At 35.5% G+C, this 61,635-nt stretch overlaps 3 protein-coding genes across 4 annotated transcripts; all 3 read left to right on the plus strand.

Moving 5' to 3' along the window:
* Positions 1-9,621: 9,621 nt before the first annotated feature.
* Positions 9,622-30,259, plus strand: LOC114523288 (protein bark beetle-like). The gene is made up of 7 exons (XM_028544166.1): positions 9,622-10,224; positions 16,175-16,849; positions 17,525-18,237; positions 18,481-18,712; positions 22,780-25,353; positions 27,069-29,552; positions 30,084-30,259. The coding sequence occupies exons 2-7, from the start codon at positions 16,204-16,206 to the stop codon at positions 30,257-30,259; spliced, it is 6,825 nt and encodes a 2,274-aa protein (XP_028399967.1). The 5' UTR covers positions 9,622-10,224; positions 16,175-16,203.
* A 390-nt stretch (positions 30,260-30,649) lies between these two features.
* Positions 30,650-38,632, plus strand: LOC114523289 (teneurin-2-like). Its single transcript, XM_028544167.1, has 11 exons — positions 30,650-30,912; positions 31,664-31,758; positions 32,079-32,204; positions 33,297-33,399; positions 33,793-33,971; positions 34,473-34,676; positions 34,975-35,082; positions 36,283-36,565; positions 36,845-37,042; positions 37,257-37,506; positions 38,572-38,632. The coding sequence occupies exons 1-11, from the start codon at positions 30,819-30,821 to the stop codon at positions 38,630-38,632; spliced, it is 1,701 nt and encodes a 566-aa protein (XP_028399968.1). The 5' UTR covers positions 30,650-30,818.
* LOC114523364 lies at positions 38,595-52,594 on the plus strand. Of its 2 annotated transcripts, XM_028544260.1 has the most exons (23): positions 38,595-38,709; positions 39,495-39,674; positions 40,002-40,156; positions 40,309-40,441; positions 41,241-41,339; positions 42,203-42,353; positions 42,552-42,786; positions 43,005-43,146; positions 43,917-44,054; positions 44,833-44,960; positions 45,331-45,479; positions 45,993-46,133; positions 46,302-46,497; positions 46,660-46,808; positions 47,123-47,323; positions 47,442-47,599; positions 47,711-47,828; positions 48,026-48,295; positions 48,490-48,642; positions 48,767-49,028; positions 49,369-49,538; positions 50,115-51,970; positions 52,295-52,594. In XM_028544260.1, the coding sequence occupies exons 2-23, from the start codon at positions 39,540-39,542 to the stop codon at positions 52,403-52,405; spliced, it is 5,250 nt and encodes a 1,749-aa protein (XP_028400061.1). In that variant the 5' UTR covers positions 38,595-38,709; positions 39,495-39,539; the 3' UTR covers positions 52,406-52,594. The 2 variants fall into 2 exon arrangements, with proteins under 2 accessions (XP_028400061.1, XP_028400062.1); XM_028544261.1 differs by lacking the exon at positions 38,595-38,709 and having other exon boundaries at positions 39,651-39,688.
* The last annotated feature ends 9,041 nt before the right edge of the window (positions 52,595-61,635 follow it).

Here is a 61,635-nt window from a genome sequence, read left to right on the forward strand (position 1 = left end):
TTGAAGGAACAGCTAAAACAATCTACCATGCATACTGCTATCGCTTTTGTGCTTAGTCATTTGTGCTTAGTCATTTGAATATTTTTGGGTCGTTATTTTTCCTTATGCTATCAAAGTTATTTTCAAATCCCAGGAGCAGACAATCTTGTGTACAAACGTCAATTCATTTTCTAAAGGTCTCCTTTTTCTAATGTATGCATGCACGCCATCAATACTTCACGCACTATGGTTCAGCATTATTTTTGCAAATGGAATTGAAAAGGCATTCAAATTCTAACAATAGCTTGATTTCTAAAGGTCTCCTTTTTTTTGATCACCCTGTATTTAATAGACCTTTCTTATAATGACGTCAAACGGGGAAAGTCTGATGTTACACGAAGTTTGATTGGGTCCACAAAACTATCAAGCCAATCAAACCGTGTGACATCAGACTTTCCGAGTTTGATGTCATTATAAGAAAGGTCTATTGATGTGCCAAAGAGCATTAGAATACACTGAAGTAAAACTCAAAGTAGCTGCTTACCTAGTTACCCTCGCTTTACAATTTGACAAACGTAGTTCTGTCCTTCGAGTCTTATTGATTATTCATCTAGGCAAAACTACTTTCCGGAAGTAGTGTCGAACATACCGTTCGTCATCTTTCGTATATCCGACGATTGCCGAAGTTGGCATGCCACACCTGTGCAACAGTTATAACGATAATATAGTGATGCGCCGCGCATACGCAATGCGCAGGCTATCCACAAAAACTAGAACAAATAAAAGAATGCTTTTCTAATCCACTGATGGATTTCTGCGATAAAAGAATGCTTTTCTAATCCACTGATGGATTACGACAAAACACATTGGGATGTGTGAAAACAAGCCAAAAGTATGTCATATACTGTTAAAATATTTAATCAAACAGACATCATCTATCTTTGTTATTTTGGACTTGGCTTGGGTATTATTGATCCCTGGCCTGTCTTTGTTGAAGACCTGCAGATGGACTCCTGCTGGTTTAAATGCGAAAGTAAAATTTTCCTCATAAACAATTAAAGATCGGTTAATTTTCGAAACTTTGCCTCGACCTTTTTAATCTATAAGCAACAAAGTTCACTGCTCCGGTTAACAATTATCTAGCTCAACCTGTTTGAAACTTTTTCTACCCTTTTCACATGTCATGTGGTTTGAAATTTAATAACCTGATTGTAAACATAAAAAATGTTTTCTTTGAAATACATAGGTTAATTTACATTTTGTTGAAAAGGTCTGTGCTTAGCAACTTGAAGAATCATTGGGAGTCTTTCTGCGTGTATTATCTTTGGTGCTATCGTAGTTATATGTGAGTATGTATTGCACGGCTTAACTAAAACTGGTTTTACTTTTGGGCTTTAAATAAGCGTGGAGAATTTTGTAGCTTCGGAATTTTTTCTCAGCTTCAAAGCGATGAAATTAATCAAAGTATTGCTCGGTGGACTACACTCATTGAGTGTAGTCCACCGAGCAGCTGAAAGCAGCTAAAGCAGCTAGAGCAACACAACGTAAAACTAAAAGACCAAGTAAAATCTAAATCCCCTTTGTTGATGGCAACTTGAGAAGAGCAGGAATTATCTCTGATGTCTTTGTGAAGACCTCACCGGAGAATACTTAAAGAAAACAGCTAAAGATAAATTAAAATGGACAGGAAACTTCGAAGCTTTACAGTCATTATTTATTAATCTTAAATTACCAGACCTGAACGGTCAATGGACAACTCCTAGAGGTGGCTGTAAGGAACTTAAACACCCTGAAATTATATTGCGATGGTATTCGGATTCGCAAAGCTTAATACTTGAAGGAGAAGAAACAAACAGGATTAAAGATAAGCTACTCCCACTTGCTCAGCAAGACCCGAAGCCATTCAATCAAGACGAATTGTGCAATGAGTCAGAACTATCAAGCAATAGCTATATGAGCGATATCGATGAGGCTGGAGAGATCAATAACTCGCATTCAGTGGCGTAGCCAGAACAATAATTGGGGGGGCCAATATTCATATATTCGTGATACGCAGGTTTAATTTCTTTTCAAATCAATTGTCTTTACAGTCTGTTAACATGAATATATGAATATGGGCCCCCCCAATTATCGATGCTGGCTACGCCACTGCTCGCATTTCCTTGAAGAAACGGTAAAAATTCTCGAGAGTAAGATAGCAAAAATATATGAATTTATAACCAACAAAGAGCAAACTAATAGACAAATCACAGACTTGAATGTTCAAATTTTTTCTCTACACCAGCAACAGCCTGAAAGACGACAAGACAATGCAAGCTCTCTGGAGTTTATTCATCACGAGAACTCAGTTAATATAGTACAAGCTTTCTTCCATTCATCAGGAACAGACCCAGAAAGCCAGACCGCTTGGATTAGTTCAGTTAAATATGTTCGGAGGTACGGACAACGTTTAAAACATATAATAGAGATTTGATCAAGAGGACAAGGAGAGCCAGTTGTTTTCATTTTACGAATTATGTTTGTTGTTTGTTGATAATTTGGGGGTTGAAGGTCAAATTCAATGAGGGGATTAGGTAATTTTGGAATCCAATTTGGAATGTTAAATATTTTGTTTGGGTTTATCTTTGTCAAAACTGTCTTAAAATATCTTAAACAATCGTCCATATTAAAGGTAGGAAGAGTAGATTGGTTGCATTCGATAAATTTCTTCACATATCCCCAGAAATTGCGTCCAATATATTTGTCGTGGTTAAGCGATTCGTCTATATTATTAGTTGTGTCGGATTTTAGCATATTACGCACGAGACGAGATACATATCTGATTTCAGCTAGATCAGAGTTTGATGATTTTAGATATTTCAATGTTTTCTTTAATTCCTTTATGCTGTGACTTTTATATTTCTTAACGAGCAAATCATTAGGTAGAGATTCCGTAAAACCAAAGTTTCCAGCAAAGTAGCTGTAGATGGTGTTATTTAATAGCTTAATTGATGTATTCAAATCGGTACTTCTGATTGGTGAAATAATAATAATAATAATAATAATAATAATGAAAACTTTTATTAAATTTTTTAAAAAATACAATTGCAAATCTCGCTTAAAAGGTAACTTACAATTGGCTACTTGAGGTTACATATTTTACAAAGGGCTAAACTAGATTTCACATTACACAATATTTTACAATTCAGATTTTCATCAAATCAGGACTAGACCATTCTTTGTTTCTAACACAGAAAATATAATAAGTTGATCGTATGGCTACATTTATTATCTTTCGAATTAAGTATTTAATATGTTGTTTATTTACATTTATATCTTCGAGCATGTCTATGAAAGAGGACGATTCTTTGTCAAAAACACCAAGAGCACTGATTGATAGATTAAAAATAATAATATTAATAATAATAATAATAATAATAATAATAATAATAATAATAATAATAATAATAATAATAATAATAATAATAATATAATAATAATAATAATAATAATAATAATAATTAATAATAATAATAATAATAATAATAATAATAATAATAATAATAATAATAATATAAATAATAATAATAATAATAATAATAATAATAATAATAATAATAATAATAATAATAATAATAATAATAATAATAATGAAAACTTTATTGATTTTTTTCTCTTATACGTACAATTGAAAATCTCTCTTTTAAAGGTAATTTACAATTGGCTACTTGATATATGGAGATAAGATAATGGTTACAATACACAATTACATTACAGAATACTATATATATAGTTCTTTTGTATGTTAAATACAAAATTAGAATTTCATCAAATCTGGTTTGGACCATTCTTTGTTTCTACAGCAGAAAATATAGTATGTCGATCTAATAGCAATATTAATAATTTTTCGAATAATATATTTTACATGACTTTGATTTGGGTACATTAATTCTAGCATTTTTATGAAAGCAGCAGATTGTTTGTCGAAGACTCCAAGAGCACTGATGGAGAGATTAATGAACTTTACTGACTGAAATTTTTTCTTTTGTTCCACAATTAATTCTTCATATTTGGAGTATTTGCGCTTTATATTATTTCTAAGGTTAGTTTCAAAACCAACGGTAAGTTCCAATACATACAGACAGTTGTCTTTAGTCAAGATTAGTAAGTCAGGACGGTAGCTATCACCAGTTATAATGGAAGGATTCAGAAATGAAGGCAGATCGGCGAAAATATCTTGGATTTGTTGTGATTGGAGGTTATTGGCTATAAAATTGAGAATTGAGTCATGTCTCCAGGTAAATCGGTCTAAGTAAGAGTTGCAGCCAGCAATAACATGTAACAACGTTTCACGATGAAGGCAAAACGAACATTCAGAAGATGAGGAGATTCCCCATTTCTTCAGGTTATTTCGGGTCGGTAGTGAATTGTTTATATAACGAATTGTGAAGTTAAAAATGTTTCTCGGTAGTTTGGATTGACAGGTCGGCCAAATCGTGTTCACTTGTGATAAAGAGAATTTCGAGATACTGGAGAAGAATGATCCTTGACAGATTAATTGAGTTCGTAGTTTGTGTTCATGATTTTCATGAAATGAATTGATTACTTCCTTTGTTGAGCTGTACTGGTCATATTGTATGTTAGTGTGGTTATTCGTCATTTTCCAGAGGTGCTTTATTGATTCATTACATGATGCTTTTAATGCTGCTCGAATCGTTGTTTGACACTGTATAAATTTTGTTGATGGTGGAATGATGTTGAGACCAAATTTGTTGGTTGTTAAATGCACATTACTCAATGTTCCAGAAATAGGTATTTCAAGCCATTTACGGATATATTGGTTGACGATTGAGTCTAGGTTTTCTGAAATCCAGGTTTGCGGAAGATTTGCTACAGTTAGATGCCAGGAGAGTTTTGATAGAACATATCTGGTGTATATAAGGACTTTGTTTTTCGGATGTAATGGTTTGAGGTCAATTTCTTTCATTATACTAGTTAAGAGGCTGATTAGTTCAGATTTATGTTCATTATTTGTCATTTCAAAATCGAAATATCTACCCAAATAGCAGAACGACTTGCCAAGTTCCGTCGCTGGAATAAGACAACTGTTCATGATTAGTTTGGGAAGATACTGGACAGATTTAGTGAGAGCCTTTTTCATGCCAAATGAACTGCATTTATCTACTCTAATAATCATGTAGACCAACGACACTATATTGCAAATCGGTCAAGTAGATGCTGATTCTCTGATTGTTGACTTGTGATTACCGCGGCATCATCAGCAAATTGGAACCAGTGGACAGGGTTGAGAAGTTTATGCGAAAAACCAAACTGTTGATATTTCTCAGTTCTAATATGTTGAATAAAAGTGTTGAAGCAAAGGTTAAACAGCAACGGACTAAGACAATCTCCTTGCAAAACACCTCGGCCAACGTGTATGAAAGGGGTACTAAATTCGGATGTGATAATTGATGTTCTGAAGTTTGTGTAGAGGCTTTTAATAAGGAGTTGTACATGATCTGGTATGTGATGATAACAAAGTACAGATTGAATCAAATTATGATGCACTTCGCCAAAAGCATTTTTGAGGTCAAGGAGGGTTATTACGAGAGATCTCTGTCTGGTTCTCGCCTGATTTATAATATAAGCCATTTGCGCTGTATGTTCGAATGTTCCTGATATATTGGGAGTGAATCCTTTTTGTATTTTATGTTCAATGAAATTATTGGAAATTAAGTAAGTAAACATTGCGTTGCGAAGACTTGATGTGAATACTTTTAATGGCACTGATTGAAGGGTTATTGGACGAAAATTTTCTGGCGAGATTGTATCACTTTTCTTGTGGATTAATATTGTGCAAGCCTTCTTCCATTCGTCGGGAACAGATCCTGAAAGCCACACTGCTTCGATTATGTTTGTTAGGTAAGTTCTTAAATATGAACAACGTTTAAAGCAAATAATGGAGAGTTGATCGAGAGGACACGGTGAGCCAGATGTTTTCATCCTACGAATAATGTTGGTCACTTGTTGATATGTCGGTGGTTCAAGGTCGAATTCGGCAATCGGATTAGGTAACAATGGAATCCAGCTTGGTATTTGAAATAGCTTGTTTGGTTTCACTTTAGCTAAGATGTTTTTAAAATACTGGTAACAATCATTCATTCCAAAAGTTGGAAGCATTGATTCATTTCGGTTGATGACGTTCTTTATATATCCCCAAAAATTACGTTCTAGATATTTATCGTGGTTAAACGATTCGTCGGTATTATTAGCAGAATATTTATTTGGATTAGTGCTAAGCTTTTGCCGCACGAGACGTGAAACATATTTAATTTCAGGAAGATCAGAATTTGTCGATTTAAGCAATTTCAAAGCTTTCTTTAGATCCTTCACATTGTGATTTTTATACTTTACTATGAGTGTTTTATCCGGTAAGGTTTCTATAAAACCAAAATTTTCGGCGAAGTGGTTGTAGATAGTACTGTTTAGATGTGATATCAAGGTGTTTAAATTGTGGCTTGTGATTGGAGGATTAAACTGTAAGGCAAATTTGAAATACTCATTGGCCGTTAACCATTCGGAATCAGTTTTAGGTAAATTTATACCCCTTTTTAACTCTGGATAATCATCATTTAAGGCATCATTACACATTGAAGAGTTGCCGGTGTTGTTTAACTCTCCCACATCGTCATTGTTGCTTTCTTCATATTCTTTAGCATCCTCAAGTAATTTGTCATTTAGCCCCAATATGACCCTGCAGCTACGTTGATGCATTTTCAAACCTCGAGCTCCTTTGCATACTTTTCCACAACAGCATTTAACTCCTAATCTTTTAGCAACAGATGTAGATGGGGAACTAATAACTGGTTCCACATTGATATTATATGAAGTTGGTATATCAGAATTAGCATTTAAATTTGCATCATTAATCTTTTCTTTACACCGCCATTGATGCCGACCAAGCGATACAAAATCCTTTCCACAAAACGAACATATCACACAAGACAAAAATAGGTAAACAATACTAGAACGAATCATTCTTTCAAATATATTGAATTGGAAATCTATCAAGCATAAATCAAGTAATAAATTTCGATTAAACTGGAGACATGTACGGAGCGTGCTACTCCGCTCAATGTCGTAATAATAATATAATAATAATAATAATAATAATAATAATAATAATAATAATAATAATAATAATAATAATAATAATAATAATAATAATAATAATAATAATAATAATAATAATAATAATAATAAAATAATAATAATAATAATAATAATAATAATAATAATAATAATAATAATAATAATAATAATAATAATAATAATAATAATAATAATAATAATGAAAACTTTATTAATAAATTTTTAGGGTATATACAATTGTAAATCTCACTTATATAAGGTAATTTACAATCGGCTACTTGAATCAATCAATAACTACAATTTTACAATTAACTACAATACATCATAATAATAATAATAATAATAATAATATAAATAATAATAATAATAATAATAATAATAATAATAATAATAATAATAATAATAATGAAAACTTTATTTGACTTTTGTTTTTACATAATACAATTGCAAATCTCACTTTATCAAGGTAATTTACAATCGGCTACTTGAACCACAACTAATATCCTAATATTTAACAAAAACAAGAATTTATATCAATATTGACTATATATGTATATATATTACTTTATATAGATAGATTTAGAAGTTCAGATATTTTAAAAATTTAGTAAGTTTGGATTTTCCCATTCTTTATTTCTGCGGCAGAAAATGTAATAAGAGGCACGAATAGCTATGCTGGACATTTTTCTTACACAGTGCATTTGGTGATTTTCACTAATACCGATGTCTTTCAACATACCTAAAAATGAGGAACATTCTTCCCCAAATACACCTAGCGAGCTCATAGAAAGATTTACAAATTTCACTTTTTTAAACTTTTCATTTAGCTGATAAATTAATTGTTCATATTTAGATTTCTTTCTCTTAGCGTTATTCCTTAGGTTGGACTCATACCCGACGGTGAGCTCGACCACATATAGGAAACCATTTGAGCAAGATAATAACAAATCTGGACGATATGTATCACCAGTAATAATGGTAGGACTCTTGAAATTTGGTATATCAGCGTAAAGGGTACAATCATTTACTGATTGCAATGTATCAGCAAGAAAGTTTAAGATCGAATTATGCCTCCATGTAAACCGCTCAAGATAAAATTGACATCCAGCCACCACATGTAATAACGACTCCGGGTTAAGGCAAAAAGTGCATTCTGAACTCGAAGATATTCCCCATCTGTTTAAGTTTTTGCGTGTGGGAAGAGAGTTATTGATATATCGTATGGTAAAGTTGTAAATATTCTTTGGAAGCTTGGATTGAGCGATAGACCACACCTTGTTTAGCTGTAATAATGATAACTTTGTTACACTGGAGAAAAAGGATCCTTGAATATGAAGCTGGTCTCGGAGTTTAACTTCATGTCCTAAGCGGAAATCTTTAATCACTTCTTTCGAACTGTTATAGGCGTCATATTGAATATTAGTGTGCGTATTAGTAGATTTCCATAACTCGTTAATTTCTTCATTAGGAGAGAGTTTTAAGGCTTTCCGAATAACAGTTTGGCATTGAATGAATTTTACAGATGGAGGATAGATACCTTGGCCGAATTTATTAGAAGTTATGAAAACAGAACTAAGTGTTCCCGAGATTGGAATCTCTAGCCATTTACGGATGTATTGATTGACTACGGAATCAATATTTTCGATGACCCATGTTTTTGAGAGTGTAGCGACGGTGAAATGCCATGACAGTTTTGATAGGACATAACGACTATATACACGAAGTTTATTCTTTGGATGGAGTGGTTTTGAGTCAATTTCAGACATTAACTCACTGATAAGGGTAATAAGTTCATACTTGTGGTTCTCATTCGACATGTTGAAGTCAAAGTAACGTCCTAAATAATTAAATGCTTCACCGCTCTTAATTGTTGGTATCATGTTATATGAGAAGAGTTTGGGCAAGTATTGCACTGATTTTGTGATTGCTTTCTTAATGCCAAAGGTACTACACTTGTCAACACGGATAACATATCAGCCCATTGGCACCAAATAGCGAAACGATTCAACAGATGTTGGTTTTCAGTTTCTTGGCCAGTAATTACGGCTGCGTCATCAGCAAACTGGAACCAGTGGATAGGATTTAACAATTTAAAGGAGAAGCCAAATTGACGGTACTTTTCAACTTTGATATGTTGAATGAAGGTGTTAAAGCACATGTTGAAAAGGAGAGGGCTCAGGCAGTCACCTTGCAGGACGCCACGGCCAACGGGGATGAATGGAGTGCAGTATTCCGAGGTGATTATTGAGGTTTGGAAGTCGGTATATAACTATTTATAATTAATTTAATGTGATCGGGAATATGATGATAGTCAAGGACTGATTGAATTAAGTTATGATGGACTTCGCCGAACGCATTTTTTAGATCAAGTAAGGTGATGACAACAGAGCGTTGTCTGATCCGAGCTTTATTGATGATATCAGCCATTTGCGCTGTATGTTCTAGAGTTCCAGAAAGGTTGGGGGTAAAACTTTTTGAATCTTGTGTTCGATGAAGTTATTTGATGCTAGGAAGGAGTACACTACATTTCTTAGACAGGACGTGAAGACTTTTAATGGTATAGACTGAAGCGTAATTGGTCGGAAGTTTGAAGGATCAGCGGTGTTGCCTTTCTTATGAATTAAAATTGTACATGCTCGCTTCCATTCAGTTGGGACATTACCAGAGTGCCAAATTTCATGAATAATTTCGGTAAGGTAACTTCTGAGAAACGAACATCGCTTGAAACAAATAATGGAAAGTTGGTCAAGGGGACAAGGGGAGCCAGACGATTTCATTTTCCGTATAACATTAGTAACTTGTTGGTATGTCGGGGGATTAAGGTTAAATTGAACTTCGGGGTCACATAACTTTGGAATCCAGCTGGGAATAGTGAACAGTTGATTAGGATTAATTTTAGCCAGAGATTTAGAAAAATAAGTGAGGCAATCATTCACGTTGAAGGAAGGTAATATTGAATCCTTCTTATTTATGATATTTTTAATATAGCCCCAAAAGTTCCGGGTGATATACTTGTCGTGATTGAGCGTCTGATTGCAAGAGGCTAGCCCATCGTCGTTGTTGTTGATATTGCGAAGTTTGTTACGCAATATTCGAGAGACGTGTCTAATTTCAGTAAGGTTACCTTCGTTACGTTTTAAATTCTGCAACGCTTTCTTTAATTCCTTAACTGTACATTCTTTATATTTAGCAACGATATTTTTATCTGGAATAGACTCATTATGACCAAAATTATCTGCGAAGTAGTTGTAAATAACATCGTTTAATAACTTTATTTTTGAATTTGCATCTGGAGAGCTGATTGGATGATTTATCTGCAGCGCACATTTGAAAAAATCATTAGCCGTTAGCCATTCAGAGTCATTTTTAGGTAAAATAATGCCTTTTTTGAGTTCAGGGAGTCGATCATCATAAGTCATATGGTTATCAGCTTGGCAATTTTCAGATTCAGGAGTATTTGTAGTATCATCTGTCGTTATTTGTTCTTCCAGATCAGTAGCCAGTTCGTCGTTAAGGCTGTGTATCACTTGACAACTACGCTGATGCATTTTAAGACCACGCACGCCTTTGCATATTTTGCCACAACAACATTTGACAACAGTAACGCTAGGAACAGGAATACTAGGTGACTTTGTTATTGGCATTTCCCGGGATCGAGCATCTACATGGTCTTTCTCATCATGATTAATACGTTCCTTACACCGCCATTTATGTCGACCAAGCGAGACGAACTCACGATCACAAAACGAACACACCACGCAAATCGTCAACAAAGTAATTACACTTGTACGAATCATTTTATAAACCTTATACGCGATTTCAATTAATAAAAGAGTGTGATTCAAATACGAATAATAATAATAATAATAATAATAATAATAATAATAATAATAATAATAATAATAATAATAATAATAATAATAATAATGAAAACTTTATTGACATTTTTTCTTATGATACAAATTACAAAGGTAAACCTCTCTTTGACAGGTAGTTTACCAGTGTCTACTTGAATTGGTTACATGTTGTATTTACAGATTAAATGTATTAGTATGATATAAGTTGTGGGTTATTCCATTCTTTGTTACGTTTACAGAATATATAATAGGAAGACCTTATACAAATGTTCATAATTTTTCTAACAAGATATTTTCTGCATTGACTATCAACTTCTAGATCTTTCAGCATATCCATGAAACCTAATGCTGGTTTAGAAAACACACCTAATGTACTAATAGACATATTAACGAATATTACTTTTTCATATATTTTACGCTGCTCATTAATTAATGCTTGATATTTTTGTTCCTTACGTGTCACATTAGCGTGGAGATTAGATTCAAAGCCAACAGTAAGTTCCAGTATATAAATACATTTGTTTTCAATTGATATTAGAAGATCAGGCCTATATGTATCTCCAGTGATGACTGACGGGCTAATATAATCTGATAGGTCAACATAAAGGGTAGATTTCTTAACAGATCGAAGTGCTGTTGCAATACAATGCAGAACCGAGTCATGTCGCCATGTAAAACGACCTTCATTTAGGTAAGCGTTGCATCCAGCCACGACGTGAAGAAGTGATTCAGGTTTCAGACAAAACGAGCAATCAGATGTTGACGAAATTCCCCACTTTTGAAGATTTTTGTTAGTTGGAAGAGTGTTATTTATGTATCTTATGGTGAAATTGAATATATTCTTTGGAAGTTTGCTTTGAACGGAGGACCACATCGAGTTCAGCGTGAGGGTAGAATATTTAGCAATGTTGGAGAAAAATGATCCTTGTGAAGTAAGGTGAAGCTGAAGCTTTTCTTCGTGTTTTTCTCTTACGGAACTTAATACTTCTTTGGTGTTTTTGTACGTGTCATATTGTATATTTTTGTGATTACTAGTGTTTTTCCAAAGATTAGTGATTTCTGTATTAGGCGACGATTTTAGAGCATTTCGGGAGATTGTTTGGCATTGAAGGAATTTAGTTGAGGGTAGGATGACATTAAGTCCAAATTTGTTGCGAGGAAGGAGAACGTTGCTAAGTGTTGCAGAAATAGGAAGCTCGAGCCATTTTCTGATATACTTTGAAGTGATGCTATCAAGTTTTTCGTTTACCCATGTTTTTCCTATGTCAGCAACGGTGAAGTTCCAGGAAATTTTGGAAAGAACATATCGGTTGTACAAAAGTATTTTATTCTTTGGATGTAGTGGTAGCTCGTCAATTTCTTTAAGTATGTTTGTTAGTGTCTCGTAAACTTCAGATTTGTGATCGTCGTCAGACATGCTGAAGTCAAAATAGCGGCCCAAATAGCGAAATGATTTTCCAATTTCTACACGTGGTACAAGATGGTTATTTATAATTAATTTTGGGAGATATTGTATGGATTTAGTTAAATGTTTATTTATACCGAATGAAACACATTTATCTACGCGTATTATCATATCTGACCATTGACACCAGATCGTAAAGCGATTGAGGAGCATTTGATTCTCTTTTTCTTGGCCTGTGATAACAGCCGCGTCGTCGGCAAACTGGAACCAATGGATTGGGTATAATGGAATGCCGTTTACGCAATGTTTCCAAAATCCAAGCTGGCGATATTTATCTGATTTAATGTGTTGAATGAATGTATTAAAAGTCATGTTGAATAATAAGGGACTAAGGCAATCTCCTTGAAGCACACCCCGGCCCACTGTAATGAACGGCGTGTTGAATTGATCAGTTATAATTGAAGTTTGGAAGTTAGTGTAAAGGCTGCAAATGAGATTCTTGATATGATCGGGAATGTGATGATATTTCAGGACTTCGTTTATAAGTGCATGATGAACTTCACCAAATGCATTTTTTAAATCCAACAATGTTATTATTAGTGATCGTTGTTTCGTACGTGCTGTATTAATGATATGTGCCATCTGTGCCGTATGTTCTATAGTTCCAGAAAGTTTAGGAGTGAACCCTTTTTGTATGTTTTGTTCAATGTAGTTGTTCTCAACAAGGTATTGAAATGTCTTATTTCGAAGACATGACGTAAACACTTTAAGAGGTATGGATTCAAGAGTAATTGGTCGAAAATTAGCTGGTTCACTTGTTTCTCCTTTTTTATGTATTAAGATTGTGCATGCCTTTTTCCATTCGGAGGGAACCGCACCATGAGACCAGGAAACCCGGATTATATCGGTTAAGTAGGAACGTAGGTAAGGACAGCGTTTAAAACAGATTATAGATATTTGGTCAAGTGGACATGGGGAGCCAGACGGTTTCATTTTACGAATGATGTTTGTAATCTCCTGATAGGTCGGGGGGTCAAGCTTGAATGGTGTTTGAGGTGAAGCAAATTTTGGAATCCAGCTTGGAATATTAAACCTTTTACTTTGGTTTATCGCGGAAAACATTTTAGTAAAATACGATGTGCATTGCAATAGATCAAATGAGGGGAGTGAGCTGGTATTTTTTTCAAAAATCTTCTTAACATAGCCCCAAAAGCTTTTGTTAATTAGCCTGTCGTGGTCGTGTTCCTTAGTCCCACTTGTATTTGTATTATTGTGATCAATTATATCACAGTTTTTGAGTAAATTGCGTAGTTTGTTAGCGACGAATTTAATCTCTAAAACATCTCCTTTTTCTAATTTAAGTTTCTTCAAGGTTTTCTTCAAATCTTTGGCTGCAAACGTTTTGTATTTACTTTCAAATTTGGCGTTGCTATTGTTATCAATATATCCAAAATTCTCACCAAAATAGTTGTATATTTCTGTTGCCATGGTTTTGATATTATTACCTATATCGTGCGGTGTGATTGGGTGGTTTGAAAAAGTTAACCTGAAAAAGTCGTTAGCAATTGCCCATTGTGATGGCGATTTAGGTAGTTTTATTCCTTTTTTAATATCTGGATAGTTTTCTTGAACATTACCTGATGAAACCATAATGTTGACCGGGTCAATATCATCCTCGTTCTGTTGTTCTGATAGGACTTCTACCATTTGTTGTTGTAGCTCTTCTTCGAGATCATCAATGACCCTACAGCTTCGCTGGTGCATTTTAAGGCCGCGAGCTCCTTTACAGACTTTTCCACAACAGCATTTGATAGCTTTGCGCGTCTTTATCGGCATGCATTCTTGTGAAGGGATTTCCATAACAGGATCAGCTTTTCCAGTGGTTTCTTCGCTGTAATCAATTTTGCTTTTACAACGCCATGAGTGGCGGCCCAATGATACAAATTCTTTTCCACAAAATCCGCATATTATGAGAGTAAAAAAAAATGCAAGTAAGCTTATACGAATCATTATAGACTTAAATTCAATACGACGATAATGTACCAATTCAAGTAAAGTATTTTTCATTTAAACGAATGACATGTACAGAGAGCGAATATGCGCTGCTGCTCAATGTCAGTATAATAATAATAATGAATAATAATAATAATAATAATAATAATGATTATAATAATAATATAATAATAATAATAATAATAATAATAATAATAATAATAATAATAATAATAATAAAATAATAATATAATAATAATAATAATATAATAATAATAATAATAATAATAATAATAATAATAAAATAATAATAATAATAATAATATAATAATAAAATAATAAATAATAATAATAATAATAATAATAATAATAATAATAATAATAATAATAAAAAAAAAAATAAAAAAAAAAAAAAAAAAAAAAATAATAATAATAATAATAATAATAATAATAATAATAATAATAATAATAATAATAATAATAATATAATAATAATAATAATAATATAATAATAATAATAATAATAATAATAATAATAATAAATAATAATAATATAATAATAATATAATAATAATAATAATAATAATAATAATAATAATAATAATAATAATAATAATAATAATAATAATAATAATAATATAATAATAATAATAATAATAATAATATAATAATAATAATAATAATAATATAATAATAATATAATAATATAATAATATATAATAATAATAATAATAATATAATAATAATAATAATAATAATAATAATAATAATAATAATAATAATAATAATAATAATAATAATAATAATAATAATAATAATAATAATAATAATAGTAATAATAATAATAATAATAATAATAATAATAATAATAATAATCGAGAAGTGCAAGGAAATAATAATGGCTACAATGATAATAAACAAAGTATATAAATATTTGCCTCGGCCCTCGGCCGCGTTTATCAGTAGGAAAGTTAACTGATTACGGTTATATAAGTAATAGACCTGCTAGTTCAGCTTGCATGCATGTAGTCTGCGAACCCTGACGTCATTGTCCACGCTCTAGCATGCATGCATGTAACCTTTTTTTACCCTATTTGTCTTCGATAACATTTTAATGTCATGAGGTTTAAACATGGATATGAACGTTGGCATTTTATATTCTAGAAGATATTTGCTATGAAATCAACAGATTAATTTTAACATAGCCGAAGAGGTCAATTACAATGTAGCAACAATTTGACGACGAAGCGGGGGGCTTTCCTGAAGTTACGATCAATTATTTCTAGTGCTATCGTAATTATATAGACCTGAGAATATGTCTAAAGCCGCGTCATGCATGTACATAAATAATTATGCACTTTAGAATGCTCTAGTAATAGATGGTCATACGAGAGTGCTCTAGTAAGACGTCATTGTTACATCTTCATGTTCTATTACCGGAGCTACGACTGATTTAACGATCGATGTAATCTTCTTGTTATAATTTGTTCTAGCTCCAGCATAGTTAGCGAGTCTTTTATACAAAAGCTCTGTGAGATGTTTATTGAGTGAATATGTTTTTGTAAGGGTGAACTCAAGCGTTGAATGAAGTTTATCAGTGCACACACGATTTTTTCGTTCAGCTTATCTCTCAGCCAAGGCTTATACCCATGTACAGTGCTGCGTTTCGCATACGGCGGTTTGCTGGTGTTAGTACAATTCCAATGGTATACTAGACTTAAACGCATATAATGGTTCAAATCATTTGCATTGTTCATGCATTTCCTTAATCTATTTACATGCATATTTTAACGGTATATTATTTTTATAGTTCCTCCAAAGCGTCTCTCGTATTCTGCGATGGAGGTGCGCCGAGAATGGTGCATCAGTTTTCCAAACAGGTTTTTTTGCTTTGCGTTACTGGCACTTCCCTATGTTTGTGTTGTCCCTATTTCGGGATTTATTGAAGATATTTACGAAGATTACACAATTACGTTCGAAAATGAAACTTTGGAAATCAATCACACGGTCAATGTTCATGAGAATGCAACTCTGACCATCCAACCTGGTGCAAGTATAAAGTTTTCTGGAAACGGAAGTTTGAATGTCTATGGTAATCTCGTTGCAAATGGAACTGAAGCATTACCAATTGACATCAGTTCGCAAACTGGGAAGTATTTCAACCGCTCATTGATGACATTAGCAGGCTTAGCCTATTTACCATGGAATATTTTCCATACAAGCTTGAGGCTTGTTGACGGCAACGGGTATAACACTGGGCGGTTGGAAATTCTTCACCAAGGTATCTGGGGAACTATCTGCGATGACGGTTGGTCCCAAATAAACAGCGATGTTGTCTGTCGTGAACTCGGTTTTCCAACGGGAACTTTTACGCGAGAATTTGGAGCAGGAACTGGTCGAATATGGATGGATGATGTGCGGTGTACTCAAGCTGATCGTTCATTGAGACAATGTAGCCACCGTGGATTTGGTAGCCATAATTGTAGTAAGTTACAAAAAACATTCTTGTTATATTCAGCATAGCTAAAAACAACACTATCGTATAGCTACCTTAACGTACACCACGTTTATTATTTAAAAAACCCCGCACATTTCTGCCTATAAAAAGCGTTATAAATCTATGCGAATTACAAATTTAATGATTCAGATTCGGGTTGAATCTTCAAATTAGGTCTCTCTTCATACCCTTCGCATCATCAAAACCACCCAATTACGCACATAAATTACAAAACCGAAACTATTTTATGCGTGTTCCAGGAATCGGTCGTAACTTCCAAGTATATCATACGTATAGCTACATTATATATAGAGCTCTGAAATCTGAATATTTTTTTCCCAATAGCATATCCGCCATCACTTTCAAATGGTCAATGCACACTGTCACTAATCTCTGATAATTCCTGACCTGCATATGTTCACGCACTTGATTGTTTCACAGTTTGGATATAGCTATCTAAATGTTTTGCATTGAAATATAGTATAATCATGTCGACCAATAGAAACCGCAGACCGCAAGAGAAAATACACGATCGCGGTTTCCGTTCGCTTCCGAGCGGAATGTTATGAACAGCTGAGAACGACCTGAGGTTTGACCCAGGTTAACCGCGGTTTTTGTTAAGTTATTTCTGGACAGTACTGTATATCGTTCTATTTAAACTAGGACACGACGACGACGTTGGATTAATATGTACCGGGCCAAACTTTAAGTTGGAAACAAGTAATCTATCGAGAAGCATATTCCATTTTGCCGGCAAAGAAAGATCGTGTTTAATCAATGTTAGAATACATGTTCTAAAAGAAGATCGGTTTCTGGAAGAAAATTCTTCACTACGCAAGTTTACCAGTTTCAAAGCAATTGTTTGTGATGGCGAGTGTCCTTATCTCAAAAATGCTGACATATCAGGTTTCGCTTTGGCTATCGAAATCCGTACCTACGGTATAGATATTTTGTTAGGCGATATAAAGATCACAGACTGTCTCTATGGTGTTGTGGCAACGAACAATAAAATAAACAGCTCTGTGAAAAATGACCTCAAATATAACAAAGACATGGAAATACTTCGCTTTAGAAACTTTACGGTTATCAATTCTACCGCAGGCGTGTTGCTTATTGATTATTCTTCCTTTAATATTGAGTTAGAGGAATTTACGATCACAGGCTGCCATACCGGGGTGGAAATTTTGCAAACAATCTTCACGAGATTTAAGTTGTCAAAATTGAGGCTCCAAAATGGCGTCAATGCCATCAGGTTACGAAGACACCCAGGGCGCTTTGAGCTGGTCGATCTTTGTGATAGCAGCAACAGCGTTTACAACGAATCATTTCCTGTCGAAATCACTTATTACAGTGGTCACAGCAACCCTTGTTCCATGGTGAGTTAATACATTTTGTACTTATTAAGGCAACTAAATTGCAACTAGGGTAAACGCGTACGGGCCAGTTGAAGGTGCCTGAAACTTGTTATTGAGATTATCAAGAAAGTAAGCCTTGTCTGACATTTGTTTTGTTAATTCATTATACCATATATCTCGGTCAAAAGTAGTTGGACGAAAAAAACACGGGAATCAACTTTAGGGAAAAAAATTAATGGAGAAAAATCTTTTATCACGTTTTAGGTGTTCGCAACCTCTCCAGACCAGGTTCTGTCAGCTTTTGTTTCAGATCTTTCAAATGTCAAGTTGCGGATTCGCGATAGCAATTCATCTGAACTACTGTTTGAGCTATCCAGAGATGATCTGTCGCAACAATACATCGTTGAATTGAAAAGTAGTGCTGTTATTGTTGAGATCGAATTTGAAATATATTGGTATTCGAGTAATCTCAAGATGTTTCTATTGAGTCGACCAGGTAAGATACGAATCTTGCTTATATTGATAGTCTATACTCTAGGCCTAGGCACTACGACCGCATTTATTTCATTCATTGTCATGAGACACAGACGAATTATTTGTTTGGAATAAAAGGCTTTAATTGCTAAAAGGCAATTACCAATATATCTAGATGTAAAAATAATATGAAGATTTGAAAAACATCATCCAGGTAATATAATAAATACTACAATTGAACTCGAACTTGAATGGTTGTATACGAGAAAGTTAAAGATGTTTCTTGTAAGTCGACCAGGTAAGATATGAATCGTGCTCATGCATATTCATGAGTTATATCACTAATATAGGAGCTTGTATTCCGGCCGAATTGCATAGAGAAAAAAAATCTATAAGACGAAAAACACTATCTTTTTAATTTAATATAAAGACAACAACTTTTACTGCGTGTTTACACCTGCAATTAACAGCGTTCATTACCAGGCCGGTTGAATAAAAAGGTAGTTAACTTTTAATATAGTCTAACTATAGTGGCAGAATTGGCCAATCAGAATAATGTATTTTCTAGTTAACTACCATTTAACTACTTAACTGAATGTAGTTAAGATTTTTATACAACCGGCCCCAGAAATCTGCGACATAATGATTAACATTAATTTAAATTATAATGATTAACATTAATTTATACTAATTTAATTGCATAATGCCCTCAACGTTTACCACGAAATACATATAGTAAAAGGGGCAAAACGTAAGATCGCCATTGCCCTGGACTTTGCCTAAAGTTTGCCGACCTTTGGATCAAATCAACAGCCGTTTCGCAACATTTTTTAGTGTTCGAATCATACTTACCGTGTTTCTAAGTTCAGCAAACTGATTCTGTTCAAATGTGCAGGAAAATTTTTATCAGGAATACAAAAGACAATATCTGAACAACAATTTTTATTAGCTATAACTATATTAAACGGCATTTCATCAACTATAACCGAATCGAAATGTTCGCATATGAATAATCAAATGTGAGCGATTTTATAAGTTCGTTTATTGAGAGAACACGGCCAAAATTTTAAAAATATACTTTTGAAAAATTCTGTTAAAAAAGTAGTGTATTTTTCAAATTGTAGGTTACTTTTCCATTACCAGAAATTTGCGACATGATAATTTGCATTTATACTAATTTGCATTTAACTTTCAGCATAATGGCCTTCAACTTTTACTATTAAATACATATAGTAAATATACAAAACCTTAAAATGTCGTTGCCCTAGACCTTGCCCACTGTTTGCCGACCTCTGGGTCAATAGAACAGCCGTTTCCCAACGTTTTAATGATCGAATTACTTACCTTAGGTATTTCTACGTTCGGCCAACTGATTGTGAACAAATGTGTATATAGCCTTCGTATTGTTCAAGTTCATGATAAGACTGATAATATTTTTTAAAGTGATTGCAGTGAAAATCCGAGCCGTACAGAAAAGTTTATACACAAATACGAAAGACAATATCTTTAACAACTTTTTTTGGTATATTACACGTCAATTCATCAACTACCTGAATCGAAATATTCGAATCAATGTGAGCGATTTTATAAGTTCGTTGACAGAACACGGACAAAACTTTGAGCAATATATTTTTAAATTTGGCAGATTACAGAAATGCCCAAGCAAAAAAATTCGGCCACCAAAACGTTTCTAAACAGCTGCTCGACCGATCTAGAGGTCGGCAAACAGTAGGCAAGGTCTAGGTCAACGGCATTTTTAAGTTTTGTATATTGACTATATCTATTTTATAGTAAATGTTGAAGGCCATTATGCTGAAAGTTAAATGCAAATTAGTATACATGCAAATTATCATGTCGCAAATTTCTGGTAATGCGGAAGAATTTGCTGTGAATCAGACACTTGTCTTATAATAATTACATAATTTATTGCATATCCGCTTGAAAACTGTCATCTTGAAAACATTTGCGTGCGCTATATTATATGCGTTATATTTCTAGTGAAAAGATATAGGTGTGCCACATTTCATCGGATGTTACTTTTTTACCACTCCCGCAGAATCCCGCGGTATATGCATGTCTGCCCGGGTACATTGTGATCGAGTTTCTACGCTAGGGGCGTTTGCAGCCTTTAAAACAATTCATGCCGTATTTGTTTCTTTAACAGAACAAAATCCCGCTATTTTACTGAGAAAATTCTCCGTTTCTCCATATAATTCTAAAAGGTTATTTTGCACTTACCAGACTTAAGGCGTTGACGAATGCGCCCAAACTAACAATATATTTTGTATTGTATAGCCAATAATTTTTGGCAATACGGTATAATTATAAAGAAAAGGCAAATCTTCGCTGTCAAACAGCGATTTTTAAAAGTTCTACTGTTCGATCTTTTAATTTTTCTTTTAACAAACAAATACTGCGCGAATTGCTTTAAAATATTTCAGTAAATCTATATCCATCAAAAATCACGGGCACAATCCACAGGGTGTATAAAAAAAACTGCAAATACCATAATTTGTATCCATGAGATTATACATTAGAATTTCAATGACTGTGCAACTAATTTCGCTTCTGGGATTTGAAAATACGTTTCCCAGGGTTATCAAAACAAGCACACAAAGTGAAATAAACTTATGAGTTCGATTACGAATGGCTCAGTTAAGAACAAAACTATACGAACAAACTCAACCTCCGTCTAAAGTCGTGTTAATTGGAAAATTAAGCACATAACACAAGGGTACGCAAAACACAATGGTTAAGGCCGGCGCACACTAGAGCTATGTGCTTAGCAAAAAGTCATTCGTGGCCATTGGCGTAAGCCAGTTGCTCTCGTGTGCGGGTGACTTTTCAGGCGACTTCAGTAGCCAGCCTGTCGATTTGTCCCGCTATGCTAATATTTTAGTGTTCACTGACTGTGAAAACAATAGATTTTTAAAGACATGAATGATTATAATAACTCAAAATTTACATAGCGGGACAAAATCGTCAGGTTGGCTACGCCACTGGGCGACTTTGGTCATTCGTGCCACTTACGGAAAATATCTAGCATGTTTGACAATTTCTACCTCGCGTGCCGAAATTTTTCCGTGTCCGGCAAACTGAAAGCTATCTGCTTATGGATTGTCTTAACAACGCATGCGTTATATACGAAAGTATACATCCAAGATTGCGGACAGTTGCAAAAACAAAATTTTGGATGGAAGTGAAGATTAGACTAGACTTCCGCTTTAAACACCGTTATCCAAGTGCTATTAATTATATTACCTGTTTGCGAAAGCTCACTAGTTATTTCTGCAATAGCGCATTCCCGTTTTTCTCTTTCTGTCTTCTTCTGTTTCTAAAATCTGTAGAATTCACATCGTATAAACACCTGTATTCTGGCCAAAGGTCAACCAGTTTGTCTTCCAATATGCCCTCAGCCACCAATTCGTTTTGCTTTGTTTGCACCGCTATCTTGGATGTTTACCTTTGTATATTACGCATGCGCTGTTAAGACAACCCATAACTCGGATAGCTTTCAGTTTGCCGCACACGGAAAAATTTTGGCACGCGAGGCAGAAATTATCAAACATGCTAGATATTTGCCGTAACTTCTGTAAGTGGCACGAATGACCAAAGTCGCCTGAAAAGTCGCCCGCACACGAGAGCAACTGGCTTACGCCAAAGGCCACGAATGACTTTTTGCCAAGCACATAGCTCTAGTGTACGCCGGCCTTTAGGGAGCGTTAGTAAACATGGTAACCCTGGGAAACGTATTTTAAAATCCCAGAAGTGTAATTAGTTGCACAGTCATTGAAATTCTATAGTGCATTAAATTATGGTATTTGCAGTTTTTTTTAATACACCCTGTATACCATGCGCACCCGCGTTTTCCTGTTAACCGAATATTTCTTTGCTTTTTGCATGCACATGCAGAGTTCTGAGCTCAGATGGCATGAGAAAAGTTATCTCGTGGAATTTGTAATCAAACGGAAAACAGCCGAATTTTTTTCTCTGACTGAGATTAGAAAATATTGGCGATCCATGCAATATAGTTAAGATTGTCTGATCGAATGAACACGCATTTAACTTGTTCACTTATTCCCCTTGTAGAGCGATCACAAAAGAACGACATAAACGAGATTTCGGATGTAAGTATACGACAATTCACGGGGATTGGAATCAGGCTTGACGTTAATCACTACACAACAATCATCAAAAATTCTGATATTACAAATACAAGTACCACGTGCATATCCGCGGCGCTTGGACAGGGATCAATATTAAAACTAATAAACAGCACATTTAAATACAACGTCAACGATTACTCTTCCATGCTAGAAATATCCATCAATGGTTATTCTCTTGTCCAACTAAATGGAAATGTGTTTCGTAGTAACCACTTCAAGAACATTTTGAGACTCCAAACTGTTAATTCAGGAATAACAAGAAAAAATCCAGATCATATATTGAAATTAACAAATAATACATTTCAGTACAATACGAATCCTATCAGTGCAACATCGGCTATGCTGGAGTTAATCTACCATCGCTATTTTCTTATCCAAGTAAATGAAAATAAGTTTCAGAATAACCACTTTAAAAACATTTTGATATTCCAAATTTACGCTTCAATATTGCCTAGTTACAGCAGTGGATCTTCTTTAAAACTAGTAAACAATACCTTTCAGTACAACAGGAACTCTATCAGTGCAACGGCTTTGTTGGTATTTTCCTTCAATAGCCATAATGCTTATTCGTCTACCCAGATAAATGGAAACATTTTTCAAAGTAACCACTATGAGAACATTTTGAAATTTCAAGCCCTTTATTCCACATGGACAAACTCAAGAAACAAATTGTTATTACTTGACAACAGCTTATTAAATAATACAGCAAAAAATTTAGTTGATTTTACTGAAAATGCTCAGGTGGTTGTCATTCGTGGGAATACATTGTGGCACAATGCGGTGGTAAGAAGTGTCTTTAATCTAGTCAATAACCATCCCACGAGCAGTTTGAATTTCACCAGAAACAGTCTGATTGCCAATATTATTATTCATCGACGCACTCCAAGTTCATTTTATGATATCAATGATGTTGCAGCTGTAATCTTCTTAAGCAGACAAATATTTGTGAATGAAAATTTTTTTGAAAACCCATTTCTTCCTTTGGAATTGATGCTTACGCCAAACTTGAATTCACATCATATAAATGGGAGAATGAATTGGTGGGGATTAACAGACGTGAACGATGTAATTGCGAGAATTTTTGATTTCCGTCATCGAAATTATTTACCTCAATTAAATTTTTCACCTTTTCTTGCAAGTGCTAATCTTTCTGACGTCTTTAAAGGGGAGACAAATATCATGTTTAGAAAGGGAAATGTACTGGGAGGTCTCGTAACTGAAGACATTATCCTCGAGAAAGACAATTCTCCTTTTATTGTGACGAGAGACATTATAATTTTACAAAATGCTTCGATAACTATTCAAGAAGGTGTTCAAGTCAATGTGAGTCCACGTATTGGATTTCATGTTTACGGCAAGTTGGAGTTGCTTGGAAAATTGAGTGCTCCAATCAAATTTGATATTGCAACGAGTTTGAAAGGAATTTCCAACTTTGGACAATATCCGATTCGTCTTGTGAATGGTTCAAAACCATGGGAGGGTATTGTTGAAATACTTTATAACAATACCTGGGGAACAATATGTGATGATTATAACACGAATACTAACAATATTGTCTTATGCAAACAGCTGGGATTTGAGGGTTATAGTGGCGGCTATCGTTATACGCCCAGTTCTGGTAGCGCGAAGCCAGTTTGGTGGAGACATGTAAGATGCGACTCAGATACTTATAATGATATTGCCAGTTGTTCTTTCCAAGGCTGGGGTGTATCGTGTTATCGTAGTCTATGGACTGTACGCTGTAATCCTGGCTCCTGGCGCGGAATACGATTCCGAGAAACGGCTAAAGCAAGTGAAATATCCCATGTAAAATTTGAACGTGGTGGAAGTAATACCCAATCTCATATAAGTCGCTATGTCTTGCATTTTGACGTATTGAGACAAGTCATTAGAGATGTAGAGATTCGCGAGTCTTTCGGTGGAATTAAAATTGCTTTTCAAGTACCTGGTTCTAACATGGCAAATATACTGATTGAAAATAGGCGCAGAAATGGCAATGGAATTGAGATATTTTCGTCACTAACTTGTTATAATTGTAGCGTTTTCAACAAAGACAAGGGCGTTTTAAGCGAAACAATTGGCATACTATCATTTACTGATGATCGTGAAATTAATTACATTGATTCCATACTGCGAAACATTATGATGAGAAAGGAAATTTCAATTTGCGGGCAAAATAGAGAAATAACCATTGGTAGAAAAGACATGCAGATTATCACCACGTCGAGAACGACTTCCTATTCCTCCACGAATGTTGAATGCATTTTTAAGATAACACTTTTATCGGAAGCTATTTTAACTACAGAAATAAAGAGATCAGACATTGAAATATTGACAATTACCGCGTCAAAAGTAAATTCATCAAAAAACATAAGCCGTTTTAACGCTAGCCACAGCGATACGTACAACTTTGGACCTGGTTACTTAACTGTACGTTACTGGCGAAGGGCTTATTCCTATGGAACAAATATTAGAATTGTTATCGTCAGTGCAAAAGGTAACTACAAGGACTATTAGCTGTAGTTAAACGCCATAGACAGTACCCACCAGTTCAAATAGTATTTCATGAAGAAAGCATTACTTCATTGCAATATAGGGATATTGATAGAATTTTGCAACGATTGGAAATAAGCATAATAAGGGCTGCTTTCCACTTACGCGTTATTTTTCGCGCGAAAAATTTGTGATTCCATATTTTTATTATTTAACACATGCATGGTTCAACAAAGTTCATTTAATTTATTTACCTAGCTTTTTCAAATGGCGTATACAAGGATTTAAACTTACTTGCATGTACGTGCGAATGAAAAACGAAATATTTGCATATTTTCTTTTGAATTCAGAACAGTCAAGTCGCACTAATTTATTTATGCTGTTAAAATTCAAAAGAAAATATGCAAATATTTCGTTAGCAAACGATTTCGCTGTCAGTGGAAATCCGAGTGGAAATCTGATTTCGCTGTCAGTGGAAAGCCGGTTTTCCACTAGCGATATTTTTCGCGCGAATCGACATTTTACTTTTGTTCCAGAGCTCTCAACTGCAACCATCTGGAACAAATTGCTCAAATACAGAGGAATAAAGTCGCTTCGCGCGAAAAATATCGCTAGTGGAAAACCGGCTTAACTCTACTGTATATCAACGACAATGCAGCCCCAAGCACTCAGGCGTTTACTGATTCGTTTGTATCGGCTAAGGGGCTGATTACATGAGCCCTCTTACCCGAGATTTAACGAAGCGTGAGATGACTTTGAGGTATTGAAATAAGTCTTTATGATACCAAACAAGCACATGCTATTGTTGTGGTGATTATACGACTGCCAGGATCATGTTATTTGCTTATTTCAATATCTCAAATTCATCTCACGTTTCGTTGAATCTCGGGTGACCGGGCTCATGTAAACAGCCCTAAGGGCTGTTTACATGAGCCCGGTTACCCGAGATTCAACGAAGCGTGAGATGATTTTGAAGTATTGAGATGAGCAGATAACATGATTCTGGTAGTCGTATAATCACCACAACAATAGCATGTGCTTGTTTGGTGTCATAAAGACTTATTTCAATACCTCAAAGTCCTCTCACGCTTCGTTGAATCTCGGGTAACCGGGCTCATGTAAACTGCCCCTAAATCTTGTATTGCACTTACACTTAGCATCTTCATGTATATATTTGGTGAAAACGCAACGATAACCGCTTCTTCATGCACCCTAATCAATTTTGAGCCCCATACCAGGTTTAAATAAACTATACTTGGCTAAGATTCAACATTATTCTCAATTGAAAAGGAGACTATAGGAAACGTAATGTTTCGCTGCTTTAATATTTAGATTACCTTAGAGATTAGTTGAGTATAAGACATCCATATCAAATTTTCATATCCCTCACGTACGTCTCACTAGTAGGACATAGAATGGGACAAACTGCAATTAACTTGGCATCAAATGTGGTATAACAAATGCCTAAAATGGACAAAACACTTCTCGACGTTTCGACCTCAGGGCCTTCGTCAGGAGAATTAGTATGACTATAATATGATCATACTAACTCTTCTGACGAAGACCCTCAGGTCGCGCGAAACGTCGAGAAGTGTTTTGTCTATTTTAGGCAGTTTTTATACCTCATTTGATGCTAAGTTGTTTGAAGATGTTGCCACGCTGCTCCCTGGTTATATTGAAACAAACCACAATTAGTTTGACCCTGCATATTTTGTTTAGAAAACGAGGCGTCCTTATTGAAAACTGAACTTGGAACTGCAATTTTAGTTGGTGGCTTGCTGGTCAATAATTATTATGGCATACGACAATATCGCCGCAGTCGTACAAAAGATCTTAAACTGCAAAATGTTACCTTGAGGGATAATTATCATGGCATTTATAGCGAATATCGCTCCACAAATCTTTCTCTAGACAATTGTACTATAACAGATGGGTATTATGCTATATACCTAAGAAATTATCGTGATCATGTGGGTGATTTATTTCCAATATCTATCTCAAATCACCAAAAACTGGAGAGCTGCGTTATCCGAAGAATGAGACGCTCTGTGATCTATGTCCGTTATACTGATTATTATTACCCACGCCGGCAAATAACGTTCATAACTTTTCACCGTTGTATCATACTCGAAAACGAAAGAATATCTGAGGTAGATTATTCGTCGCTACTCAATTTATATGTCAGTGAATGCAGCATTTCACATACTCGTAATATTGGGTTCAATATATATCTATCAGAGTCCATCAAAAGAGTTTTTTCACTTTCCCTCGACAAGAACTTAATATTTAAGAATTGGGGAATGCTGTTGAGTTACGGGGCTTATTCCGTGGACAGTTTGCAAACCCCAATCACAATTAGAAATAACATTTTTGTAAACAACTCTCTTCGACCAGGAGATGGGTTAATAGGCTTCTATGGCAAAAGAATAAGAAGTATAATCACCACTATCAACAACAATACCTTTATCAAAAACAAGTGCTCCTTTATGATAAAAGTTGATTTTGAATCGAATCGGATGCCGCAAACGTTTGTGATAAAAAACAACATTTTGGAACAAAATGAAGCCGTTCCCTCAAATAAACAGAGATATATTGAGGCTGGTGTCACATCTTACACGGTTGGGCTTTTTGGATGCATGTTTAGCAATTATGATATTCATGGGAATATTTTCAATAACGAGAAAATGAAGAAAGAGTTGTTTGTCGGACGTACATGCGGTACGAATTACTTTTCAAATGCAATTGATGCTACACTTAATTATTGGGGCACGTCATCCAGCGAAAACTTAACGGAAAGAATTTTTCACGCTGACAATTGGAATGACAGACCAAGAATAAAGTACCTTCCAGCTGCTGCTACACGGAATTTCACGACAATTATAAAGCAAAAGATACATGCATACTTGAACCGATCCAATATTGGTGGTTATTTGCCTTCTTCTCTGCGTCTGACAACAGTAAACAGTCCATATGTCGTTATGAATGATTTAACAATATCCGAAAACGCCACACTGGATATTGAGCCAGGCGTTCAATTGTACTTTAAACCGCACATTGGTTTGCTAATTCTTGGAAATATCATCGCCCGTGGAACAACGAATGAAAAAATAAAGTTCTGCTCTTTGAAAAATAAGTGCCAAGTTAGGTCACATAGTAGGGTCCGACTTTTTGGAGGAGATGAAGAATATAAAGGAAAACTGGAAGTTCTTGTTGATGGAATTTGGCAGAGTGTATGTTACTATTACTTTACTTCAAAAGATGGGACAGTGGCCTGCAGGCAATTGGGTTATGGTAAATACATTAATCATTATGGAAGATCCCACAATACTGATCCTCATTACAAAGTTTCCTTGAACTGTCGTGGTAATGAAACTTCTCTATTCAACTGCAAGAACCAAAGTGTTAGTCACTGTGGCTACAGCTGGTATGCCTATAAATACGTATTTCTCGAATGTGAAAGGAATTATAAATGGGGCGGTGTACGCATTGTCCATGGAAACATCGTCAATTCGAGTAGTGGTTATAAAGGACAAAATGAACAGTCGTCATTAGAAAATATTTTCATTAACGATGCGAGTACATTGCATGGGCAAGCTGTGTCTTCTATCCAGGTTATAGGACGTTCCCCATTAATGACAAATGTTCATATCAGTGAAAGTAACGGGATTGAAATTATTGCGCAAAGGCGTACAATGGCGCTAGAAAATGTTATTTTCGAGAGCAGTTTGGAATTTCCAGCAATATCGATTCTGGGAAACAAAGGATCAGTTTCAATCTCCCGGTGTTCATTTGAAAGAGGAAAGCAACATGGGATAGCTATTGCCCCAATTAAAAACATCACCTTCATGTATCCGTATCTCGGCCACAATTTGTGCAATTCCGTTCAAAAAGTCTACGTCGACGATGAATCATATATTTATCTAAGTGAAAAGGATACAATTACAGGCATATTTTGTGGTTTAGAAATATCATCTCCGAACAATACAACAATTCATTTCCGACTGCTATCCTGGGTGAGAAGTTCGTACACTGTAAATGTTTATAATGGTGATCGTTCCTCGACAATCGCAAGCATGCACGATTGGAACGTTAATCAATATGAACACAAAGTTATTGTGATTCCATCAAATTCAGTGTTGATAGAGGCAGACATATCAACATTGAGAGGATTTTTAGCTGAAATTAAAGTCATTGGTCAAACAGGTGAGAAACTTTTGTATTTTTTGAATTTTGATCCATCAACTTTCTTGACTCCCGTCTTAATCCCATTGACCACTCGGATGGTAATGATTGCTTCATCATTGTTTTAAAATGTTTTAGATCAGACCATGCGGGCGAGTTTTGTTATACATAATTTAAGGAGAGTTCTTTATTTTTGATATGACACTGTCAATTCCTTACATTAATTTACTTGTTCACAACTATTACTAGAAGAAAATTTGCAATTTGCTTATCCCGTTTCTTAGTAAATAAAGGCAAAAAGAATATATTTAGTTTCGACCATATAAATGTTTTCACCATTTTTCCCATTTCACTTTTTAGGCGGGCATGACTCCCCCCACTTTATAGGGGAATTATAGCAACTTTTTGTTTGGTTCATGCCGTGCTTTTGGCAGTGATAGCCATTGGCATAGGGAGTTGTACATAGGTATCGAGTAAACGATTGGGCCTGCATGGAATCCAAAAGTGATATTTTATATCCTTTCAAATGATCCAATTTAATATATTTTTAAGGGACATCCAAGCAGAAACCGGAGATCAACGTTAATATTGAAGAATGTAATTTTCAAGAAATTTCTGGTTCAGCGGTTCATTACACTTCAGATCCTGAACTCGCCAGCACAGTAACGATTAAACGTAGCCACGTGACTTTACAAGGAAACAAAAAAACCAAATACGGCATCAATTGAAATGTTGGTTAAAAACAACGACACAGTAGAGATCTCAAACACGGTATTTTCCAGTGTCAGTCGAGGGGGATCCACATCTACCTTTACGATAAACCAGGAGTGATAAATATAGTTAATAACGTCATTTCCGGTAATGCCAATGGCAGCGAGTCCGTTTATGTAGTTGTTGTTGGAAGTGGTACGTCTAGTGAACTTCTAATGGCTGGAAACTACTTTAATCGAAACGATATTTCTTACCCACATGGACTGGTTGTAATCAAAAACATGAATGCAATCGTTAAAGACAACGTGTTCTACGAAAACAATGCAGAAACTCCATTTCATTTTATTAATTCAAAAGACCGAAACATCTCGCCTATCGCTACCAAAAAATATATTTTTTTTGAATAAGGGATATTTACATACACTGCTGATTCAACCAAACGGTCGTGAATTTATTAACGAAAACTTTTTAATCAACCCGGCTAATCTGTTCGAAATCAGTACTCTGCCAAGCAGTTTTACTAATTTCGTAAATGCCACAAATAATTGGTGGGGAAACGTGAATCCCAACGTGATCATGAGGAAAATTAAGGATAAAAGAAGTGCTGTCGGATTGCCACGTGTAATATATCAACCTTTCTTAACGACACCAACACTCATATTTTCAACAGGCAAGTAACCGATTGTAAAGTTAGTATGTATAGGCTGGTGCAGTTCATATATATGCTGATGCCGAAAGCGAAATGCGAACGGCTCTACGTTACAAGACGAGATTTAGATACCTGGTTAGATTTTTTTACTATAAATTTGTTTTGTATGCCCATGTTAGGTTTTGTGTGTTAGAACGTACCAGTAGCGTCGCCAGCTTGATAAGTGGGGGGGACTTATTCATATATTCGTGTTTTATATTATTCATTTCTTTTCAAATTGATTGTTTTATCGGTCTGTCAATATGAATATATGAATATGTCCACCCCACTATCGATGCTGGCGACGCCACTGGAACGTACAATTGTACGTTTGTGTGGATTGTTGTGTAATTTGGTAATTTCTCACTTTTGCGTTACTTATTTAGCTAGACCGATTGCCAGGTTTTGACAGTTTACTACGGACTTGTGATATCGATTTAAAAAATGGTGTCTTCTTGCAATTCAATGGCTAAATAAGGAAACATTTTTGAAGGTGCACGGCGTATATTTTTAGTGTTAAGCTTTCGGTGATTGACCATTGTTCCTTACCGAAAGCCTTGCAATTGAAAAAAATATTCGCGGCGTACCTTCAAATTAATAAAACGAGTCTCAGTTATGACGAAAATTGAGGTTGTTTCAAATTATTATTTACCGTCTTTTATGAATCAAAATATAAGTAAGTTCTCCAGAGTAAACGTTGTTGATTGATTAATTAAGCTTGTCTCTCTTTTAGGATTATGCCCGTTTGGTTGGATAAATATTGGCAGGAAATGCTACAATAATCTTAGAAGTCCTCATAGTTTTACGAAGTCCAAAGAAATGTGCAAGGTTAGAAAACATTTTTATCATTGATTGGCTTACAATAGAAATCCGTCGGGCAGAACTGAATATATGAATATTCATTATTTAATCATCGGTCTAGTTACGCCCCTGGCTGCGGGCGACGTTTATGCAAACTTGAAACTCCATGCACTGCACTAGACAGTTGAGATATTTATATAATTTACTTATGTATAATTATTCAGTTTTATCGTAAGGGCATTTCAGTAATTCAGCTAGAATTAATCTCATGCAAGGAAGCTGCATGTCTCAAGGAAATTATACTATAATTCATAGATTTCTTTATTCCATTACTTTACAACCTATAGAAAATTGGTGGGAAAATGCTTGCTTTTCACGAAAATGAAATTGACTCACCGGAAGTGTTGCAAAAATTGCATGCAAAATGGGCATATGGAACACGATCAAGTATTTGGATCGACGTCTTTAAAGAGGTAGCTATATTGATATGGTGCACGAAAGCAGTTAGTAACATTAGTTTATAAAATATAAACCAATTTCAAAACTGATGGTCACAATTCAAAACATCAGTATATAGATATATCACGGCAGCAGAATAGCTTATCACCTGCGTTGCGGCAATAATATATATATTATGGCAAAATTTCAGCATATATATTTTAGAACAACGAAAATTTTCAAATTTGAAAATTTTGTTCGCGTATTTAATTTATTTCCTTTGTTATTAAGAATTTTCTGTTGTTTTTACACGATATTCCCCACCAAATTTTATGTATGTGCATGTATTATTGACCGAGTTTGATGTCTGGATTCTGTGAAATATCAGACGGAGGATTTTAGTACAAGTGAGTTCAATAATCGGTTTTCTAAAGGAAAATATGTAAAAAAGAAAAATATGTAAAAAATATTTGAAAATTCTCCAGTTTCTTGCCGGTTGGTAATTTTTTTGCTTTTTTTATATTTCTTTTGTAGCTTAAGTCTTGAAATTTCCACAACAAATATAACTTTTGAATAACTTTAATTTTGACACACAGCCCAATGTCTGGCGTCAAGTATTTCAGCTCATAACAATTCAGCTCTTAAAACTATTTTGGCTTCAAGCTAATATGCGGATGTTTGTCAGGAGTTAGCGTTCCAGTTTACTTACAGTTTATGGGCTGAAATGCATGAGACATTCGGAGTGCTGGTCCAGTGACGGAATATATGGATCACGGTCCAATTGACCATAACAAAAAAGATGGCGGATGTACATTTTACCAGGATGCATTGCGGTCGGAAATCGTTAAAAAAAATGAACTGACGTATTTTAAAGGACAGGCATAAAACAAGAAGTTATTTTCTTCGCTGTGTAGAAATTTCACGTCATAAGGAGTTTTTCTTGCCATCTTTTTTCAGTCAATCATTCTTAATGCCCGCAATGCATTCTGGTAAAATGTACATGCCGCCATCTTTTTCGTTACGGTCAATTGATATGGATTTTTCCGACCGCTCGTCAACCAATCAGATTATCAGAGGATTTTGAAAAGCCATAAAATAATTAAATATATCCATCTGTTCTTTTCAAGGATGCGATTCCATTCCAGAATAATAGATGTTGGATGTTCGATGGAAATATAAAAAAAGCTTCATGTGACATAACGAAGCCAACAATATGCGAAAAGAGTAAACGTATGTTCCATATGCATCGTTTATAAAATATATATAATGTATATCAAAATAACAAAATTGAAAATTAAGATACTTTAAGATATCTAATTAAGATACATCCATGCATGCAACAAACATATTAATACTAGAAATATATATAAATTAGCCCTAACAAAGGCCCAAATGCATGTCAGAAATTGGTTGCCGGGAATAAAACGGAGCTCCTTTAACTTCGCCTTAATACAAGAACTGACAACTTCGTTCTCTCTCGGGTTACTTCAATGATATAAATTTTAGGGCATGAATTAAGGAACCGAAGGTATTAAGAGTAAATTGAAAGAGATTTAAAAGAGATTTTATAGAAGATATTTTATCCTAATGCGATTGAAGTATAAACGTTTCTTTCTTATATAGGTATTCGTTGTATCAATGACTGCTCCCTCAACGGAATTTGTCTGGGACAGACGTGTAAGTGTGATACTGGATGGGAAGGAGCTGATTGTTCGTCATATCACTGTAAAGATGTTGGTAATTGTGGGACCTTTGGAACTTGCGTTGGACCAAATCATTGTAAATGTCGTTTAGGATGGAAGGTTAGTCCAATCGATGGTTGTATGTCAAGGCATTTGAATCGTTGGATATAATTAGGCGGCAACAATTTAAACTATCGAAATTTAAATTAATTAAAAGTTGAAAATTAAAAAACAAATATATAATTGAAGCAGTGGTATAATAAAATATTATATTTTAATGTAATATACAGGGTGTTTAAAAAAAGTACCAACTATTAAAATCAAGCTTTTGTTCGAATGACTTATTATTATGCTAAACTCACGGGTGCTTATTAAATTAAAATGTATAACGAGATGCTCAATTTGAATGCTTTAACCTAATCACTATGCTATTTACCAGTGCATTATATAATCATGCATTAAAATTCCAACCGAAGCTTCATTTCAATAAGGAGTACATTTTTTTATACACCCTGTGAGTACGCAATAAATCTATTTCTTTTCTTTCCTCACATTTCCGATACATTTAAAAGAAGTATTCATGTGTCTCTTATGATACAATATTTTTGTATATTGTTTTAGGGTCGTGGTTGCACTGTTAGTTATTGTCTGCCGTTCAGAACTTGTCAAAGTTGTCTCTCACGCAGAGGATGTGGTTGGTGCGACAACACAGGGAGATGTTTACCTGGTACAGGTTATAAAGCAGACATTGGCCACTGCAAATCGTGGTTTTATCACAACTGTATTAGTGTTGGACGAAATCCGTCATGTTCTAGTGCTATAAAAGTGAGTAGTTAATAAAAGCGCAGGCGAGCGAAATACGTATATATATATATATATATATATAATATATATATATATATATATATATATATATAATATATAAATTAGTTGCCTGATGATTGCTTGTTGCATGAAACTTGAAGTAGCAACTTATTCATTTTAAAAAATTGTAATTGTAATTATATATTATATTGCCGTACTTGAAATGCTATTCTTTAAAAAATATATTCGATTGGAAACATTAATCACGGATGCGTCTGTGTATTTATACGTATCAATTATTTTGTATAATTCATTACAGGTTATCGACTGCAGCACAAATTTGTGCAATCCTGACCAGTCGCGGTCAAACAAAGGAAGTTGTCAGCAATGCAAGGATTTGGAACGCTGCTATAATTACAACAATACAGTATGATTTTGATCACTTTATTAGCTATATCATAATTCATGGCCAGAAAATTCAGACATAATTAACACACTACTTCCGCCTAAATTTGCATATGGTGTCAAAATAAAGCTTCGTGAGTTTATAGTAAACTGTAATGTGCACAGTACTAAATGCTAAAATACACCTTTAGGTAGGTCGATTATAATTTGCCTTATTTGCTCGTTGCAGAGCAAATACAGTATTTCAAAATGTTTTATCAGTATTCGTCCAGCATTTTCAAAATTTATCACGTTGAATACCATATAAAACGAAACTGTAATAGCGTAGAAATAAAATAAAAATGCAGAGCCGACATAAACCTTTACCAGCAAAGTATTACCTCAGGATCTTTAATATGACACGAATTACAAGAAACAACCAGGGCAAATTGCAAAGATGCAATGATTTTCTTAAATTTTGCGAAATTGAAGAATGCGCAATATAATTTATAGTTCTGCAAACGAATAATATTTGAACAGATATGCAAATTTCCTATGTAAGGCAATCTGCATATTCCATGTCCGCAATTTCTGGCCATGTGTTTTAGTCGGAATGTCTGGTTACTATGCTAAGATCATGTTCTCCAATATTGCCTACCATTTGGCATTTATGGATGGTAAGGCTATAAAGTTAGGGCCGCCCAGAGGGGAGCGGGGAATGGGGCAATTTGCCCAGGGCTGCAGTGTTGCAGGCACCACCTGGGCTGCATGGGACATGTCGCAGAGCTCGGAAGTTTTCGTCCAATTGGACTAATGCTTTTCTATGCTTTCTAAAGAACGAAGCTTTGCTATTGGTTGAAACAGAAATGTATTGTAAAGTTCAGCAAATGAAAATCATTCTTGCGAGGAGCTAGAATGAGCCTGGGCTACGGGAATATAATTTAAAACTATTTTCGGAAATATATAGTCTTTTTTTAAAATAATTTTGGGTTTTTTTAAGGGTTAGGAAATGTAACCCTATATTCGATAGTGTAAAAAATCTCACCCCCAAACCCAACTAAATCTACTTGATCCCCCAAAATTTACACCACTTCAATCGTATTACAGTGGTATAAAATTACATGAACTTTAGTATGGTATTTTATATAAAACGCCAATCTAGAAACACGAAGATTAAAATTTAAAATACTACACCATGAAAGATTAATTAAACAATTATAATAAGTTTCGAATCTGCGTTCAGGACAATTCCACATCACCAAGATGTTATGGGTGGGACGAAAGGAAATGTGCGAAAGGATTTGTAAAGAAGGACTACGAAGACACTTCGCGGATTGACAAAGTCGTAACGATGTCAAATGTAAAACTAATCAATTCCGATGACTTGAAATTATATGGTTGTCCAGTTGAAGAGAACTTGGTTATTGTGACAAAACAAAGCAGCATAAAATTCAAAAAAGGAGACATCATATCAAGCACGCAAGCAGAGGGAGTGTTTCACAAAATAGAAGATATCGCATACACAGGTCAGGGGTTTTCGTGTTATAATAGTACCTAGCAGGGGAATATATAAAATAATTAAAAAATTGTAGACGCACTGTACCATGCATAGTTTAACCGAGTATGGTTTAATTTTATTGCATGTCGTTTCACCGTTTTATCTTTTGTATGCCCTGGCGATATATAAGAATAGTATGATGTTAAAACCTATCATTCCATGCAAGTACCGCTTGAAGACGAGAAATCTTTGGGTACGTCGTGCGTGTTATTTTTCAAAAATCACAGCCCTGTAATTTCTTCTATAGATCAACATGTTCTCATGAGCGTAATTCCAGCAAGACTGGAGGAGGCAATTTCCTACAGTGATTTCAATCAAGAGGTTCCACTTCAGACCGTGTTAGTTCAAGACCTGTTTGAAGACCGTCCTGATGACAGCTTATTGCAAGATGTTCTCTCAGGAGACTCCCCAATTAACGGAACAAAAATACATACTATTTTTACTGGTGGGTTTCACAATTGTTACTAGCATGATTATCGCTTGAATGCAATTGCAATAAAAAGCTGCTTCAGCTAACAGATTTTGCGGTACCTAGCAGGTACATCTATAATATTGGTAACTTTATTGGCGCATTTCTTAGTAATTATGATTTTATAGTTTCAAATTTAATTTTTTTTCTAAATCCAAGATGAAATTGAAATGCTTACCTTATCTGCTAGGATCAGGCAACAACGTATACAAATGTTTAGCAAGAACCTACACGACTGAGGATGATGAAGAGGTCACAACTTTCTTCTTGGTCATTCCCATGACATCCATCGATGGAAATTTGAGTGTTGGTCATGTTCTTGTTGGCAATAGCAGCGACGGTTTTCTAGAGACCGTTACTGACATTATTCAAGAGGACGATGCCATGTTTGTTTATACTGAACTGACGACGTGTAGCCACAGTTTTTCAAATTTGAAGAAGTATGTATAGCTACTTGATATCTTAATAGCCGCGCGTAAGCGGTAAGCCAACCTGCATGCATGTATATAAATCCTCGTTTAGTAGCAAGCTGAACGTTTCCGTTGACTTATGGCCGTTACCGTAGTGCCACAAAACCTTTCCGACAGTGATTATTGTAATTGGTTTTAATATCAAATTGATACGTTTCCCGTTGCCAGGGCCGTAACTAGAACGATAATTGGGGGGGGGTGTTTATTCATATATTCAGTTCTGCCCGACGGATTTCCATTGTGAGCTATTGCACTTACAAAAAAAATCCGTCGGGCAGAACTGAATGTATGAATAAACACCCCCCAATTATCGTTCTAGTTACGGCCCTGCCCGTTGCTAAAAAAAACGGACAGAGACGACGTTGTTCTGCACGCCATAAACATGATTTTCAAAGTATGTCGACACAGTTTTGTAGGTTGCGTGACACCGTAAATAGTTTAAATGATCCTGACGCTATAAACCTGCCCTATAGTTCTTACTTATTGACGTTTGTAGCCAATTAAGTTCAACCCATATAATAGAATTCAAATATGACATTTTAGTTTTAGTGAAGGTGTTTTACAATCCAAAAAACATTGACATTGTTGTCTTTTGGATTGTCTATGGTTTTTAGTAGTATTTAAAACGCAAGAAGGAGTGTGAATTCGAGCGCTAGCGTGAGTAAAACGCGAGTTCGAGTGTTTTAAATTACTTCAAATACACCGCATTGTTGTCGAGGAATAAGTTTACTCCATGTATACAAATGCTAGTCAGGATGAAACATTATAATTTTAAAGAATACTATAATGAACGTGACAAATTATATAATGTGCCATCCTAATTATAGCATTCATAATACTTTACCGTGTATAAAGCCACCACACATGACTTCTTATGGTTCATTTCAAAGGCTGAAATGCTTATGAATTATTAATGAGTTTTTGAAATTCATTTTCTATTTCTTTTTTTTCCATATAATTATATATTATCAAAAATTTAACATTTTGTATACGTAAGTTATTAAATTCTCACATGATTTCACGATATGTTTCTAGATTTAAAACCTTAGGAAGTCAACTAGCTCTTGTTTGGGTGGAGACGATCTTCTTGGCTTAAAGATAACAGGAAATGATGCGAACGTCACGGTCAGAGATATAATCGTTGGGAGAACAAGTGGTGCATTTTTTGGGAAAGTAAGTAAATTCAATTGTATAATCAATCAATCTTTGGCAGTAGAACGTTACATTTCATTAGCAGTGCAGTTTTTGTACCTGGCATTCTTCCTCGATAAATATCTTTATATACCTCCCGTTGTTTTCTCCCCAAAATAGACTCGTGGCTAACTAAGTGTTCATGTATCAAAAAAATACATATCTGCAAATGACTTCTCTCACTTCTTTTGAATCTTTTAAATTTTGAATTAATGCAATATGAAGTAGCACTCAGCTTTGGTTGAATGATAACGCCTCCCGTACGCTTATACGATATTCATATGTCTAGTAAGGTCATTTTATGCCAAATTTCGTATTTGTACGGACGTTTCGTGCCTGCGTATTCAAACAAATCAATTGTATAATTTCCATGATGCGCATGCAGTGTGAGTTTCCATGATGCGCAGTAATGTGACAGTAGAGCCTTCATATCCTATTAACAATAATTCGATGTAAATACATATATGTTTGATTTTGACTTGCGGAAAAATGGTTCGCTAGCGTCTTAGCAAAATATCTACACATAGAAATATTTATACATAGAAATGAGATCATCAAACAAATCATCAATTTGTAGAAAACATCGCTTGAATTAGTTTTATGAAGAACTTTTGGCCGTTAACCAGGACCTTTATCACTGCAATGAATTTTTAAATGCAATGATTTTTCAACAAACAAACATTTTTTGCATTTATTGTAACTTTCTATCAATTTTTTCACACACTTTTGTATTAAGTCACTAGCTGTACCTTTTGGCTTCGTTTTAGGTCCTTAGTTTTTACGTGGAGAATGAAACCTATTTTGTGGAGTTGATGCCACTAGTTTCAGTAAAAGATGGAAATATCAAGGAACAATTCAATATCAGTGCTACCAGTCCTCGTCGGCGAAAAAGGGCGGAATATGACTTCACAGGGAAAGGGAATTTTAAGAAAGAAAAACATGAACGAGTATATACAATCAAGTTAATAACGACTCGGGCAGATATTTGCAAAATTTTCATGGATGCAGTTACCTCAAATAGATTGCCGCAGCATACTATGTCTTTTATCTATATTATACCGTAAAAAAATCGAGTACAATTTATATGTATCGTTGACTTAGGCATGCACGAATTGTGTACTGGTGTATATTTTATTTTCTAAGTCAACGTACATTTTTAGCATGCGAAAATTTCCCACACCCGTTCAATGTACAGCAAATATATATATATATATATATATATATATATATATATATATATATATATATATATATTTTTTTTTTTTTTTATACAGTTCGGTGAACATCTTAAACTGAGTGCAAGCGTCGAGTTTAATGCTGCAGTGAAAATCAGTCTTCGCACTTTTTTTTTTCTGATTAAGTCAGTCGGGGTCACCTTTTCTGGTGATATGAAATTAAGCCTGAACGCTAATTTCGATCCATCAGTCAGGTAAACAGAAGCACCGAGTTTTGAATGGTAAAAAATCGTTTCTTTCGAGATATAACATGCACTTAAGGAAAAGGAAATGTTACCTTTATATAAACCGAGTTAAACAGTATATTAATATATATTAACTTTCATTTTCATAAATCATTTTCAAGGTTTTCAAAAACGTGGAGCAGAAAACTGATCGACAGCAAGGAAGTTGGCCGCTTCTGTATACCTTTAGGCCTAGTGCGTGTACCCGGAGTGTTTAGATTGGATATTGGAATTTCTGCAACTGCTTCCGCTTCGGTAAGTATCATGGGATCGACCTTAAGATATCTGTTGAAAAATTGCCAGTTTTGAAGGATATTCGAACTCATCTATTCATCATGGAATATGCAGATTGCCGTAATAATTTGCATATTATAAGGAAAATTTTAGGAAATAATTTTATCTTTATAATGGTTGTTTCTTGTGCGATATTAAAGCTCCTAAGGTAAAATTTTGCTGGGAAATATTTATGTCGGCTCTGCATTTTCAGTTTATTTCTATGGTATTACGTCATTCGTATTATACGGACTTTGCGGTATTCAACGTGATAAATGACCAAAACTTTGGCTTGAAAATGCAGGAGGAATATAGTGAAATACTGTGTCAAAACGTTAAGATAAACTTGCTCTGTAACGAGTAATTCAGGCAAATTATAATCGACCTACCAAAAGCTTTATTTTTAGCGTTTAGCACTGGGCACATGCAGTACAGTTTGCTATAAACCCACGACGTTTTACTTTGACAGCATAAAAAATTATACAAAGTGTCCCAAAAAAATGTCCCCACTATTGAAATCAAGCCTTTGTTAGAATCTGATTGCCTTAATATTATGATAAACCCAATAGAAAGCAATACGCTTTATTTCAATGCCTCAACCTGATAACTATGCTATTTACACATACACTGCTGCGTTGATCATGCATTCAAATTTCAACAAGAGCTTTATTTCAATAGGGGGGACATTTTTTTGGGACACCCTGTACACATTTAGGCAGAAGTAGAATGTTAAATATGTCTGAATTTTCTGGCCATGAATGATAATTTTCTCTTCTTTAAGGCTTCCGCTTCGTTATCCGCAAGTTTGCAATCTGAATATTCAATATCAGCAGGCGGTGAATGGAGTGGAGGGAATGATGTTCGGCCTAAATCTGATAAGGTACAAATATATATTGGTGATATTTCACACCGAAACCACTATTTAAAACACAGTATATAGTCGGATTTCATAAAATTCGTATGTAAAATTTCGTTATCTTAAATTAAACTCCATGAAACATGAAGTAGCTAGTTTTATACCGACTGTCTACAGGGCAATTTTGTGCCGTAATTGTTAATTGTTAATTTTTAATGTTGATTGTTAAAATTAATGTTTCCTCAGCAGGAATCTACAGGACGTTTTGACTGTCTTTGCGCGGTTGGAAATCAACAAGTTCAACTTGTTTTGTTGAACTTTTAGAAAAATATCTTATCGATCAGCATTATTTAATACTGTTGCCAGAGACGTGCCGGGCGAGAAGCGTATTCGAAATACAAATATTCAAGCCCAACATAGTGCTTTCAGTAAGGCCATAAAAAACAATTTAAACCATTTGAGAGTAAAGAAAATATATTGACAGTAACGTTTTGTCTTAACTTCTATCCCTATCAACTTATTTTAGTCCTTACTTCGTACTGTCATCGTGTCGTGACGTCTCTGTCCCTTGTCCTCTCATGTACTGTTTCATCCTCACTTTGTCCTTGTTATCACCCTTTGTAAATTGATACCTTGTAAATATATTACTAGTCTATATATTCAAATTATCATGTAATTTATCATTTAGTCTGAAGATGTCTTAAATTAAGACGAAACGTTACTATCAATATATTTTTATTACTCTCAAATGGTTTAAATTGTCTTTTATGGCTTTACTGAAAGCACTATGTTGAGCTTTAATGTTTATATTTCGATCAGCATTAACTTTTTAAGTTTCGTTACTGCTACAGATGTTCAGCATCATATAAAATCTCATCTACATGCAGGGAGGGTCAACGCAACCGTCGTTTGAAGCACGCATAAAAAAAGCATCAGCGTCCGTCTCAGCATCTCTTACACCAACTTTTGAAGTCCACTGGCCATCGGTGACCTCAAAACCGTTCCAGGCGGCAGGATGGCTTCTTCGCACAATTTTAGGTATATTGTAATACTCTGTAAAATCTTGTAAACCAAAGAGTGGTTAAAATGTAGTCAAGATGGCGATGCTATTATATTGCTATCAAAATAAGGAAATTAAGCATAAGCCCTGATGTAATTTTGCTCGCAACTCTAATGGTCATAAATGAACTTTCACATTAATTTATTGTTAGCTTTCAAATCACTTACTCATTTTAGGTAGTAAAAAAGGCTCGACTCTTCCATCGCTCCTCGTCTTCAAATTAACAGCACCAATCACTGCATCGGTGGATGCAAAATTCTGTACCGAAAAATGTCCTTACGCGGGCCGAAACGTTGAAGCTAACTTCCGTGGAGGATTGCCCACAGTCTCCGGGTCTCTAACCATCAACATTGGACCATTTAATAAAAATTGGAAAATTTTTGAAATTTCTGTGTACGAATCCGTTAAAAGGTGGAGAAAAAATCTTTTCGAATGCTGACTGAATTGGGCGTAACAATGACTGAATAGATTGCCATGGTGACATTAGTGCATAGAATGCATAATTTACAATTTTACATACATTATACATACATTTTCTCTATCATCCATTTAAACATGTTTCGAAATGCTTCTGCGTACTTCTTGGAATTGAATAGGCGTCATGATTTAATTGTTTGAATATATTATAGTGATTGTTTCTCTACCGGTTGGGCTAAAGTGCCATGTTGCATTAAAAATGGCAAACCTGGCAGGATTGATCCAAAAACTAAAGACTGCGAAGAGGAATGTGACTCCATTCCAGGCGATTCATCATCACCCAAAGGTGTAAAGGTATGTTTATAAAAATGATGGCCAAGCTTAATTCATTTCGAAAAGCTAGCTGATTTAACAAAACAAGCACAAATTCAATGTGAAACTTAGTTGCGAAATAAAGTCAGCATATTTAACAAGTATACCACGAGCTCGAGTCGTATATGAGCTGATAGCCAACGAGGTGCGTAGAACCAAGTCGGCTATCAGCCATATATGACGAGAGCGAGTGGCCTATAATTGTTTTATAATAGAGCCAAATATTGATTGTGTTTCTGGAGACAGCACTCTCCAGAATTCTGTCAATTTCTTTTTTATTAACCTCAGCAAATCTGTAAGCCGTTTTGCTTTTCTAAGGTTTTGCTACCCACCGTATACGAGCTGATATACGGTGGGTGGCTCGAGCAATCAGATTGCGGAATAGCTCATATACAGCGAGTAGCTATATTATAAATTATATATCGGGTGTCCCAAAAAACGAGTAGTCTCCGAGATTTGTCAAAAATCAGCAAAAGATGGCCTGTTAAGTTTGTTTTAACAATACTGGTCCGTAACATGGTTTCTTAATTGTAACTTATATTAGTTTTTTAAAAAAATCGCTTTCAGGTACTTGTTCTTACTCGTCTGCAAATTCATGTCGTCTAGAGCTATTTAAAGCAGCAGATTTGGGAAGTTCCTTATGACCAACAACCTCAAAACTTGGGATAACTTCGGGAGGCGATTGTTAGGTCATGTCGAGATTTGGACGGCCACATTTGGGCGAATTAGAAATTACTCTTTTCTCTTCTTAGATGCCAGATGGTTCTTGCAACTGTGAAATGTGTCCTGATAATTCCGTGAAACGAAAAAGAAGTGGCAACAAACCAGGATGTCCATGTTTGTGCAAAGATAACACCGAAAAAGAAATGAATTTCGATGGCTCCTGCCCGGTAATTGAGCTAGAACAGCACAATGCTATAATTGCGTTTTTTCAACGTTTATAAATGTCATATAATTTAAAAAACTAGTGAAGAGATCTGTAAGATCATTAGTACAAAACGTTGAAGTATATGGCCGTATTAGTTTGTTGGTGTCATTTCACTGCAGTTGTATGCATATGCATGATATATTATTATATTGCCGTAAAAACCTATGCATATCCGGACCGTCGTCTGTATATTCTGTATCTGGAGTTTGGACCAATATCTCGGATGTTCCATGCAGTTCAGCCGTATAATAAGCAGATTATTGATCTGGCTTATTTGGTCTGTAATGTGAAATATCAGACCTAGGTTTTTTGCATGAACCTCGCTCCTTCCATACCAAAAAGCTCAGTCCATACGAAAAGCCTCGGTCTGATCTTTCACAGTACAGACCTCACGCTCGGTCAATAATCATGCAGTTATTATTATCGGTCATGCGGTAACATGGGATACCTAGGATACATTGAGTGTTTGCTGTACGTATAATTATGTTGTTATGCAATTGAATTTCCGTGTGGAATCCGTGCTATATCGCGCTATATAATATAATACATATAAACTAGCTCTTGGATCGAGATTGAATAGCAAAAATCGAACGCATGCTATTGTAGAGTATTTTGAGGCCCATTAACGAACCTTACCGTCAATCGGTTTACCAGCGATAAAAGTGTACAGTCAGTAATATTAATATTATGTCATTTTAATTTAATTGGGAAAGAAAATACGTTGATTTGTGCTTGATTAGTGTTCGTGTCCGTGCGAAGACGGCACCAAAGACACGATTGCCAGGGATGGTTCCTGTCCATGTAAATGCTCGTGTAAAGGATTTCAGGAGTCTACTCGTGGGCCGTTTGGTTGCAAATGTGAGGAAAAGTAAGTAACTGGAATGGAAGCAATGGGGGCAAAACATCGTTTTGCTTTCTAGATTTTTATCGAATAAAGTGGTTTACGCATCGCTCTTTTTGCTCCGATATCGAAAATATGATTTGATCGATGGCATGCACGTTCATGTTTTTGCCTGTAAAATTGGTACGACAATTCTCGATATTTAGTACCCTGCTTTCACTACATTCAAATTATTGGCACGACACGGCTTAAGGTACCCAATTTTATTGTAGTGTCCAGGATAACAATACAAAAGCCGAGCATGGATGAAATTGGTACCGCTACCTATTTTAGCCCTGCCGTAATGTGTAAACGGTTCTATCAATTCTGTATTTACTGTTACCATAATTTTCTCAAGGTGCCCAGTATGCGAGGACGGAGAGGAGCCAGTGTGGATAGATGAAAAATGTAAATGCAGAAAAAAATTCAACTGCGGTGTTCCACCAGTGTGCGTCACTGGTCGAAGAGGACCAAATTGTCAGCAACCTGACTGTTGGCCATGCCAAGGTAAATACTGTAGCTTTTACAGAGTGTCCCAAAAAAACATGTGTTAAAACAAAGCTCCATCAGTTGAACAATGATTCCTTTGTAAGTCCACTTTCTTTCGTATGAAATTACGCTCGCAACGGACCGGATGAATTTGGGACCGTGCTCGAACAGGGTTGTCAGATTACTGAATAAATTAGCCAAATTTTATTACCACAATCGCGGTTTTCTTTGTTTTAAACAAAGAAATCAAAGGGCCGATCACAACAATGTTTGGCTTCTTTTTTCAGTAATCTGGCCACCCTGTGCTCGAATTCGTCTGTTTCAGGTGTTCATGCGGTTAGTCCTATATATGTTTACACAAGGAAATTGGATGAAGCAGAGCATGGTGCCAATTAAAATTGTTATGGTGATTTCAATGTTCTTCGGTCTTTATGAACGGAGGATAATTTTTTTTCTCTATTTAGTCATGTTTAGGTAATTGACTAATGATAGATTGACTAATATGATACTTTACTTTGTCTTATTTTTAAGGATGTTCGGGAAATGGCGTTTGTGGGACTGACTCATCTTGTCAGTCAAGTTGTTCGTGTCGAAGGCGTTGGCAAGGTCGATGCTGCGAAAGACTTAGGCCCGTTCGATTCTGGGGAGATCCCCATTTACAAACTCTTGATGGTTTGTATTTACCTTCAGCATTTCATAATTACTAGAGTCAATATCAACAATTGGGGCAGAGCAAGGAGATCTGAGATTCAGGATGTAACTGTGTATCATGTGTATATATAAATATACAAGATACTAATGTATGTTCTACATGAAAACACCGTTTTTACAAATTTACAGGAGTCGAGTTCGACTATTTTGATATTGGAGAATTCTGGAATTGCAAAAGTATCAAAAATGACTTCGGAATGCAAATACGATTCTTTGGTTATAAAGGAGCTTCTCTGACTGGAGCAGTTGCTCTTAAAGTGGCTGAGAACGTCGTTACCATAACAACACTACCAGTTTCCACACCCCGCGACTCACCAATGCTAAGGCAAGCAATACTTTTAAATGTTGATGAGTCTAAAAAATCGTTTTTAATATATAGCTACTAGCTAGGTTTACGCTTGACTTTACCAATGCAGGATGTTTAATCGCATTATCATTAACATAATTAATATTTGTACACGTGTATATCTTTTACATTTTTATACAGAATCAATGGTGCCTTGCAGAATTTCTCTGGAAATGATGCACAACTATTATTTGCAAACGATTCCATAAAACTTAATATTTTGAATCCGGAAAATAGAACTGAGAGCAATGGAGTGCAGGCTACAATCATGGCGTTTCAATATAAATCTGGTTAGTATGTTGATCATTGACATTGTTATTATAATTCATATTGTTTTACGTGTAAAATGTTTGGAGCATGTTGAATGTATATTGAAACTTTCAGTTCATGCTTTCTTTACCGCCTTTATGATTGAAGTTAATCGAAAGGCATTTTGCTATGCGTTTTGTGGGTGGCTTAATTCTCACCTGACATTTAATTTTTTTAAGATAAAAAAATCAGACATTAAAATGTAAGGTTTTAGCCGCTACATTGGATATCATACACCAGCAGCACACTATTTCCCTTCTCACGATCAACACAAGTGTATTTTTATGTTATTCAGGAGTCACGGTGTCTGTTGAGGCGGAATACAGCCCAGTAATGTCTCGTCATTATCTTAACGTTAATTTTATACCAAACGCTGACTTCACCAAAGCCACTGAAGGTCTATGTGGATTCATGGACGATGATGAAACCAATGATTTGATTGGTTCAAATGGTGAACAGTATACATATAATGACACCGTTCAATTTGCTGATTCATGTGAGCTCGCAATTTTTTTATTTAAATTGGTTTCCTGAATGGCTATACTAGTCCTATTTTTTCTATATTTCTTAACATGATTAATACAATATGAATTGTTTCAAAAATAATTATTTAGGGCGAATAACAGCGACTCATAATGGATCAGGTCTAGTGAACAGTTGGAACTGGAATTCTTCAAATTTCCATGCTGAAGATGTAATGGATTCATCGTATACAAGTGAAGGACATAAACCCCTGTATACTTTAGATGACTTCCCGGAAAACCAAGTAGAAGTACGTAACATTTTAATTTCTAGTCCATTAAGAATTTGCACGATTAAGATTATAAAGTTGCATCTCAGCGGAGAAGGCTTTGAAGGATGGAACTTTCTTTTTTATTATCAGGAAGCAAAAGGTGTTTGCAGTAGAAATGGTTTGGAAAATGCTCTCTTGAATAATTGTATTTTCGACATCTTGATGACAAACGACACTTCATTCGCAGACCAACAGTCTTTGAAAATTGGTATGAATATTGATTATTTCATTTTTGTATAATCTCGTACTCCCAAAACCGCATAAGACTCCCAATAAAAGATCTCTAAAATTTCTCTCAGTAGTTAAAATCAAAAGCTTGATGGAACCAATCACGCAAGCAGACAAAATCCGTCCGCATGTTTCCCTTTTATACCTGTTTTAATAAATACTGTAAAACGTTTTCAGGTTGCCCTAATGACTGCACAGGAAAAGGTCTTTGCAAGAATGCCACGTGCTCATGTCTTGAAGGTTGGTCAGGTGATGATTGTACTATTGGCAGCTGTGGAAACTGCTCACGTGGTTCGTGTGTTGAGGGATTCTGCAAATGTGACATTGGTTGGGAAGGTGCTGAATGTGATAAGAAAGCGACATGTTTTGCTGTTGATAACTGCACTTCAGAAGTTCATGGAATATGTAAGACAACAGATATTTGCGAATGCAACGTAGGTTTTACAGGTAAATAAGCATCCTTTACACGTTTATAATAGACTTAAAGAATGTGTTATTTAAAGTTTGTACTTACTCTTTTGCATATTTGAGTTTCTATGAAATGTCGTTTATATCTAATTTGCCCATAAAATATTACATAATTGCTTGTAAATAAATTCTGAATTTAGCTGAATTTCTTTGTATCTAATTACTTTTCCCAGGTTCAAATTGCGCTACCATCGCAAACTGCAACAACGTCCTCAATTGTTCTTTAAATGGCGTTTGTATCGGAATTGACGAATGTAAATGTGACACTGGATACAGTGGAGCTTCATGTAATGTAACTTCATGTGAATCTCTAGGCTATTGCTCAGGTACTATTTTGAAGTTAATCACAGGTCCATATACCGCCTTACAGGTCCATATACGTGCATGCTTATATACTGAGTGTGATAGGCTGATAGCATGCACAAATAAACCATATAATTATTATTGTAGGAAATGGACGTTGTATTGCATTTGATACTTGTGAATGCGTGAGTGGCTGGTCTGGACCTAGTTGTTCCATCCCTGACTGTAAGGCAGTGAATCAATGTTCTAAGAAAGGCGAGTGTGTTGGACCTAATTATTGTAACTGTTTTGGAGGATATCAAGGAGCTGATTGTAGTATTTTCTTGGACTGCTCGCATTTAAGCAACTGTACTGATAATGGTGTATGCATCTTTAATAATGACGTGACTGGAGATACAAATATTTGCAGGTAAATGCGGGCTGCCTAAATCTTTTTACTCTACTGTTTTCCATTTTACCAAAGGTAGCCCAACATGACGTATGACACTTTCCTATTTTTTATTATAACTATCAAAAATATTAAAAAATATAATGAAAACCAACTGAATGAAAATCATCATAATGAATGCCGTAGTCTATCTTCCAAGTTTTAAAATTTAGTTCTTTCAATTCATATCATGCTTAGATTACTCCCATGCATGCGCGTATATATACATTGATGAAACAAGACTGCGTGCGTTTAAAGGCTTGGAATGTTTTGATCTCTTAACAGCATTCATCTTATGTTTGATGATTTGTATATTTTATAGTTGCTTTTTGGGCTTTGTTGGATCCAACTGCAGTCAATATGATTGCTCTGACGTCAACGACTGTTCTGGAAATGGCACGTGCGTGGAACCAAATCTGTGCTCGTGCAACACGGGCTATGAAGGGAAGATGTGCCTGGATTTCTCATGTCAATTACGAAGTCGTTGCTCTGGTCAGTACACGTTGTTAAGTCAATAGGAAGATTTAGCACGAGGACGTAAAAGGCGTAAAGGTCAGAGGACGTGAAAATGAAGTGATACGTCTATATATGGACATATCGAGATTTATTCGCTATTTTCACGTTCTATTTGACGTTCACATTCATGTCATTTGGTACAGGAATACTAAATGGTTTTCCATGCAGGATTGCGTGATACTGCACGCGGAAAATTGCGAGACTTTCGGAAAGCGTGAAAAAGCACGAGCCGTAAAATAACTACAATTAAACGATGTAAAGTAAACTTTCCGTGCAGGATTGTCTTATACTGCACGCCTATACGAACCAATCAAATTGCGTGTTTCATTGTAGTTATTATATAATTCACTTTACTGAGCTGCCAGGACAAAAGCTTACTAATAATATCGATAGTCTACGAGACATAATTAATGATTTCCCTCTCTTCATGCTCGCACCATTGCGACCTCGCCAGGCACGTTCACCATTATGAATGTATTTAATATACTTGTTGTCAGAATTTTACAAATTATACCTATGCTTATACAAACTCGTACCATAATTTCCCTACAGGAAATGGGATTTGCATGGGTTTTGAAGAGTGTCAATGCAATGATAACTGGATTGGCTTATCGTGTGAAACACCGACGTGTTATGATATGAACAACTGTTCATCCAATGGACAATGCGTATCTCCGAATAAATGTGAATGTTTTGAACAGTATGACGGCGAAAACTGTACTGAAGAAGTGTCAAAAAATCTCAATGCCCCTACATTCACAAACGAGTCATATTTTGCCGCCGTATCTGAGAACCGAGGAAAAGGTTTTGTTGTATTGAGCGTATATGCAAATGATACTGACCATGGACGCAGCGGGGAAGTTTCATACATTATCGAAGACGCAAGCCTTGCGAGCTTCTTTATGGTTAACCAAGACAGCGGTGAAATCTCAGTATTTGCTGACGATGTTTTAGATTACGAGACCCTTTCTCAAAAACAATTTACATTTACGGTCACTGCTACAGATAATGGTGTTCCTTCTCGAAGTTCGGAGGCAACAGTTACGATAACCGTCCAAGATGAAAATGATAATTGTCCAGTAATTGGTACTTTACCTGGAAAATACAAATTGCCGGTCGATATTCTGGCGAGTGATGCGGACTACGGAAATAATGGACAAATTCAATATTCCATCACAGAGGAGTCAGACCCCGACAGAAATTTCTTCATTACTTCACATGGAAGAATTTTTCCGAATAGTACTCTTGAACCTGGTGAATACTCGTTAACAGTTGTAGCTCAAGACGGTGGTGTGGTGCCATGTGCTCGTGAAGTAACTTTGACTGTCGTTATTGATCACATTGTTTCAGTTGTAGTCTTTCCAACCTCAACGTCGGCGTTCGAATCAAATTCAACAGCTTATCAGCAGACACCATCACTTCAAACACCTAGCAAGACGGCGCAAATACCTTCGACTAGTTCCATTGCTGATGTACAATCTAGCTCACATTTTATTACTTCGACTAGGATGAAACAATCGTCGACGCTACTAACGACAAGCATTGTAGCTGGCCATTCATCATCAGAAATTAAATCAAGTCCTACAAATTACCAGCCGACACAGTCTCTCCCAGCAACTAGCGAATTTGCGCAAACATCCTCACCACCGATAGTCAGAGAAACATTGAAACAAGGACTTGAATCAAGTAGCGTGGTTGCAAAGTCGTCATCATTATTATCAACAAGTATCATTGTTGCAAAAGTACCATCACCATCATCTCAAACGAGTGCCATGACTCAAGAATCATCGTCGTTATTTCAAACTGCAAGTCTCACCACTTCACTTCCAAGAAGTATTATGTATCATGCATCATCTGGGAAATTAGAAATCGCCTCTCATATGCAACCGTCTCCCACTAGCAAAATTGTCAGTACAGTGACATCAACGCAACTCACCCCAACAAAAAGAATTGTCACCCTTCGAGCAAGGCTTCTTAACTATGTATTTGTTGCGAGCTATCGAGATAAAAATAGCAGCGATTATAAAAACCTTAGAGGTGTTGTAGAGAAGGCCATGATAAACATCTTTGAAAAAATGACTGGGTTTTTGAGGATATCCGACGTTGATTTCGATGAAGGAAGTGTAATTGCCAATATCCAAACTGAGTTTTCCTCGGAAAATAAGCAAGTCAGTTCAAGTAGTCTTGCCAGGGCAGTGGCGGATGCCAGTGATGACAAGGGCAATTTGGACAAATTACATTTTGATAAATCCTTTTTAGAGCAGCAAATTGTCTCAACGACACCTAAGGCTACGGTTGCAACTACAAGCAAAGACGAAGAACGTGAGGGGGATAAGAATGCCATAATTGGTGCAACCGCTGCCATTGGAGGAGCAGGATTCATTTGTCTCGTCTTGATTCTTTTCTTTGTAAGTAAAAACAATATTTACTGTAAAATACATTTTGAATGTGAATATTGTCTTTAATAATTCTTCTTTGAATTAAAGTGCGTTTCAAGAATGTGCTTCCGGTGAAAAACATTCACATGGTTTTTAATATTTTGCTTTTTAACTTTTCAATGTTTTTAAATTTTTAATCTTTTTAAAAACATGCCCAGAAAGAAAAACAATAAATTGATTAGGTGCTGCCAATTCTTCACTGCCAATTAACTGCCAATTCTTTATTAAATTCAATTCTAAATAACTTTTGCATGAAATGCTAAATTCATTAATTCATTAATCATTTTAATTAAGGTCTGTTATTTCAAGAAGAGAAGGAACGAGAATAAAATTTCAGAGGAACGTCCTGTTCGCATAGAACTAAATGATGCCAGCTCTTACGTGAATCATCATTGTGATGCCTAGTATGAAGAGTATAGCACGACATATTTTGGATATATGACCTTGCAGTATAATTATCCTTATCCTATAAAATCACATTCTTGAATAAGAAATAGAATGAACGTAATTTTTTTTAAATCTTTTAGCAATATGTATATGTATATGTATTTCATGCACTATAAGCATGTATCCAAACATAATCCAATTTCTTGCACGTACCGTATACTATAATTATAAATAAAATATCATAATAACTGGTCCTAGCTGCGTTTTGCTTCGTTTTCGTGATGTGGAATAATTTACGTGAACTTAAGAAGACGATTTGTCTATTAATTTTTCTACTGAGAGAGTTGTCGAAATCGGTATGCGCGGAGGATTGGCCGACAGACAATTGGACGACAGACGCGGGTTTTATCGACACGACCTTCACCGACAGCAATTCGGCTGACAAGACATTTAACCGACACGCCTCAAGGCCAAAGTCTCCGCAAGCATTGACTGAGTTGTGCCCGACTGTGCCCTAAGTCAAGTGAGTCGTGTTAATATTATTTTACGCTATAGTCATTAGCCGTGTAGCCTAACATCTTTAATGAAAATTACCTTTATTTTATAGCAAGAGCCAAGAGGGATTCCAGCTGAGACGTCACTCATAGAAGTGCGATTTAAAACGAATCGCACAATTGGTTGATCCAACACGATTCTTATAAATGGGCTAACGTCAGCTAACCCGAGCGGTAAGTTAGGGGATCAAAAAGGTCAAATTATTAGCGAAAAAGAACAACTTGCTCTGTTAAATATACTGATCAAAGTGTTATATTGAAAATAGGTGTCTGATTGCGTTCTTTCTGTCCATTTTGACTCCACGCATGTATTGTAAAGGTCCGTTCTGGGCACATATTCTACTCACAAGGGACCATTCATTATTTATGACCGGGGGTAGCTGACAAATTTCCGGCAATTACCACTAAATGGAATAATTAGTTTCCCCCGTCATCACACACTTACTGTACACTGATGTCTTGCGGTCCAGTTTCAGCGTGATTACAGTATATTTTCAAGCAATTCATAAAACTTCTCATTTCCTGTTCACTCACCAGTTTTTCCTGGTGTTTTCTAAATTAAATATTTTACTCTGTCGGACAACTAGCTAATAAATTTGAGCAAATTAATTTTTAGATATTTAGATATTTAGATATTAGACAGGATTCCTGATGATGACTAAACAAAGTCGAAACGTTGAATGAAAATGCTTACTTTATCCGGATTTACTATGGTTTTGCATAAGAATGCTTTTCTAACCCACTTATGGATTACGATCAGCCTCGTTCCCAGGCGCTTTATAGTAAAATATACTAGCAGTAATCACAGATTAGTGATGTGCGTTCGGAAAGTGTGTGTTGATTTCGGTTAACGATCATTAACAAAAATGTTAACATTATAACGTCACAGGCATATATGTAATTAAAAAGGTTACCCGTAAAATGAGTGATTTAACAACAGTGATGGCTCTTAATTATGCTTTAATTAACAACAAAATTTCAAAATGAAGCGAGCACATGATCTCCAGTTACTATGACGACTCATCAGAACGAGGCAAATCTGACATCGTAAATATCGATATGACACGGCAAGGAAGCGTTCTCCTTCGTCGAACGCAATAATGTTGCATTCAGTTATTGTATAGAGATGAGATGATAAAAGACGAGTGCGCGGGTGTGCTAGCACAAAACACAAAAAAAATGTGATGTGTGAAAACCAGCCAAAAGTATGTTATGCTGTTAAAATATTTAATCAAACGGACATCATAATATTATCTTTTGTTGTTTTGGACTTGGCTTTGGTTATTGACCCTTGTGGCTTGTCTTTGTTGCAACGTGCTGATCGACTGATTCCTGCTGGTTTAAATGCGAAAGTAAAATTTTACTCATAAACAATTAAAGATCGGTTAATTTTCGAAACTTTGCCTCGACCTTTTTAATGTATTAGCAACAAGGTTCACTGCTCCGGTTGACAATTATCTATAGCTCACCCTGTGTTAAACCTTTTCTAACATTTTCACATACAAAATTTTCACCGGCTGTCGTGTGGTTTGAAATTTAATAACTGGATAATAGAAAAACTTCTCTTTGAAATACATAGGTTAATTTACATTTTACTGAACAGGTCTGGGCTTAGCAATTTGAAGAATCTTTGGGAGTCTTTCCGTGTGTATTATTTTTAGTGCTATCGTAATTTTCTGAGAATATATGTCTATAGGCGTGGGGAATTTTGTAGGGAGTCTCGGGATTTTATCTCTCAGTTGCTTTAAAGCGAGAAAATTAATGAAAGTAAACCTAAACAAGAAGTGCAAAGAAATTATAATGGACAATATACAATGATAATAAACAAAGTATATGAATATTTGCCTCGCCTTCGTTTATCAGTAAGAAAGTTAACTGATTCCAGTTATATAAGTAATAGACCTGCTAGTTCAGCCTGCATGCATGCATGTAACCTTTTTTACCCTATTCGTCTTCGATAGCATTTAAATGTCATGAGGTTTAACGTTTAACGTCATAACGTTGGCATTCTATAACATATTTGCTTTGAAATCACACAGGTTAATACAATTGACGACTCAGCGGGGCCTTTCCTGAAGTTATGCTAGTTTATATACCCAAGAATATGTCTAGCCACGCATGCAAAAAAGAGTTTCAGATATGCATTTGGGCTATAAATTCGGATAGGGGAGTTGTGAAGTTGCCGAATTGGTCTCCCGGCTTTAAATCAATAAATGACTGAAATTTAAACTATAACAAACGCATAGAAATGATGTCAGAATTGTTTCACTTTCAGCGTTGCTGGTGTATTTGTGCATGTTAACTACCCCACCAAGAAGGCAAAATCAACATTGCATGTACATAATTATTAGAAAGCTCTAATAGTTGGTCTGCTCTAGTAAAAGGCCATTATTACATGTTTACGTTCTTACCGGAGCTGGAATGGTCTTAATTGTTATAATTCGCTAAGTTGCTCTCGCTCCAGCATAGGTAGCGAGTCTTTTATACAAAAGCTCTGTGAGATGTTTAATGAGTGAATCTGTTTTTGTGACGGTGAGTTCAAGCGTTGAAAACATTTTATCAGTGGACACACGAATTTTTTTCGGAAAGCTGCTTCCTAGTCCAGCTTACCTCTCACCCAAGGCTTATACCCATGAAAAGTGTTGTCTTTTGCTTGTGGCGTTTGTTGGTATTATAGCCTGATCCTATATGTTCTATTTACACTTAAACGCATAATATAATGGTTCTGATCGCTTACATTGTTTATGCATTTCTTAATCTATTACATGCATATTTTAACGGTATATTAATTTCGAAGCTCCTAGCGTCTCTACCGCATTCCGTGATGAAGGTGCTCCGAGGTCGGAACACAAGTTTGGCAAGCAAATTCTTCTGTTTAGCCTTACTAACATTTCTTTACTATTGTGTAGTCCCCACTTCGGGATTTATTACAGATATTTACGAAGATCACACAATTGAGTTTAAAAATGAAACCTTGGAAATCAATCACACGGTCAATGTTCATGAGAATGCAACTCTGACCATCCAACCTGGTGCAAGTATAAAGTTTTCTGGAAACGGAAGTTTGAATGTCTATGGTAATCTCGTTGCAAATGGAACTGAGGCATTACCAATTGACATCATTTCGCAAACTGGGAAGTATTTCAACCGCTCACTGAAGACATTAGCAGGCTCTTTATCATGGAATAATTATTTCCATGCCAGCTTGAGGCTTGTTGACGGCAACGGGTATAACACTGGGCGGTTGGAAATTCTTCACCAAGGTATCTGGGGAACTATATGCGATGATGGTTGGTCCCAAATAAACAGCGATGTTGTCTGTCGTGAACTCGGTTTTCAACGGGAACTTTTACGCGAGACTTTGGAGCAGGAACTGGTCAAATATGGATGGATGATGTGCGGTGTACTGAAACTGATCGTTCATTGAGACAATGTAGCCACCTTGGATTTGGTAGCCATAATTGTGGTAAGTTACACAAAAAATTAAACATTCCTGTTAGTCTCAGCATAGCGAAAAACAACACTATCATATAGCTACCTTAACGTACACCACGTTTATTATTTTAAAATTTCTTCTCTGTTTACCTGGGCCTTACAACTGACTATACACAGGAGTAATACATTTCGGCCTATAAAAACATGATAAATCTAAGCGAATTCTATACAAAACAATCAGATTCGGGTTGAATCTTCGGATTACGTCTCTCTTCATGCCAATCGCATCATGACAACACCCAACTACGCACATGCATAAATTACAAAACCGAAACTATTTCATGCGTGTTCCAGGAATAGGCCGTGACTTCCGAGTATAATATTATTATAAGTTATAAGTGTAATAACTATAAGCTATTGTTTAGCCTGAACACAAACCTTCGTTTCGCCGGCCTTAAAATTCGCGGGAAGACGCAACAGCGAAACAAAGGTCTGTGGAAAATGTTGTCAAAAGTGGCTTTTGCACACTTTTCTATTTTTAGTAATTTAAAAGCTGATGATTGACTTGTTTATTTCTATGCTTACTATAATTTCTTAATTGTGAACATAACAGAGTATGTCGGGCGAGTATGCCTTTTGTTTCGGTAATTTTAAAGTGGGTTGTGATAAAATGCGGGTGCGGACGAACGGATTGGCGGACGGACAGACAAAAAGAATGAAATACGGATTGCGGACAAAAAGAATAATTTGCGGATAAAACATTTCTCTCCCTCCACACGATTTACCAATCGTCGTTAAAATTCCTATGAGCTTTCGTCCCCCCTCTGGCGAATTTAGAAACGGAAAAGAAAATGTTTATTTGCATGTAAACAAGAACTGTGATTGTCTTAAACAACCGTATTTTGCTCCGAATATGTTGTTTATACCATCATGGGTTATTCCACTGTTGACTCCAAATCACATCATATTCCTACGTCAATTTGGAGCTCAAGTGTGAAGTTTCAACTGCATGTATTCAGTTTATGTAAAGAAAAGCTATTTTTGTTTAAAACAGGCGTATTTTGCTTCGAATATTATGTTGTCGCTACCATCATGAGTTATTCCTCTTGATTCGAGATTATATATTCCTATGTCAAGTGTAAACTTTCAACTTGATATATAGCTCCTAGGCCATCTTGAAACGAATATTAAAGCTCCTAGACATTCTCTATAGTTTATATGACATGCTATCATTGAGTTCTAGTTTAATATATTTGTGACGTTAAATCTTGAATATTTGGTGTTATGCGGAAAATTGCGCTACTCTCACACTGTACGAACTTCAGCTTCATTTACATTGTACAGCTATTTACATGTATGCATGGATTTTGTTCTTTTATCCACATTTTATTCTTTTTGCCTATCCATCCGTCCGCAGCCGCACTTTATCCCAACACATTTCAAAGTTCACACACCAACGTGTGAGCGACCTCCGGTCATCAAAGCTGAAAAGGTCATTGGCAGTCTTCGGCCACTTTTGGTGAAATTGACAATATTTATGCTTTTTATATTTGACAAGAGATTTTACAAATCACCAAAATGCAAAATGGATGTGCTTGACTTAAACACGGCCAGTCAGCCAGTGTAACAATATTCGCGTACGATAAGTAGTTCCTTCGAATTCGTTTAATACTAAAAAGAAATCCTGCGCGCCAAAGTAACTGTATCTACATTCAACCTTTTTAATACAGGGACAATTTCTTTACTACTAGTGAACAATAACATTTTCCTCAGACCTTTGTTTCGCTTTTGCGTTTCCTGCGAATTTTAAGGCGGGCAAAACGAAGGTCTGCGTTCAGGTAGTCTTCAGGCTAAACCATAGCTTACCTTCAATATTTCAAAACGGAAACTATTTTTAACTTGCTGAGGCATATCATTCCTAACATAATTAAAGTCACCTTTTTAAAACAAAGGGGGGTTTCTGGACCAATCCACGCATAGATTTCCTTATACATTTGTTCAAAACCAGTCAGAAAGTGTAAAAGGAGAAATTATAAATAAATGGTTGGTTTATATTTTAATAAATATGCGGCAATGTATAGGCGCGCGGGCATTTGGAGGATGCGCGAGGTAGCATGGAAAGGGGGAGGGATGAAACGAGCTAAACGGTTGCTATTTACTTACGGAGTAGTTTGTTCGCGGCTGATCTATTATAAACCCTTTGGTTTGAAATTTTGGTTTAAAGCCGACAGTGATTTGAATCCTCGTAATTCGGCTAATACATATACATTACACATAACAATGTGTTGTGACGCGAAATAGCTGCGTGGCTAGAAAAAACAACTCATCTCATTAATTCATTTGGCCCATGCTTTTTGTAAGAGTGCGCGTGAATTAAGCATCGTCAATTCGTTCTGACGAACATTTCGACACTACATTTACGTGGTTTGATAGAAAACGTTTGAAAAAATTCGATTATAAGCTAGCCAGCCAACCTATACAAATTATTGACGCGTTCACACGTTGATATATCGCCTGCCTTGTTAGACTTTCCGCGCGTTTTCGAAGGATCGATAGATCATATACATTATTATGGCCAGTTCGTTATCCTGAATTACACTTCTCACCATGGCCGTAGGAACCACGGGGGCAGGGGAGCTCACCTAACTTCTAGCAGAGGGCTAAGCCCCAGAGAATATTCATGAGTGCTCATTTATCATTCAAATTATGTTGCTGATAAAGAATATTTTATTGTAAAGTTTAAGTAAATATTACTCCGAAAATGCAGGAAAACGTGTCTTAGAGAGTTGAGAATCTACAAATTTTCCAGGGACCCACCTAAAACGATAAGCCCCCGGACCCACCTAAGATGATAAGCCCCTCTAACTTTAAACATCTTCCTACGGCCCTGCTTCTCGCGTTTGTAACGCTACGAATCTCTACAAAAATAAATTCGTTTGAATATTTAGCGCGCAGACCGAAGTGGCAGAGAATAGTATTAGTTTTAGTAACAAATCGTCCGTTGCTATGGCAACATACGTGTACAAAATTCACTCCAAAATGGATAATTGCCTCGGATAGTTGGAAAACAAGCACGGTGACCCCCAATTTTTTTTCGTGCATTATTTTACTTGGAAGAAAAACTAACAATTAGCAAAATATAAAAAAATTCTATAATAGCAAAAAAAAATTATTAAAAAAAATGTCATTTTTACATTTTTCAAAAATTTGGCATTATGGAATTTTTTTATATTTTGCTAATTGTTAGTTTTTCTTCCAAGTAAAATAATGGACGAAAAAAAATTGGGGGTCACCGTGCTTCTTTCGCAACTATCCGAGGCAATTGGCCATTTTGGAGTGAATTTTGTACACGTATGTCGCCATAGCAACAGACGATCTGTTACTAAAACTAATACGATTCAAAAGTAGAGACATCAAAATATATAAAAACCCGAATATCTCTGGAATAAATCACAAAAATGATAAAACGATAGATAGTGATAAACAAAGGAATTCAAAGTGATAAACAATGGAATTCTTGAAAACTGTATCGAGCCACCTTAAATAGTTTCGAAAATACGTCGGTTGGGGGGACTGGGACTCAGGAATGATTTGCAAACACGCCGTCTTTTATAACGTAAACATGAAGAGTTTCACTGGCGATATAGTTTGCGCTTTTCAAGAAAAAAATGCGGGAACGGTGCGTTGTGTATGGCTGTAGCAACTGGGCGAGTTTTTATTAAAATATTTTACGTTATTGGAAGATCGAAGTAAAATTACAATTGACAAGAACTCGGTTCCTGAGTCCCAGGCCCCCGAGCACGACGGAAATTTAGGCAAATCGTCATGTTTAGATGTAAATATTTCCGAAACTATTTAACTATATCAAAAAGTGTTGTAGAACTTATAAACTAATTTTTCAAGCTCTATTCAAATCCGTAAAGATCCCCCAAGTGATATAGGCACTTTAATTCGCCCGATGTCTGCACTGCTTTTTTGTCATTAAGAAATCATAAACATTATCATGTCCAATTCGTTATCTTGGAGTACACGTTTTCTCGTGTTTGCAACGCTGCGAATCTCTTTAGGAATAATAAATTCGTTGGAATATTTAGCCAACAGACCAAGGTGGCAATCTGGCAGACTATATATAGTATGAGGAATGCACTCGATCGCTCGCTGCAGCAGCAACAGTACCTCCAAGAATTGCCTGATTAACTAAGTTTCCATACAATCTGGTATTTACCAAAGTCTTTTCTTACATATGTTATAGAGGAAGGAAATTTTAAACAGTTTGTTCCTTTTTCGTTGTATTTAATCTAGCACACTGGCAAGACGTTGGATTAATATGTACTGGGCTCAACTTGGAAACATTATCATATAATTATAATCTAAATCTATCGAGCAGCATATTCCATTTTGCCAGTAAAGAAAGATCGTCTCTAATCAATGTTAGAATACATGTTCTGCAAGAAGATCAGTTTCAAGAAGAAAATTCTTCACTACGCAAGTTTTCCAGTTTCAAAGCAATTTTTTGTGATGGCGAGTGTCCTTATCTCAAAAATGCGAACATATCAGGTTTCCCTTTGGCTATCGAAATCCGTACCTACGGCAATATTTTGTTAAGTGGTGTAAAGATCACAGACTGTCTCTATGGTGTTGTGGCAACGAACAATAAAACAAGCAGTTCTATGAAAAATGACCTCAAACGTAACGAAGACGTGGGAATCCTCCGCTTCAAAAAATTTACGATTATCAATACTACAGTAGGCGTGTTGCTTGTTGATTATTCTTACTTTAATATTGAGTTAGAGGAAATTGCGATTACAGGCTGCCATACTGGGGTGCAAATTTCACAAACAATCTTCACAAGATTTAAGTTGTCAAAAATAAGGCTCCAAAATGGCGTCAATGCCATCAGGTTACGAAGAAACACGGGGCGCTTTGAACTGGTCGATCTTTGCGATAGCAGCAACGACGTTTATAACGAATCATTTCCTGTCGAAATCACTCATTACAATGATTATCACAGCAACCCTTGTTCTATGGTGAGTACATTTTGTAAACATTAGCTGAACGAAATTACAACTAGAGTACACGGCCAGTTGCAGGTGTCTGAAACTTGTTATTGAGACTACGTATATATAAGCAAAAAAGCGGAGAGTCAGAAATAAATGGGCCTTGCAAAGCAAGCCTTGCAACTTGTTTTATTTATGCCATATATCTCCTATCAAATATAGTTAACGCGAGAAGGAATCACGAATTGCGAAAAAAATGTAA

Source organism: Dendronephthya gigantea, unplaced genomic scaffold (genome assembly GCF_004324835.1).
Source record: "Dendronephthya gigantea isolate DGI-Jeju-01 unplaced genomic scaffold, DenGig_1.0 000027F, whole genome shotgun sequence".
Lineage (NCBI taxonomy): Eukaryota > Metazoa > Cnidaria > Anthozoa > Malacalcyonacea > Nephtheidae > Dendronephthya > Dendronephthya gigantea.

Coding starts and splice junctions, on each gene's coding strand:
- LOC114523288 (XM_028544166.1), top strand. CDS start 16,204: ATGGAGGTGCGCCGAGAATGGTGCATCAGTTTTCCAAACAGGTTTTTT. Junction 18,238..18,480: donor ACAGCAACCCTTGTTCCATG/GTGAGTTAATAC, acceptor ATCACGTTTTAG/GTGTTCGCAACCTCTCCAGA. Junction 25,354..27,068: donor TGTTATCGTCAGTGCAAAAG/GTAACTACAAGG, acceptor TATTTTGTTTAG/AAAACGAGGCGTCCTTATTG.
- LOC114523289 (XM_028544167.1), top strand. CDS start 30,819: ATGAGGAAAATTAAGGATAAAAGAAGTGCTGTCGGATTGCCACGTGTA. Junction 30,913..31,663: donor AACACTCATATTTTCAACAG/GCAAGTAACCGA, acceptor TCTCTCTTTTAG/GATTATGCCCGTTTGGTTGG. Junction 33,972..34,472: donor AATGTCGTTTAGGATGGAAG/GTTAGTCCAATC, acceptor ATATTGTTTTAG/GGTCGTGGTTGCACTGTTAG.
- LOC114523364 (XM_028544260.1), top strand. CDS start 39,540: ATGCCACTAGTTTCAGTAAAAGATGGAAATATCAAGGAACAATTCAAT. Junction 46,498..46,659: donor CGCGACTCACCAATGCTAAG/GCAAGCAATACT, acceptor ATTTTTATACAG/AATCAATGGTGCCTTGCAGA. Junction 48,296..48,489: donor ATGCAACGTAGGTTTTACAG/GTAAATAAGCAT, acceptor TACTTTTCCCAG/GTTCAAATTGCGCTACCATC.